Raw genomic sequence first — 72,089 nt, forward strand, 5'->3', positions numbered from 1 at the left:
CAAGGCCAAAGCTTCAAGTCCATCTGTTTGTTCCAATTTGCTCTGATTTTGTCTTAATAGAAGATAGTGCTCATCCACACAAAGAACACCTAGTCGATTAATACCAGGAAATGGAAGACAGACATGGAAAGTGAGTAGCAGGGTTTAAATCCAATTAGTACGCTATAAGAAGGCATATTGCCATTGGTTCTAATAGATGGTGTGACGTCCTCCTGCTATAACCCAGATTGTCTTTTGCGACAAAAGGGAATAATGTCAGTTCAAAAATTTATTCACAGCCTCATTCTAAAGAATAGAAAGAAGATAAACTGATTGTTTTGTTGCAAGAGAAACCTTAAAAGTTACATTTTATTACGGTATTTAACTCTACGTGTTGATATATATTTAGATATTATCAGGCATATGTAATTGTCTACGCTTTAAATAATAGCTACAAATCTTTTTATTCAGTCTGGATTATGTCCATTTTTACTAACATTTGAATAACACACCACTCTTATCATTAACCACATGGCTGATGTCCTTTCGAGTTGTTAGTCGAGAGAACAAAGTTTGACTTTAAAGCATTGTCTGAAAATCAGTTTCACATAAATGAATGCAAACTCTGTACTGTATACATTAAAGAAAACTGTTGTAATAGAGATAAACAGAACATTTAAATATAACATAAAGTAACGGACAATTATAAAAGGAAATTTATAGAACATTTTGAAATTATAAAACATAAAAATAATATAAATTTAAATAACGGTACGTTAGTTAATACAAATTGGTTAACTTAGTGCTTTAAATTGAACTAATTGCAATGATAAAATATAAGGGATGTTTCTGTAAACGTCGTTCGCATGTATTGCCAGTTTACAGTGTAGTACGAATAGGCGTACAGTACCTTAAATTGGTTTTAAACAAGTTCAGTGGTTGTCGTTTTCAGTGTTGGTATCAGTTATAAAAAATGTTATTTATGAAAAATTTTATTATTTTTGTTATATAAAGGTATGTAGAGTTTGGATATTTGATCTCATTTATATAATTGTTTACTAAGTTTATTGTATAATTGTAGTATGTACGGAAGAGGGGCTAAAGCCCGAAATCCATTTACATTAAGAGTAGTATTAAATATTTTGGATGATATTCTCGTCTGTTTAGTCCTTGTCAGTCAGAATAAATGTGGCTGTTTTGACTTATACTACACATCAAAAATAATAAAACCCTAATTGGATTTGAAACTGAATCCACCGTAAGATCTTACTGAATGTTTATTTGACCGACCTGAACTGATTAATTCTATTTCAAAATGATTTGTAAATCTTTTAATACTTTAAAAAGCTTTAGATCAATCGAAAACTTTTCCTTTTATGTTTTATTAGATAGAATTTTTCTATGAGGCATAAGTGGGATATACGGTTTGCTCAAATTTTCTCCTTACGGGCTGTATCCCTTGGTCTCTTGATCCATAGTGGGATCAGTGGATCAGATGAACATTTTATATATTCTTCTGATGATCTTTTCTTTTATCCTTAGAATGATTTGTAAATTGTCTTTTTATGTTGAAATGTTTTCTTAAATCCTTTTCGTGAAGTTGATTCGAACAAAGTGTTACTTTTCTTTATAAATTCAAACATTCAAAATCACACTACAGGCCTGAATTAATTTTCTTAACGAAAAAAGACTTAAAGTATTAAAATAAATTCATACTTTTTATTAAATTTTTATTATCGGAAAACATTCGATATCAACTTAATTATAAAATTATAAAACTTTATATCAATAGACTAATAAAGATAATTATAAAACTATTCCATCATATTCTTGATTCTGAGATAGTGAAAGACAAACAGAATGGTTAGCATTAATTACATACAGTTGCGATATAGCAAAAGATAACAATTTCTAAGGATAAATAGACTAAGAGATACCAATAAAATGAAAACATATCGGCTGGAAGATAAACATGATAAATTGATACAAAATAAGAATTTGGTAGAATTCGGAGACTGCCAGCTTTATACAATGATCTAAAAATTTCGGAATCACTGGTCTAAGCAATAAAAAGAAAAGAAAGCAAGAAATCAGATAATTGTTTCCAATATTATAAGATAGGAAATTATTATGTTTTTATATTTAAATGCAATTTATATAGTAAAATTATGAATTATTAAAACTTACTTGTTAGGTAAATAGATAAGTGTATTTTATTTTTATAATTTTATTAAAATTATAATATAACTTATCGTAAGAGTTATGTCTAGTTAGTTTTACGAATATCATTGTAAATTACAAGATAATTATTGTTTTGACAGTAATTTAACTTGGTTATTCAAGTGTGTAAACAAATCTAACTTAAAACGAGCAAAAATTATTGTGACATCGTCACAATGCCGTGCCAGGCTGAAATTTTTAGTTTCAGTTTTCATTTATTTAAACTTAAAATACTACGTTAACTAAACATAATATAATATCAAGAGTAGAATTATTTTTGAACATAATATAATATGTTTTACATACATTATGCTAAAAAAATTTTAATAACTTTTAATTTACGATAGGATTTTTATGCAAAACAATATCTATTATTTGTTTTAAAACAGTTTACCAGTAATAATTTCAAGTTAAACATATTTAGTTATTTATTTTGTCTTAAAGTTTTTCTGATATATTCATTATATTTAATTTAAATTAGATTAAAAATTTCCTGAAGCACAAAGATTTCAATACATTCCGTTTTAATAACTACTTACTGAATCTTTTCATCTTATAATTTACATATTTAATTACTTTGAATTGTAAATATTTCTTCGTCTTTGACTAAGATGGAAAGTTTTCGATAAAACTAAGAATTTTCTAGCTTAATTTGTCTTTAAATTGTGGATTGATTCATATACCGACGAGACGTCAGTGAATGAATCCACGATCCACGATTGGTCATAACTAAAATAAAAAACGATAATCAGTTCTGTATAAAGAAATGTTTGATAATTTTTGTCTCCTCTCGTTTTTAGTTACTTTTACACATCAACAATATCGAGAGGAGATGTAGATACAGAAACGTCTTTTAGAATTATTTCTAGATCCATCTAAAAAACTATTTTAAACACATACCTATTCCCGATGTCTTTTCAAACGATAACTTCTGGATCCTCTCTGCCTCTAATAGAGACAAGAAAACTGCTTTCTTTGATATAAAATAAAAGATGGCTCAATAGTCAGTTAACCAAGAATAATTAATCTTCATTTAAAAATAATGGGTCATGAACAAGTGTTCAACCACTATTTTATACACAGAGTTCACAGTCTGTGGATTCGTTAGGAATTCCTCTTCTACGATGATGCCTTCTAGGTGTCTTATACTCTCTATCTATTGATGTGCTTGTCCGAATTCTCGTCTCGAACCCGGTCCTAATCATTACTCGGGTCTCCTCAAAGGATTGAGAATTTTATCCTTCGTTTCAAAAATGACACATCCCTATCCTCCGATTCGTCATCCCATCGACCTCATGAGAGTGGCTTTTATTTGTCTGTGTTGTAGTACTTTTCTCCCGATGGAATTTGCTATCAACGATCATAAACTATCATTTTAATTCATTTATTAGAATTTCAAAACGTTGTTTTTAAAAATATTTATGGTGGCAAATATTGTTTATCGGACAATCTGTAATACGATCGTTGTGCACATTTTAATAAAAGGTCTTCATTAATTATTAAAATATTTTTAATTTTTTTTTGTTTGAATTAGCCCCCATTTTGGTTTTTTTTGGAGATGCTATTGATGATATGAGAATGGAAATCAATGTGTAAATACAATAAAAGTTTTTGATAATGAATTTTAACATTTCGAAATGTATTATAAGTTACATAAAACTTTTAAGCCATGAAAAAGTGAAGAGAATTGAATACCACTGACAACTCCTTGGGTGATCTTGTTACTTCGGATAAGGGAGTATAGCGCAGAGATCCTGAGAGTACTCTCTTAAGTGGACTCGATTGTATATATATATATATATACACACACACATACTCTAGGGTGTATTAAAATAAAATCAGTGAGACTATTCCTTTCATTTGTATTTACTCCGGAATTACAATATCTCGATGTAATCAAAAATTACAGTAACTAAAGACTTGCACTAATGTAGTAGAATGTTAGAAATTTACATTTAACAGGAAATATCTCATTCTAAGTAATTTTAATAGGCTAAATTTTGTAAGAAGTAAGTACATTAAATCTCTTTTACTCTGCCCAAAACGCAGCTAACATTTTTATACTTGTAGTTTCATTAATCATACATAGAACATAGTATATATTATATTATTATATATTAAATTTTGTGTGGTATTTAGTAAAATTATTATTATTTATATCAATATAAATCAGAAAAAAATAAAAACAAAAATAAACATAAATCAAAATTTGAAATTCACTAAATTTATTTTTTACTTAAAATTGGTCTTAACAATTATACACCATATGTAATTCTAAATAGACGTGATGAGTACATTTACAAGAAGAATTTTGCTGAAAATAGATTTAAAAAGTCTGTGAAAAGAATAAAGGAATAGTCTCACTGATATTATTTTAATACACTGTACAGTATGTGTGTGTGTGTGTGCATATATATATATATATATATACATACAATCAAGTCCACTTAAGAGAGTACTCTCAGCATCACTGTACTCCCTTATTCGAAGTAACAAGATCACCCAAGATGTTGTTAGTGGTATTCAATTCTCTTCACTTTTTCATGTCTTAAAAGTTTTATGTAACTTATAACGTCAATATAATATAATATAATATAACTCCTTACGTTCTCTGTCTAGTCATCATTTCCAAGCGTACTCAAACCTGAAACATTATCCTCCTATTGAAGACTTGTCCGACTTTCTGACTTCCAGTAGATTTCACCTTATAAATTTGTTAAATTTTTCTGTATATAATGATGTTTACATGTAGACCATATATACAGGGGTTTTTCAAAAGTAACGCGCCGTAAGAAATTGTGAGGAGAAGCTTGCTGACAAAGCTTCAGGGGTAAGTGTATAGTATACTGGTTACATGATGCATCATCTCTGATCTGCAATACTATTAAACAGAAATTAATTACGTAAAATTCATATGAGTAGTCGAATCACTTTCAACTGATGTAGCTCAGCTACATAGTTCTGTAACTCACGACTAGGTATGTTGTGAATATTGAATATGCTGTATTTAATACACGAAACATTACTTGTTTTTTATTGTTGTTATGTTGAATTTTATTTAAATAAAACTACAAATAACAATAAAAATAGTGTAATGTGTCACGTTCGTGCTATTATCTGCGAATCGAGTCGCGATTTTAAAAGTTCACTCCTCACAACATACCGGGTAGTTTGCAAGCTTTGTCTGCAAGCTTCTCCTCACAATCTCTGAAAACCCTGTAACTTATATATAATTAATTTTCTTTTTTCGTTTACTAGTAAGACGACTTGGAGAATATCATTTTCCATTCCAAAGTGAATTTTTCTGTTTTATACATTTTCTATTGAAAATTTAGTTGTTTTAGTTAGAAATGCATTTTTCTATTGATTAATTTATTGGATATATTCTTTTTACTACAAAATACATCGAATCATAAGATATTTATATATTGCTGTTTTCTTAGTTTCTATCAAGTGCTTTAGATTTTAATTTCAAAATTTTCTTCCAAAACAAAAACAATTAAATTAAATTATGCAAACAGATATATATAAATACATGAAAGTATAAGAAGATTTTATGATGTAGAAAGATTATAATACTGAAAATTTCATAGAAGTGCTCGTTTTAAACTTTCGTGCTGTTTTCATAAAATTTTTTATAACAGAAAAAAACAATAGTTTTTCTAAGTTTGAATTATTTGATAAAATATACATTTTCTTGTCATATAACAAAATATTTTAATTAATTTTATGATCAGTTATCCGCACTAATTTGATTTTGTACTTCTTACGCTCCAATTCAGAAATTCTGTCGTGCTCACGTGGTGAAAGAATGCTAAATAACATTTTCCTTTCCATTCGACTTTCATCCAACTAAAATTCTTTATCTTTATTACATATTTCGATATTATTTATTGTTTAGCATTGATATAGCGTATACGTAACCATTATGTATATTATTTCAATTTTGTTTTAAATCTTTAAATAGTAAAATAATATTATTCATAACAATATCACGATATTTTAGTAAGTAAAGTGAATGTTTATATTCATGTTGATCTGTAAATGATATTTACACTGAATATATTTACATCTGTATCAGCTTTGATATCATAGATTATATTCCATTATATATTTTGATATTTTATTATTCGGCATTCGATATCACGTTGACCCGAGAAGTGGTTGGTCGAAAAACCTCATGGTAAGTGACGATGTGCCTTTGGAAAAGGTTTCCTGTCACTTGGATCTAAACGAAAAGTGTTAACAAACGTTTTATTGACCGTCTAGGAGAGGATTCGCACGTATTCTCCTACACATCCCTTACACGTATTATATAACACTTTTTTTATAAAACATTTTGGGAGATTTCGACATGAACTCGTATCCCTCCTTAGAGCTCGGCAAGAAGACGTTTACCTCTGTTGTTTGTTACCTTCACTTTTTGCAGATTTACCTTCTTATAGGAAGGTACTCCGTGTTTTTCGATTTATTCTCTGTATTTATTTGATCGTTTTTTTAGTAGTCACAGATTGGATTCGAGTAATCTACAAAGGAAAACTCCAGTAACAACAGAGAAAGCAATCTCTTATGGAGTGCGCTATGTTTCTTTTAAGTCGATTTACCTCAGGATCTTTTCCCTATTTAAATAAAGTATAATACAAACGAAATTATATCGATTTTATAATCTGTATATATTTATTTTATATCATTTTATTTAATAATCAGATGAGAAGTCGAAACATTCGATTTAATTTTAATTTCGATAATAATGAGAATTGATACAGTACGTACAGTTACATGAGAGAAAGGCATATAATTTCAAATAAATCACAAACTTTTTAAATTTAAAAAAGAAAACTGGTTATATTATGAATAATAATTTTAGATAATGCAAATTCCCATTATTTTTTTATATATTTCTAATAGTTTACGATGATCTCTAAAATAATCATTAAAACATTTCACGCGTATAAAGTCATGCTATTATAATATTATAACTAAAGTAAAATAATGTTTTAAGTAGAATATAATGTACAGTACAGTTATGAATGTTTTTCTCGTTCCTGCATTTAAAACTTGAATTCGAAAAATTTAAATTGAAACATTCAGTTCATTGCTATGAACATATTTGCGCTTGATCTGGTTAACTCTAGAAACTAAATATCAATTCTTCCACCTCTACAGTCACGGGAATTATAAAAAGACTTAAAAAATTGCATTGCTATGATATGAATTGTGTTTTGTATATAAATAAGATGCATTTTCTGCTTAACATCCATGCCAAATGTATAAGATACGTCATGCCATCTTTTATTCTCAAGAATAAGAGCAGACATAATGCGATATATTTAGATGTATATCTGCTCTTATTCTGAAGAATTCGTTATACTGTAAATTTAATGCATTATCAAGCTAAATTGTACCAAATATATTTGGCAATCTAAAAATTATTCCGGAAAAATAATTAATTATAATTGTTTTTCCTACACGAGAAGTTTTTAAAATATTCATATTATGCACGTTAATGATATATTATAAAATAAAATTAATATAATTTAAAATTATTGATTATTGTCTTAATTAATTCAAAAAGATGTTATCTGTATCTATTTTTAATCAGAGCCTTCTCAATACCTTCATTAATAATTTAATTTTAATATATTTGCCTTGCAAACTATTATAAATTTAAAAATGCAAATAAATATTAAATCATTATATAAAATATAATTTTGTTATATTCTACAGGCGAATCAATAATATTTTTTATTAAATTCAAATCTTCTTTTATAGATTCCATTTGGGTAGATAGCTTCAAAGCACTTTCAAAGCACATATTTCGTATTTGAACAATAAAGTAAAACTTGCTATAGATAATCTGCTAAACTTATATTCTAACTTAAAAACCTCCAATTTATCTATTCACATGAAACTGTATAACGCAATCATTAACCCAATCATATATTACGCATCCCCAATATGGGGTCTCGATTATATATATAAATTAGAAAAATTTCACATCTACTTTCTTCGCAAACTTTTTCACTTAGAAAGAACTGTCCCAGGCTACGCAATTCGCCACGAAACTAACCGTATCTGCTCTTATCCATTGTTCTTAAAACGTATCATTAAATTCTACTATCGTCTAAAATTCAAATCTGACAGTAATATTACCTTTCTGCACCACGAAATAATCAAAGGCAGTAAAAAATCAACTACAATACAACTCTGGCAAACTAAACTAAATAAAATACTAAATTCTTTTGGAGTATCAGATCTTCTATTCAAAGATAATATTCAGCACTGGAAATTTGGATATACTATGTTAATGGAATCAGCTATCGCTCAATCTATAAATATGGATCAAAATAGCCTAAATCACAATACCTATCATCCCTGGTACTTAAAAATTTTACAAATACCTTCTGTACAACCTTATATGATAAAATCAACTAACTTCAATGTGAAAAGGCTAATTTCACAATTACGTCTAAATAAATATTCCCTTTATATCAATAATTTCTATATTGACCTATCAAACAATCATTGCCCATGGTGCAAATTCGATAACTTCTCAATTGAACACTTACTTCAGAAATGTCAAAATCTCTCTAATGTACGTGATTCTTTCAACATTCCTCGAATACTCCAAAGTGATTCATCCCAAGATTATAGAAATTCTCTCAATAACCTAAATAAAAATGATCTCTATTCTCTGTATAATTATTTCATTAAGATTACAAAAATGTTGTAAATCTATGCCAGTATGTCAAAATATATCAACATTATATAACTTCATTATTGTATAATTATATTACTGTGTTTGTTAAAATAACTGTTTTTATTTATGTTAATAACGAAATAATATAAAACCAACGTATAAAGACTGTTAAATTTTAATAACCTAGTTAATGTTTTAATAATACGAAAATTTACAAGTCAATTTTGTACAACCCCCTGCAACAGGGATAATCCCCTTTTTGTGAATAAAGATATTTGAATAAAAAATAATAATACTTTTTATTAAAATTTCAAGAATAGAAATGAATAAAATGTAATAATTTCATTTTTGAGAAAAACAACTTTAATTTTTAATTTGAATTAAATTAAATTTATTAAAATTATATAATACAAAAAATGGCTGTTAAATATTTATAATTCAAGCAATTATTCTGAAATAATTAAACATAAATCATTAATGAACTATTAAGGAAAAGTTCATTAAAATTTCTTAAATTAATTGGTATTGATTTTTTTAATGCTTTGTTTTAGTTTATAAATTGCAAAAAATCATTAAATTCACGCAATTTAGTTAATAAAATAACAAAAAGTACAACAATATTTTTATTTGTGATATAATTTTCGATCAATAAGATTTTAATGATCGATAATAATACTGAAAAAATAGAGTTTTTAAAGGTTTTTTCCCCTCTCTTCTTTGATTGCTCTGATAGAAAATCATCTGCTGCATAATTTAGATGCATAAGTTATATGCGTGAATCATTAATAATGTTTTTTTTTATTTTTTCCTCTAAAATTCAATATTTTTCTAGTCATTTTTAGAAATATATTTTGCTTTTTCTTTTCGTGTTTCTTCGGCACCTCTTACGAAAAAGTGGTTAAATTAATGAGGAATCCATGCTATACTAGAGATAAAACTACTTTTAGATTTATTTATATATATATATATTTTATCACATGATTTTTGATTTTACTGAAATTTCCCTCTTTTTCTTAATGTTATTCAACCGGCAACAAGAAACTCAAATATAATGTAACTTTTTCTGAAGAATTCTACTATGTTCGAATTTCCTGTTATACTCTGCTTTGATATAACACATGTTCTTTGATTTTATTTCTCGAAAACTTTCCATCTTTTTAAAGATAGAGTCACGCGGAATTCGATAAAAGTGGTAAGGAATGTATGTCAGATATTTGTTTTAATACTTGCATTTTATTACAGAATGAAAAATAATATTATGTAATAAGTTGAAGAGTTCTTATTTTTCGCTTTCTATAGAGGAATCTTCATCTTCCTCAGAGTTACTTGAAATCTACTCTTATAATTTGATGACTTTATCTACCGTACACTTTGCATTAATATTTAGCTTACTTCAATGTTTAATTAACATATAAATTAATTTCTCTGATAGATTTTCTTCGTTATTTTGATTAAAAAAATTACGGTACTTGAGCAGTGTTGTTCAAGCTGTACTCAATTAATCTATGACAAAATAAGAATTTTGTAATTTAGAAAGAAACATATAATTAATTTTTAATATTTTAAGATATAATTTTATTTATTAAATAAAATTCTATGATATTTCGTCTAAAATTTAATTTAAATATTTTCCATTAATCTTTCTAGTTCTAAAATAAAATGAAAAATTTAACCAGCTTTACTATTATCAGATAATCATTATAGTTATGAATAAAAACATAAATTTATTAATAATTTTAATTAAGTTTTGTGCATTTCTTTTAAAATAATTTAGAAAAGTGTGTATATATATTTAAATAATAAAAGAACATATTATTAGTTTGCGTTATATCGATTTGCATGTCATGTTCAATGTAAATTGTCACTAATATTGGTCATTAACGTCACAACATGGATGCTTTAATATATTATATTATTCTAAACTATTGTTAAATCAATTCGATGGCGTTAGCAATCATTTCCATTTATTAATGTAAGAACGTGTTCTATATTTTTGGTAGGAGATATATAGAATAAAGATAGTTAAATTTACTAATATTAACAGATTATTAACTTATAACTAAACTTATAAATACATAGAAAGTAAGAACATTAATAAAGTTAATTTATCTTTACACAATTTATTATAACATTTGAAATAAGATGATTTTTATACTTTTTAAAGGATGAGTAATCAATATGTTATACAAAAGAAAAATCAAAAAATTGCTTTTATTTTGTTTTAGTTTTTTAATATTCTTTTGTAAGATTTTAAAATTAAAACTTAATACTTCTTTCTTAATAACGGAAGCTATTATTAGCTTTCCTTATCGAACAAGTTTTAATTTAAAATTACGAGGAAAAATAACGAATAATTTTAACGTTTAGTTACTAGAGGTGAATTAAAAGTTGTGTTATTCTAGATTTAATGAAATTCCCTTAACATTTATTTATAAGAATTTAAGATCGTTTTTCTTTATTATTTTCCTTCGAGATTAATAAAATAAAAATTATTTGCTTTATTAATCTTCATCTATTAAAATTTCATAACAATTTACTTTTATTACATTTAATTCTAATGACGTTTTATTTTATTGTATTCAAGTTACCGAAAAATTGAATAAGCGCTAAAGTTTTAATTTAAATAAAAATTTAAGATTCAAATATTCTGAAGAGCTAATATTTAATTTTTCCACTATGTTAACGTGGAATTCTTTTTCTGTTTTCGTAACATACGTTAGTGTTATTGTTAGTTTGTTTTTATATTCTTCTAGAGTACAGATAGAATGCTAATGCTACTACCGCATCAATTGGCAGCTTGAGATTTATTTCCCTGTACAATTGGTTTCTAACAAAATAAGAAAAACATTGATTCGAAACAATTAAATTATTTAATAAAATTATAAAATATATTACTACATTAATGATTAATCTAAAATAAGGGATTTTTTCATCACTACTATTTATAATTGGCAGTTGCTTTCCATAGTTCTCAAAATGTGATTGCCTTAGGTCTTGATATTGATTTCAGTTTGTATTTTAAAACTGTATGCCTAAGTGGTGTATTTATCAATCATTATTTGATATGGATTTAATTCCTGGATGTAAGTAGAATATAAATATAATATCTTTTGAAAATGACTTAAAATAATAATTTTACTCTTCATGTAGAAGTTGTATTTTTTATTATTTTTCTTATTGTCATATTTTCCAACTAGTGCCGGCTGAAATCCACATCACACTCAAATCCTAAACAATTATATCTAATGAAAAGACATGACTTTAATTTTTATAATACTCTATTTTTGATTCACAGAATATATTGTAAAGCAGTGTTTCCAAACTTTAAGGTTTCATTTTTAAGGCATTTATTTGGCGCTCCTCCATTCATATTTTAGTATTGTAAATTTTATTTTTAAAAATTCTCACATTATATATTATGCTCGTCTTATACATGGCTCCACTCACTAGTGGCAAGAAAGCAGCTAAAAGTAGTTCCCATTTGGGAAAAATATTGCCTTGAAATTCCTATTGGTTTGAAGAAAGAAACAAATCCTGGAGTAATTTTCTTCTTTAAACTGCTGTAGTGTTTCTTCATTAGATGACAGAACGACAGATATTTCATTCGAAAGTAGACTAAACTTCAAGAATTGGTGACCAATGTTTAAATAAATGAACAAAATCCACAGATAAAACTACACAATTTTCTATCTCGAAAGATCACCGTATCGAATACAGATCTTTGTCAGATATATGTAATCTGCGTTAGAATCTGTTGACAAGCTTGTTAAGAAAAGTTTTCTGCTACAAAAAAAGTAGTTATCACCATGCCTGCAAGTGAAGATCCCTACGTAATCCGTTACGATCTTTACGATGATCCGTCTCGAGTTGGGTTTTGTGACTCGAGAATGCCCGTAAGATGGTTCGAGGAAAGCTACACCTCCACACTCAGCAAGTGAATATTTACAGTTTATTTACACAACAAATATTTACAGGATGTACAAGTTCGACAACAATACATACACTATGCAACAGGGATGTGGTATCTCACGTCGGCTTGTCTATTGGGGACTGTTAGACTTCGGGGAACTCAGGTCGCTTTTCGGAGATGACTCAACCGCGTGGCCGTCCTGTCTCTGCACTAACCCTTCTCAGAGGACTTTCTAAGAGGAGAACGCTCTCTCTATACACCTCAAAGGTTTCCCTAGTGTCAGAGACTACCACGTACCCGGTCTCTCGCCCTTCTCCCCGTTTCTCTCGCATCCCTTACAATTTAAGGGATTCTACGGCGACAACTTGCGGCCAATCAGGTTCTTTTTTCCCCCTGGGAGCTTCCAAAGACGTCTGCCCTCTTCCGAACGACGTAGCTTACATTCGCGTCCGTCCCTTGTTTACATTTTTTTTTCCCAAGCCGGCCGACACGTGGCAAACACATTGACGTGTATCATAAACGGAGACGCTACTCCCTTTGTTCTTTCCGGCCGTTTATGGTCCCAACGCCAGGTGGGTCCAATTATCTCCGTCGCGTGGCTTTTCGACCTAGGGACCTAGGACGCTAAAAGCGGACCTTTACACTGCAGATGCAGGCTACACAGAAAAACTACCGATCAATGATAAGATAATGCAAGAATTAAGAAAAATAATTCCATATAGGCCTATCCCTAATGAAAAAAAGCATTCTTCGAGAATCTGGCTACTTGGCTACTGTACGTACTTCTACTGTAGTAGACAATTGTGAATGTAATAATAATTATTATTTATCAAATGTAATTATTAAATTTGTTTTATTCGTTGTTTGTGTACAATTATATGTACTTAATATTCATTAAACATTTTTGTATTTTTCGGTAAAATTTTGTGATTTTTAAATTTTTCTTTTTGTGTTTCCCGTGGAAACACCGTAAGTTTTAAGAATGAAATAAATCCAAAGTATAATTATTAATATGATGGACAAAATATTACATGTACAAGATCTACATACATTGTAAAGTGTTTCCGAATGGCAAGAGAACAGAATCAAAGAGGAATAGTTAAATAGTAAATACTGTTTCTAAAGGTTACTAGAATTTAAAATGTTGACTTATTTTCTTGTCTTTAAATAAAAACACCGTTTTAATTTGTAGGCTTGTAACAACCAGTCTCATCTCTGCAGTCGAGAGCTGTGCTAAAATTGTTATACAACCAAGCTATGTATGATGGTAGGAATTAAATTATCAAGAACAAAAATAAAAAAGAATTTGTCACTAATATTACAAAAACATAAGACAAGCATTTATTTTGTTCCAGAAAAGATCACTATGATAACACATCGAACAAGAAAAGTTAGTAAGGTAGGAGTCCAATTATGGCCCATCTAAGTTTTGATTATTATTTTGACTGACTCCAATATTTTTCAGCTATCACCTAGACAGACTAATTAGATAACTAATAAAATATACCTCGTTCTCCGAACTATAAATGATGTGGTATAGTCTGCAGACGTTGAAACAAGCTTCTGTGCTAACTTTCCTTTCAGAGTGTTAAAAAATTCCGCGGCTTTCTCATTCCATGGAATTTTCTCTTTTCGGAACTTTCGTTGAGAAAGGCGATCAAAGATGCGGCATTGGATAAGTACCTGGCTACAATAACAGTCAGCTCCAAAAAGACTCTTATTTGTGTTTTTACCACGGAAACCGAAAAAGAAAGAACATCTTTGATTCACTCCAAAGAACGTCTGAAACCCTACAAGATGTACAAATGTAGCACTTTCCTTGCGAGCGAATTGACATTTTCAGTTTTAATTTTTTTAAAATCCAGATCAATGGATACAATTAAGTTATAAAAATCATCTGAATGTTTCAAGTTTTCTTTTTACTTTGTGAATGAACGACAATATCATAAAGATGTAGTAAAGAATATCTTTCACATGGTTGTAGTATTTCGGCCATCAAACTAATGAAGAAATACCGAGCATTCCTAAAAGACCGGAATAAAACCATAACATTCTGTAGGATCCAAAACTATTGATAAAAGCGATGTACTGTTATGAATCGAAACTGAAATGTAACAAACTTAGCAGATGTTACGATCTCCACTCTTTTTCGATGTTTGAAGGAGGGAAAAACCGTGCCTTATTAATTTTATTTGGTTACCGATAATCAATCCGTGGCAAGGTTCTTCTACCAAAATCACAGGCAAAGAATTCCGCTTCAATAATTTTTAGTTCAACATTCTTTGAATATCCTGTTTTAATACTTTTGTGTCATGACGGGAATATCGATAAGTTTTGGTTCTATCAGATTTACCAGAAGTTAGTTCAATATATTAATATTGAACTAACATTCACAATTCTCCGAGCCGTTAGAGAAACAATCTGTGTATTTAACAATTAGTTCCTGTAGTTTAGCTGACAATTCGGAAGTAACAGTCTCTCGCTTTAGTAGGAAGTTTTCTTCCATAAATTATAAATTAGCAACATCGAAACTGCCAATTTCATATTAAACGTAATCAAACCTTGTCCTATATAGTAATTCTCAGTTCTTTCATTTATATTTCCTGTCAGGCAGATCACTTATTACCCTCTAATAGTTTCAGTATATAATTGCGATAAATTTATGGTTTATCTTAATCTCCAAATAGGTCCATGATATGATTTGTTTCGGAAGATTTACGAAGTACCATATCAGGACTCTTCTATTGTTTACCTGACTTATTTAACTTAAACATTTTAAATATCAGAACTTGATCTTATTTGAATTCCCTTCACAGTCTTACGGTCGTACTATAGTTTTTAGATACTTATACTTCTCTGGTGTGTTGTGATACTATCTTCTAATCTAGTTTCAGTTGATTTATCAAATTGAGCACATGTTCCGTAACAACATTTTCCTTTTCTTTTAATTCCATCAATCCCAAAATGCAACGTAAATTTTTTCCATAAATTCGTAAAAGGCTTCGTAATTGTTTTTCATGAATTAATTTATCCGGAGAGTACTCTGTGCTTTCAAGTGTGATAGTTCTTAAGACAAATGAAACAGATTAGAGATGGTTTTCCCAATCGTTCCTAGTCTCTAAGCACAGAGATTTCAACGCTTGTTTTAAGTTGCTATGGAAATATTCAACGAGAAAATGTTTGAATGAGGGTGATGTATGCAGAATTGTACGTGACTTTAATACCAAAACATTCAAAAAATTCGCTCGTGAGATGACTTGAAAACTATTCCTTAGTTATATTGTATCTCTTGAAACTGCATCCAACTGATAAATCCAAGATAATCATTAAAATAATCATGACATTTTTGCTATTTTTCACTTCTAGGGAAATAAAATACGGATCTTTTGAGAATAGACATATAGTAGTAACTAGCTATCTCTTTCCTATGAGGTAGATGTCTACATAAATGAAATTACAGTAGAGCGTCGATAAGTGGAACCAATTGGGGACTGGGGTCCTTCCAGTTAATGATTTGTTCCAGTTTCCGACTTTGTACGAAAAAATACATTAACCTGTCCGATGTTCAAATTTTTCTCCGTTGCGTATCGCCTCCTGTTGAATTTTTCTCCGTTGCGTGTCGCTTCGTGTTGAATTTTCGTCGATTTTAAGCCTAACGAAAATTTTTATAATAATCATTGAGGCTATCGTATCGTTAAAAATTATTTCTGCATTTTGTACAAACAAAATAAATATATTAAAGAATATAAAAACATGAAAATTATACTTTAGAAGTAAATTTAGTATCAAAAACATTCGATTCAGCACGACACAGTCCGACTGAAAATCGTTCCACTTTCCGGCCGTTCCACTTACCGACGTTCCACTTATCGACGCTCTACTGTACTAGAACAATTGTTATTGGTGCTCTATTATTAGTATTTTACCTTACTCTTTGGTATATATTGAACCATCGAACAAAATCTCCGATCTCCGTATAATATAGACACCGGAAGAACAACCTCAACACACGGTCTTTAGTTTTCTTCACTCCCAAGTTTCCATAAGTCGGATAATACGATTTCTAATTATTTCTAAATCACTATTGAATTCAAACATCTTCGTCGAGAATTATAAGAATGTTTGATCAACAATTCATTTTTAATTTCATTTACTTTCGTTGACGTATTTTTCTGTTTCTTTAGTTTCTAAGGCAGAAAACATGGCGTGAGAGCCTCGCACTCTCACTGAGCTTGTATCGTCTCTTCTCAAAGTTTGAATTAATTTTACATTTCCTAAGTCCTTTCGATCTAAAATAAAATGATTTATTAATAATTATAATATTTTAAAATGGATTATCTTATCAGATTTTTAATTTTTTGCGCTATTCGATGAAATTTTCAAATTTTTAAAGATACAATTATAAGATAAGAAAATTTTTTATATTTTGCTTACAAAAATATGTAATTGTCTGTTATTCACTAAAAGAAATTGTTCAACTATAATATCTCATTCTATAGCTGTTGAAAAAGAGTCATTGGAGTGTCTACATGCTATTTCTTTCGATATATGGAAGTTGTCAAGTATGAAACAAGTTTTTGAACTCTGTATTTTTTATTGTTAAAGATAAAATCTACGGCTACAAGAAATTTTCTTCTTTTTTTAACAAGTATTTCCTATTTTTGATATGGGTCGGATGATTTATATAAAAACAGAAAGAATTTTATCAAAGTAAGGCAAAAAAATAACAGATTTCAAATCACGAATTCTATAGAATTTCTTTACAATAAAATAAACACGTAAAAACTATGCGATAGAATAAATGAGACTGAAAAAAATTATTTTCTAACTGAATTTTATTCGTGGTAAATCGTATTAATTGACGTTTACGTAAACATCGATACCACGAACACCCATTCAGCATTGTTTCTTTAATACTGTAATGGAATTTAAAGACAAATACTGTCGATATACTGTAAACAAAATATCAGTTTCCGATTTTATCTTACAGTACTATATTTCATAATAAATCACTTATTAAAAATTTGCGTAATTTATATATTTAAATAAAAATTATAAATACAATAATTGAACATTTAAAAAGTAAATAATGAACAAATAAGAATTTCTTTTCCTTGTACATTGCTTGGTGAATTCGAAATTTTACAGTAACTTTTAAATAAGGAGATAGTACTTAAAATCCAATATATAAGCAATTTTTAATATCAAAAGGAAACATAAATGATGATTGATCCATCCAAGCTGTTTCGCTTATTTAGATCGTGACGAGTTTATTGTTTCATTCGTAGTGGTAGTTTGAAGGACAATGATGGAAATAAAATACAGTATTTCGTTGCAAAAAGAAATTCAGTAGCGATTTATATTTAAAAATTTATTGACTCGAGTGCTTTTAATATTTGGAAATCAAAGAAAAGCGCTTTTTTCTTTGCTCTTTTTAAAATATTTTCAAAAAGAGACGATTAACCAACCGTTCTGGAGATCGGGATGAAATCCTGATGGTCAAAACACTCCAGAAAATTCTCTGAGGTTATTCTTTTCCGAATATGTCGGGCCCATCACCCAACCGTTCTGAATATGTGCCTGACAGAACCCATAATGAGTATGATAGAAGGCGGAAAGAAGACGGAAAGAGGTACACAAATTCGATTTAGATTTTTATGTGTGTGTTTAACACAGACCTCTAATTTTTACAAATAATTAAAATAATGAATTCAAAGAAAATAACGGCCGATTCGAATTAAATTCGAGTTAATCAGATTCCACTATACAAACAAAATCATCCCGAAAACGAATTGTTTCCATAAAGTATAACTTTTAATTATGATTTAATACAGAATATACAAAATAATACTGACACTGATAACTTTTAATGCTAATAATTATTGTCCTTTTCAAGAATACGTTTGTTCCATATCTCAAAATACATATTTGTTTAACCGCTGATGATTTGGATGAAGCACACTTTATGCGAATAAAGTTCTAAATTAACAGAGTGTTACTTGATTTAACCAAATACAGTTACAACAGTGTTACAGTAGTTACAACAATAACAAAAGCCCGGCTTTAGTCGTAACGTACTGTATATACAGTTCATCTTACATAATAGATACATTCTTTTTTTTTGTTTATTACATTTATACAGCTTTTATAGAAAATAGATGCCTTTATTGGAAAAAGAATAGGAAAGAAAACATATTTTTATTATATTATATAATAATATTTGCAAACATTATTAAAATGACTTAGAGATAAAATTTCGTAGTTATTAATTATAATGATTTATCTTTAAAATAATTTGTGATTTGCATAATTACCGGTATTAAAATAAATATTTACCGTGGGAACATTCTTTATCAAGACAGAATGACAATTAAGTGAAAAATAAAGTAATAAAATTTATTCTTGAATTTAATTATTTATTGGGAATTGTACGACTGCAATTGAGATAAATCTTATCTACAATTCGATTTATATTTTGAGTGAAAAATTGATTATTGATATTTTGGCATTTTTATTGACAGTTATGGATTTTTCCCATTGCTGTTATGGCATTTTTCATCAAAATTGATAGTTTGATGAAAAAATGGCTGTAACAGCAATTGTAGTTTTAGAAAAACGTCAAATAAAAGTGATAGGTCATGTACAGTACATGATATAGAGAATTTCTTTAGTTATATAACAGCTATTACTTAATACATTTTACGACAGTTTTTTTGGCTTATTGATAAAGTAAACCTGCGTGTGAAGTAAATATAGCTTCAATGATTTCATTTATTCGTGTAATTTATGAACTTTTCGATTTCTTTAAGTATATCAAGTGAAATACGAATTTTTAGTCATTGGACAAAACTCCAAAGTATTATGAGTACGAATGATATCTTCACATATTAATAATTATGTAAGGTCATACTATCATTTTAAACTACTGTAATTACGTTAATTATTACCTCAAAACGATTTAATATATTTAAAAAAAAACTCTTCAAGTTTCATCCACCATATGCATTCAAACGTGCTTTTGTTTACTGCCGCTAGGCAGCGCTGTAAACGAAAATGGGGACATACTAGATCAAGATTCTTATGACTACGTCCTCAAGCAACATAGAACTCCGCCTCATTTCCATAGGGAGGTTCGCGAAGTTTTTGAATTGTGTGCTTCCTCAGCGGTGGATAAGAAACTATGGGTCTGATAATCTGTTGCTCTCCTGGCCACGAGGTGATGACACCGTACGATTTTCTTGTAGGGCTACATGAAGACGTTATATGCCAGAAAGTTGCCCAAGAATTTGCAACAGCTACAGAATCGAATTATGGTTGCTTCGGGAGGAGTAACAGTTAATATGTTGCAGCAAGTCTGGGAAGAAATTGACTGTCGGCTAGATGTGTTGTGTGTGTCGATGTGTACGTATTGAGAGATTGTAACGAACAGGTATGTAACGTGAAGAGACGTTTCCTGTTTTGAAATGTATTAAATCGTTTCCAGGTAATAATTAACGTGATTACAGTAATTAAAAATCGTATTATTCTTATATGATTTAATGATAACATTAGCTAAATGGGCAATTTATTTGTTCATTTAACAACATTATTAATAATTTCAAGTTATTTATTAACAGATAAATTGAAATTTAGCTTTACTGCTCAATTATGGCGAAAACAAATTACTGTCACAATTTATTTTTCAAAACAGAGAATGGCTTTTTGTGTCTATGAAAAGTAAAGTCATTAAATTTAGTAATTTCAAAGAGCTATTCAACCTTTTAAAAATAACAAATCCTTTAGAAATAATTGACTTACTTGCCAATATAATAAATTTAAAAATGTTTTCTTAATAAAATATTCAAAAGCTGTACAAGATGAGATCATCAAAAACATTAAAATTAACAAAATACAAAATAAAGGATGCCAGTTTTCTTCTTCGGGTAAAAGATATGGCGCTTTGTTAGTTGTTTAAATCACAATATTAAATAATAGTAAACTTTATCAGTGAGAATTGAATATTTAGTATTAATAAAACGATTCAAATTGTAATGTTCAAACATTCTACATTCTATCCAATTACAGTAAATCGTCAAAAATACGAACTAACTGAGGCTCGACTTTATCCGGGAGTACGGATTTTCAAATATACAACGCGTAAATTAACATTTTAAGTACTGTAAATTCCAAATACACTGTAATTCATGATTAGGTATTCTAAGTTCAAGCGAGTTCACAAGGAATGTCGAAATACTTACAAAGATTCTGTATATAATTTACTAAATCAATACATTTAGACAAAAAATAAGAAAATAATAGTAATTTTAGTACTAAAGTGTCTTGCCCTTATACATCATACTTTTTCTTTAACAATAGAGTCGTGCCTGCCATCTATTAATTGCATTCAGGGGAAAAATTTGAATTGAAATAACGTAATTTCCGGTTTGCATCGGAAGTTCGTGTATAGTTAATCGGGGTCTCATGCCCCTAAGGTTTTCATATCTGGTCTCAGATTTCATCTATCTAATTCCATTCGAGTTTAAGGAAAGACAGACGGACAGACAGAAAACTACAGTGGGAATTTGTAGGTCTATAATTTTTTCAAATTTCACTTCAACGAAATTAATGAATTTTGCTTCAAGCTAATCGGTTCTGTGTTTGTCATATTACTTAATTACATTTTTTCTTATAAAAAAGATATTTTACGTTAGGTTTATAAATATTATATACCTTTATATAAATAAAGTAACATTACATTTTTTAATATCAAGAGAGATGTTTCGTGTTTAATTATTGAACATTGAATCGAAATATTGTTGTAATTAAGAATTGCAAATAAGTTTTTTTTCTAGACTGTTTGTAAACATTACTTATCGATTTAATTAATACCTATTTGTATTCAAAAGCATATAATTCAAAAATATTAAATTTAATAAATTATTTACTCATATTCTACAAAAGTAACTTGAAAAAACTTTTATAAAGAAAAATTGTTATATGGATATCCTTACCAAATCTTAACAATATATTAACGACTCGAATAACGCTCAAATTAAATTATTGGAATAAAAATTATATTTATTTTTATATTTTTACATATATTTTTTAAATATATATAATAATGACAAATTTTTGTTAATAAAAAAATTAAATAACTTGTAAGTATAGATTTATTTCATGTTTTACAAGAAAAATCTTCACTTTTTACTGCTTTTTCTCAACAGCTTGAATACTTTTGCAACTATTGTAGTGTCCTGTTTATTGAGACACTGCATTATTCCAGCCGTGAGCATCGACTAGATTTATATTTTTATTGATTTTATATCGTATTGTTAAACTGCGATTGTATGGTTACAATAGAATGGAGCAGAAAAGTTAGAATAGAATTTCCTTTTCAAAATTTCAACAAAAGGGATTCAATCAATATTTCTGTGCTGATCTGAAATTTATTAATAATTAAAAATAAAGAATAAAAAATTTTATTATTATTCTTTTTTGTATAATTTATTTCATTGAATTATCTTATTTAAAAATATTCATTACGTTGTCTTAATTATTTATTGTGGAGAATAAAAGTTTTAACTTCGACACTATTTGTGAATATCAAAATTGCGTGTTTAATCGCTGATCTTTAAGCAAATGAGGATGTGTTTTTAGTATTTTTTCTATTAATATTTTCTTTTGGTCCATAAAATTCAAGTTTAAAACATCTTATTTCAAATGATATGGATTATTTACCAATAAGTATTTTATGAATCATTAAACTCCAAGAAACGAGAAGAAATTTACTCTTCTCGCGAATAATATTAACAGTTATTTTACTATTTTAATTTAATTAAAATTGATTAGTTGTAAAAGATAATTAAATTAAAATTAGCCAATTTAACGTTTATAACTTAATAACTATACTTAGTCACATTATATAATGAAAATTTCGAATATAATTATTTTTATTTATTTTGTGAAAACTTTAAACGATTTTATATTATTTGTGATGCCAATTAAAATATTAATTTGTAAATATTAATAAAGACCTTCGAGAATAATTCAAGTATATATAAAATTCTTAAGATAATACATTGTAACGTAAATATTACGGTTCTTCATCGTTTTCAATTATAAATATTAAACAGAAACATGAGGATGGACCTATTTATTCCGGGTAATGATGGACTTTTTCACGTGAATCTTATAATCTTTGCTGAGTTACTTTTGACCGAGTAAAAATGTAACTTTAAATAGTATTATATAGTATAAAACTCGAAGTTTTTCTTAAATTCTGTGTTCTCTTTATCAGTTTTCAAAATCCATTTGCAACGAAAATTTTATAATGTATTTCATTTAATCTATATTTTCTGTTAATTATATTTTAATTATGCATTATTAACGCATTTACTCCTTACTAGTCTTTAAACTAATTGTACTGTTAATTGTCGTTCAACTTTTTTCAAAAATCCCATTTTAAAAGACGAGATGCTTCTTAAATTTGAAGTAATATTGTATTATAATGCTTTAAAAACTCTAGAGAAACAATACTGATGAAATTATTAATTTAACTCTTATACTATTTATTCAAAACTATATCATAAATATTTCATAATTTGTTTTATTCTGGAGTGTTCCTAAAAAGTAGTTACATTACTTTTTAATAAAATTAAATTTATTCAATAAATTTAATCTTTACATCTAAAAAAATTGTCGGGTATTTTAGATGAATTTTTCTCTGTAAACATTTTTAAACTGGAAAATCTATAAGTCAGCAAAATTCTTTAAACTGTCTTTAGATAAAATGTATTTTATGAAATAGAAGGAAAAAATGGTATATATTATATTGTCTTTGTATCCTTGAATGAATTCGAAAGGACTTGGGAATATGCCTGCGGCTCTTTCTTCCTTTTATAGAAAAAAGTTTCATCGAAAGTACCCGAAGGAAAATTTCTATGGAATGACAAAGAATTTTTGAAAATACATCATCTGATCCTGACTTGAATTCAGTATTACTGAAAATGTTATTTATTTTCAGTATTCAATATACATATTTTCTACATTGCGTTTATAAATACAACTGTCTATTACATCAGAAGTGTGTTCTTGACATTTAATAGTATTATTTTAATATAGCGCTAAAGTAATATAATTTTTCTTAGTCAAAATAAAATTCTAATATAACAGTTAAGAATTTAAATCGTTTCAAATAATATTGCTAATTGAATTATTAATCGTATTACTAACATTTTTAAGCAGTGTTTTATAATTATCGTATCATTTTTAAATTTATTAGGTAATTTGGATTATCAAGAGTTATTAAATTTGATCTTTTTACAGAAAAAATGAAAAAGAATTATTATTATTATTGTTATTATCATGAGCTATTTGTTATATAAGTGAATAAATTGAATATTTGATAATAAGAAAACATATTAAACAATGAATTATCTGTTAAATAAATTATTTCTCATTATTAAAACATAATTAAAATTTTGAATGTTGCAGATAATAATTCACTGTTCTCTCGCCAATGGTATTTCAGAAAATTCCTCGCGTGAAATATTGGATACGTACACATATGCCATTCGTAAATGAGATCTATTAAGATTTAAATGTATACTGCTAATATATGATAATGTGTTTTGGGCTATTTGATGGGTTAATAATATATATTGGGAATTATCGCGCTACAATAATCAGTAATTCTAAATCTTCAACAAATATGCGGTTTGGAAATTTAGTTCAGGTATTACACTTAGTTTTCTGATAAACTTTATGTAAAATCTATCGTATAACGGATTATATTATTATTAAAAGCTTATAAAATTAATAATCATCAATCTTCCTAAGAGAAATTCTTGAGAATATTAATAAATGTACTAGTAATTTGTTTATATTAACTAAAGGTTATGCATTAACATTATATATTAATGAGGAGTATCCATCAAAAGTTTAAATTAATTTATTATGAAATGTATGTGTATTTATAATTACATTTACAAATTATTTAAATCTATATAAATTCCTTTACAAAAGATTTTAATTACGTAAGGAATTTTATTAACGAACGAAAACATATAAATAATTTAAAATCTATATGAAATTCAAAATTAACCAATTACTAATCATTTTACTTTTAGTACGTAAACTCTTATTGGTTAGCTTCTAATTCTAATTCTTGTGAATACAATTGTAAGACGTGAGTGTTTTTAAGTATTTGATGGAACTTTCAAATAGAACTACAATTTTCTAATTGGCATTTTTGGTCTGAAATATACGGTTTTAAAGATATATTTTAAATTATCTTAAAAATGCCGTTCGAGGACAATTTGATGGTCAGCATTGTTTCGGTACGCATCATAATATATATTTCCATTGTTTATTTTGGCTTTAAATCATCTATATAGATATCAAATTGCGTGTATTTAGTCTTTGGGGAAAACCTGTATATTTTAATGGAAAAATTATTATAAATATTATTATAAATATTTTTAAATAATATATACATTATTTTCTAATAATTTTTAAAGCTTAATTATAATTTAGTTATTTAAACTATAAAAATAAATATAATAAAAACATAAATCGACATTTCATGAAATAAAAATTTTAAAATATTTAATTAACTAACTAACGTAAACAAATACGTTTTCGTAATTAAATAGCAATGATTAAATTTTAAAAACTATTAAAGTAAGAAAATTATAAACAATTTAAATTACAGCATTAATCGCCTTAATACTTCTTCACTCAGTAATTCTCAATTGTTTGAGAAAAGAAAACATAAAATATTTATATAATATAATAATAATGTTAATTGGTGGTAAAGTGGCAACACTCACTAAGATCTCCTAATCATAGAGGAACCAAGAAACAAGAAACATTGTCATAAATGTGTGTTGCTCTCAATGTGTAGGCACGTGTAGTCGTTTTGTAACTAATTATATGCTACCATAAAGCATATATTCATATTTAATTAATAACTATTTTGTATTTTCATATTATCATACATAAAAAATTATATAAATATGATGTGTTGTATAATCGAATAATTTTTAAAAGTACTCTGAGAGAGTGGTTGTTGATATCATAAAAATGAATGGTGCAATAGTTTATGATAATACATGACACTACTTAAACACTACCATTTTAAAATATCAGTTTAGTAAGGTATTCAAAAGATGATGTTTATGTTGCTATTATTGTAACATTTAGCAGACTATAAAAAACACAGTTTTGTTTAACGTTAAAGTCTATAATATTTTATTGAAGGTTTTCTAAAAGTTTTTTTGTTTTTATTTTGATCATATTCTTCAGAAGTGGCTTTTATTTGAGTTGAATAAACAAAATAAAAACAACATTTATTCAGTTTCTTCGATAGAAGTAAAATATATGAGTCTATGTCTACTACATTTATATAAGCAGACTTAAATTTAATACAGCGCTATTATATATTTTTATAGTTTGTTCTTTATTGTTACCATAATATGCTCTAAATAATTTATTACTATTATAAAATTTATCTTCACAGAGTTCATAGAATAATCATTGAAATAGTTTCATTGTAAAACATAAATTCCTTTCTTTTCAATAATTTTATAATGCAATGTATCAAATGCTATAGAATCATTTACAATAAAGTTACAACATGATCAATGATTTTAAATATTGATATTAATTATATGACAATTCAAGATGTTCTAAATGATCATTTCAATGTGTAAGTATTTTGTAAAAATTTCTTATGTTGTTAGAAATTAGAAATATTTATTGCAGCATAAATTTCTTTTTGGATAGAATTTATTTAAATAAAAAAAAAAATGTAAAACGTTCACGTAAAAGTGAAAACCTGCCTAAACGGAATGATTTTCCATATAAAATACTTTTATAAGAAGGAAACCTGTCTAACACAGAAACGGAAGACATTCTGGGTATCAATTGCATAACATAACCTGAGAAAAGCGGAATATTTCGACATAATAAAAGCTAAATTCTATATCATAATTAAAATGCATTCCAACTGTGAGTTTTACACAGACTTTTTCCTGTTGCACCAAACTTAGTTGTTTCAACGTGTTGAAACATAAAACACTTACATTGAAGGCGAAGCAGTTCTGAATATGAATTGTCTTCAACTTTTGTCTTTTTTTCTGCATTAATAAAACATTCTATATCTATAGAACGGAAATCTCTCTGTACGAAAAATTCTATCCCCGAACCGTTGCTTTCCGTTTTAGACAGGTTTTTCTGTATTTAAATCCCAAAAAATAAAGTAAATAAAATAATTTATTCTTGTCTCTAAATTATGTAGAATTTCTTAAAATATGATGAAAATAAAATGCTGTTTTTTTCTACAAACAACTCTTTAATTTTTTTGCGTTTAACAAATATTAAATATAATTACTGTATACAGTGGGTGATCTGTTAACAAACAGATCGATTAACGAACAAATCGGATAACGAACACTTTTGCGAAAGATTCTTATGTTCGGACAACGAACACTTCACAGAACAAATACAAAAAGAAGAGACGTAGAATAATGAATACCGATTGGTCTTCCGTCGTCTTCGGGCAAAAATTCGAAACTTTTCGGAGTGTGGGAGACGTCAACATCGTTGCTCAATCCGGTATATACCGATGGGATAGTATTCCTCCAAACTTTAAAACTCTCTCTTGTAATTCCAGCCTTTTAATAAAAGAAACAATTCTTTTATAGTATTCGCGAGACTGTCGGGCAGGCACTCGTTAAGTTTTGCGTTGGTTTTTATTTTCGAAAGGTGAGAGTATAATAGCAAACGTAGAGAGTGGGCAGAAGATGCGTAATGTTGCTGGGCATTATGGCTTGAACAGGTCTACAGTAGGCCGCAGTTTAATCTTATTTAAGAAAGATACAGTATAATCAAAAAGACCCAAGCAGCTAAAGGAGTAACAAAAATTACATGTGAGAAATAAAGAACATTGAAGAGCTCATAATAGACCTGAAACAGATCTGACGACAGTAGAACGCCAAGAACTCTTGAATGAAGAACACCAAGAAACTCGGAGAAATTTTTTCTTCTGAAAAAGAGGAGTAATGCCGGTATCTACTATTAAACATCTTTTGAAGAAGTGGGAGGATGTCAGAACAACGGTCATAGAATGGCATCCAAACCAGGTTGAAGTTAATAGGCTTAGGGATCTCTACAATTACAATGCTATTAATTAGTTCTGAAAAATCTTGAAGAGAGAAAAGCAATCGACATTAGACAGATTCTTTAACCCCCTCAAACGAAAAAAACATGACTAATAAAAATGCAAGACTGTGTACATATGTATTTTTATTATTACATATAAATAAACGCAGTAAGAAAGTATGTTTTTTCTATTTTTGGGGGGTCTCCAGAACGAATTAATTAAATTCCCATTAAAACCTATGGTAAATCGATAATCGGTTAACGAACAAGTCGGATAGCGAACAAAGTCTTGGAACGGATTGTTTGTTACCCACTGTATTATTATTTTTGTTTCGTATACACTTAATTCACCCTAATCTTCGTAAAAGCTAATTCATAAAGATATTAAATATTTTTCTGTCTTTTAGTATTTGAATGTCCAGTTAAAGTAATGACATTTATATCAAAAATTCATTGATTTTCTTATTTAAAAAACACGAAAATAACAAGCATCAATCGTGCTTACAAAGTGTAATTTAAATAACGACAAATAAATTAGAACAACAATAATAAAGTATAGCTTAAAAATTATAATAAAAATGATCAATGCTGTATAACAAAAATAAAAAAATATTAAATAAATAAATAATTAATTAAAATCGTATAATTAAATATTATTTCTTGAGCCTATCTTTTAAAGTTTTATAACCCTTTTATAAATTTCTTTTTTATTAATTAATCAAAATAATTTATAAAATATTATAAATAAATTATTTAGTTTAACTATAAATTTATATTAGAAATTTTTATAATAATGTTCTATTTTAAAAATAATATGTAAAATTTCCGATTTTATTAAACAGGACTATTTATAAACAATAATCACATATATGCTAACACTTTATTATATTCTACATACATTTATTATCACAGTTATTAATTTGATATATAAGTATTTGATACAATAAGCTGTTTTATTTTATTCCTCTACCCGATTTACGAGACAAAATACTTGATACAACGAGTGCTGATCGTTATATACGAGAACAAAATGTTTTAATCATAAATGCACAAGTTTTAGTCAGTATTTTCTTTGTTTCGTTAACGTTATGTCTTCATTTCCTAGGTGGTAGTAGTATTCGTTTCAATGTATGTTGTACAGCTTTGTGAAGTTTAAATTACGAACCCTTCTCTCGGTGATTTATAATTTAATTAATTACAAAGTAATTTTACTTTACTCTATTTTACTTCTTGTCTGCTCACTCATTATCTTAACTAACTTTTATTTTCTTATCATTAAAGAAATGTATAATAAATTACGTGTTTGTTCTAATATGTTGTATTCGCTTCTCTCTTTTCAAATTAGTTCCTTTTATTTCGGTGAGTAACCTAATCAACATCTTCATTCATATTAATTTTATTTCATTCAGCATCATTTGTTGATATGTTACAAAGTACACAATAGGTTAGCTGGGTGATGTCGGAACAATACAAATTTCAATCATAAAAAATAATGAAAAAACCCGTACCTATTTACGAGAGGTTTACGGAAATTATTTCATATTAATTTTCAAATGTTATTTCTGAAACTTCATATGGAAGTTTCGTGATAAATTTTATCATATTTATTAAATCGATAACTTTAATAATTAATAACAAAAGTATGCTGTGAAAAATGCTTAAGTAGACAAACGATTCCAGTACATTGCATGAAATCGATAATTTGTGTAATTTCGTGAAAATTTCTGTAACAACTCCTTTATGTAAATTATCCTTTATACTTATCGAGAAATGAAGCGTTTGAAACTTTTTATATATTTTAATAGCCATTTTCGAAAATCACGTAATTAATGAATGGTGTTTATAAAGCACGATTGGAGTAGCAGCGATTTCAACGTTTAAATTAATCTACTACGATATAAATCTAATAAAATATACTTTAACATTATTTTATAACCTTTTACTATTATCAATAGCTTTATTTTTTAAATTAAAAAACGAAAACGTAATTTAAATTCCGCATTCCGTTGTTATTAAAAGAGTGGTTTTATTATTATATTTTTGTTTCGCTAAATAAGGAAATGTATTTTAGTAGTTTTTAAAATTAAAAGCATAAATTTTACTGTTAAAATCAGTTTTATGCAGTTAAATTATTAAAGCTGTGAAGATTCTTCCTTTAAAATTATCATAAGTCACTACGTATAGTGAACTTCTTTATCCAGACAATTTTCTTTTCTACCACTTCATATATTGTCTCGATTGCCTAATAACTATTATTATAACGATAGGTCGACAAAGAACGTTATTCGAAATGGAAAAGATAATTGCATTATTACTCTTCTTCAAATAAAAATTTTTATCTTTAATAAGGAAAGAAAATTAGATTTTAAAATGTGTAATAATACAATAAATGCTCAGTTAGATTTATTCGCTAAAAGGAAACGACAATTACTAAAGGTAGTGTTAAGAGTGGAAAAAATCATAGAAAGTTCAAATATAAAACTGAAATCTTTCCACCATAAATAAGTAAATCAACTACTCTTTATATAAACTTTAAAAAATATAAAATATTTTTAAATAACTGTTCATATTTTTTTACATTTTTGGTATCAGGGTATCTTCAAACGTCGGGAAATACAAAATAAATAAATAATTAAATAATAATAATACAAGATTTTATTCGAATAAAACTTTGCATTATTTGTGCTTTCTTTTTTATTCGCTTCTTCATTTATTCAAATTAAAAACAAGCCAGTTTAATTTTTTATCAATATAAAAATAAGAAATATCTCAAGAGCATTACAATAATTTGCACACTTAAAAGTATTTTTAAATTAAATTAATTAACAAATACTTATACTGTACTATTATATACTAATAAAAACTATGGAGAACGTATTTTTAATTTGCTCATAAATAGCAGATGTTGAGCATAAAAAAGAAAATAAGTTTTATTTCAATTTGTACAGAAAATAAGATAAAAAATTATAATTTTAAGCTCTTATATTTTATTAAATATATTAATTACATGCATAGATATTTAAGAATAAATTATCATTAATAATTCAAACTAACTTAAACAGTTTTTATAACCTAATAAATTTAATTAAAAAAAGTATTTGAAAAGCTTCTTTTGATTGTTTGTTTTGAAAGTTTGTCTTTAATTATAATAAAAATTATTAGATCTATTATTTAAATATTACTGTTTAAATAAAAAGTACTTTGTAAACAATGTTTTAAAATCATAATTTTTAACGTCATCAAAATGCAGGGCTGCAATTTTTCGTCACAATGCTCTTAATTTTATTAGTGTCTTGTCCCTGTACATCATACTTTTCCTGTTAACAACAGAGTCATGCCGGTCATCTATGCAACTCCGTTCTAAAGAAAATTTTTGAATTGAAATGATGTAACTTTAGGTCCAAACTGGAATTTCGTACATAATTTATTGGGCCTTCTGCCCCAAAACTTTCCATATCTGGTCTCGACTTTTATCTATCCGTTCTCGAGATTAAGAAAGGACAGAAAGACATACAGTTGAAAGCCAGTTGGAATTTATAGGTCCGCAATTTGAAAATTGCAGCACAATAATTTACTAAATAATCTGTACCTATGAAAAGTTTAGTAATAAAATTCGCTTAACTTCAAAAACAATATCTTAATAATTATAAAAATAATCTAATACATTATTAGTTAAAACGGAAGCATATTAAAATGCTTTCATAAGTTCATCTTTTAGGAATTGTGTTACAATAAATACCTTTCATCAAATAAAAGATATTGTTAATAACGATGGTATCATTCGTCTGATACCTCAGCAATTATAAATATTGTCATATTTAGCAAAGGGAGTTTCTTATTTCTGAAATTATTAATACCCGATGCGAAGAGGTGATAAATTGTTTATACAATTGCTTGTTAATGATTTAATTTAATAGACTAAAACACGATTTCTAATTGTAATTCTATTAAAGAGGATTAGTTATTATATCTGCCTTTAAACAGAAGTAAATTATCCCTTCTTGTTCATTGTCTTCGTTAGTTCTTGAAATATCTCTACTAAAATAGAAAGATTATTTAATTACTTTAAAATCAGATTAATAGATGAAATAATAACTGAGTAATAAGTGATGAAAATAATTATATTTAACGAAATATTTCCATAAAGAAAATATTTCAAATATCCGAATAAAAATTTTATGATTTTGAATATATGAAGTTGTTTAAAAAATAAGTTACTATGAAATTTCTGTTTTGTTCCATGCCTGATTTTTTAATCAAGTTATGATAAAAAAAATTAAATTTATGGAGTTATTTTGAAGACATTGTTTAACAAATTAGTTATAACAGAAAACTATAAGAACACTCGAATTTTCTCGTCTATTTTCTTCTATAATGAACAAATATAAATAAATTGCCATAACTTATTAGTACACAATAAATGAATTTATAATTAAGTTTCATTATACTTTAAAGTAATTTTAGAAGATAACTTCTTTAAGAAACTTAAAAGATTGTGTTCTGAAAAATTCTTCAAGAAAAAAAACACGGCTGTAGGACTTTTTCACTATAAAATTTTAGTAAATATTTTAATTGTTTAGTGCATAGATAATGTATGCTTCGTTGTGTAAGAAATGGTTTCATGCTGAGCTTTAATGCTCAGAGTTATTGAACTGCATCTTTAGATTATTATGACTTTTACGAATGTGAGTGTTTTAAGAGAGGATTTCATTTTATAGGATGATCTGATCTTAATGAGTCAACCTCAACTGCAGATTCATAACTTAAATTTGTTTCCTTAAATGCAATGATGCCGAATACCTGATTTGGAACGATTTAGGGAAAAGTTTTTGAAATCTAATCTCCATTCAAAACGTAGAATCTTCTAATAAATCATTTTAAAATGTTCTACACTTGTAGCCATATTCCACCAAAGCACTTTTGGTGGCATATGTATTGGTAAAACTGTAAATTTTGTATTATGTTGGCATAGTAAAGTTATCTGCATAAAAACTTCGAAACTGTTTTATCGAAACGACTTTCAGAAGATTATTCGAAAATAATAATATATCTTTGAATGCCATTTTAAACACGAATTACTCTGGCGTTATATAATTTCTCATTTTACTTTGAACATTTTTCAATAAATTTAATTTAAATATTTTTCGGAACACATTTCATTATCTTTGCGCCAAAAAATAATTTAAACTTGAAAAAAAACTCTTTTAAATTCATTCTATTCCTTAATTTATAGTAATAAGCGTAGATATTGTTTTTCGCATTCAATTATTTATTTTCTTAAGCAACAACATCCATATTCAAGTTGTTATAAATTTAAACCACTGAAAACAAAATGCAGCTTTTTTCCTTTAATTCAAGTAATTTGATGCTACAGTAAGTTGATATCTAGAATCTTATTTTCTTCCCATTCCGCAATGTTTTTTACTTGATACTCAATCGATTCTGATTTATTTTTAATAGCTTTTTTTATATATTCAATAACACTGGAAACAAACGATTATTCTTCCACATATATATTGTATATGTTCTTTTATTCATGGTTAAGATTTCAGTCATTAATGATTTGTCGTAAGGAATTTGATGCCTATCAAATGTACCATTAAAAATATAGTTTTAATGTGTTTTATAAGCGAATTTTTTAAAGAATTGAAACTTTCGTATTTACTATCAATTTTCAATTAAGTCTTTTATTAATTATATATTTATTTTCGAATATTTTTTATTTAAATATAGTGAACTTAATCCATTTTATTTTAATTTAATGATACATTAACATAATTAATTTATTATTTAAATTTTTGAACGAATGAATATAATGCAAAATAATGTTATAAATTCTAATTTAAAATTGCAAGGTATTGGCTTGATGCGTAGTAAATTTAATAAAATAAGCGAATGTTGATTATTTATATTAAAGTTTAAATTAGTTCTTTGATGATAAAGTTGACATTAAATATTTTTTATTTAATACAAAATTCTGTGAAAGAAAAGAAGTAGTTTCCTTGATTGATTGATAAACAGTGTGTGGCTCGATTAAAGGTTCGTTCAAATATTTTGAGAAAAATTAAGCCAAATATTTAAATTAAAAGTTTGTGTAAGAGATCCATTCTTCAAAAGAATATGGTAAATCATATCATTTTAAATTCAAGTCGAAGTGACAGGGCCCACTGGTGATCGAGTGGAGAAAACCACTGAACACTGGCAGTTGGTCGTAGGTTCGCGCCTAGTTACGTGGAGTTTTCCGGGTTTTATTCACGTTAGTAACACTTGAATAGGGGTCAGTTTCTCATAGAAATTCCACCTGGAAACCATTCACTCTCAGCAGATCGCCCACGTGTCGTGTTGCTGTAAACAAATAAACCGATAAGTGTAAGACCACAACAAGAAAACGAGAGGGTTATACAATCCTATCAAGATATTGTGTAGTTATTAATGATATAATAATCCTAGCTGCAACCTTCTCATAAGAAAATACCACGAGCAGTATTGTTGAATATACTGTGTATTTGAAATAAATATACTTCAATAGATATAGCTGAATACAATAATATCAGCAATAAAACAATAGTAGTAATTCAAGAACATCAATTAAACTGAGTTTGCCATTACAAAAGTAAATAATTTATTGATAATGTAAGTTCAACAGATTAAACAAAATTGTATGAATTATTTACGGTAAAAATTTATTAAACTATCTAGAATATTTAGATTCAATATGAGGAACAAGGTGAAGATAGAACGACATGACATCATCTGGCAAGTGTATTGGTTATTGATAAGCGTATCAATATCCATTCGTGAAAGATGCATGTATAACTGTGAATATTGATGTAAATGTCAATACCTTCTTTAATGTGTAATGTATAGCTATCTGTTAATTATAAAGTCAATTTATCAATTGGCAAGTCATTCAGTATCTTTGATAAAATTATTTAGATGCGAAAATAGCTTTAATAAATAATAATAAATAGAGAATGGCAAATAGGAAACCTTCAAAATTCGCATTTAAATAAAATTTTAAGTATAAGATGGCTTCGTGTCTTTTATTTAATCGAAACCCAATTCTACCAATTTATGTATGGGAAATACGGGTCAAAAAAAACGTTTCCCCATCCGTAACCTTTGCTGATGACCCCATTTGGGTCATATCCTCGCGCGTTGGGTATATTTGTCGTTAGCCACATAGAATTCAGAAAAGCGGTTGTTTTTTTGCTAAAAATTTTAAATATATTGACAAGCAATACGATTTATCACCAATTATATAATTGAATAAAACCGCTTAATTCTCATTTAATTAAATTTAGTACCAGTTATTGATAGTATAATTAATTTGTATAATATATTCAGCGGAAAATTTTACTTAAAGTTGACATATAATTTACAAATTATATATTTTAATATCAATGAAACGTCAAAATTTGCTAGAAATACGAAAGAATTTAATACTTTACAATATCAAATTAATTTATATAATATATATAAGGGTAATATTTATTATAAAATATTATAAATTATAAATATTATATTATAAATAAAATATGCTGTGATTCCAGTTCGATAACTGAAATTCGTACAGACAGACGAACAAACTGGAAATGGAAAGAAAATCAACGAAAAAGTGTTCTCAAGTACTGTTTAAAATGCAATGTATTAAGCAAGAGAAGAAATACTTACAAGAAGATTAGATACATTTTTAAAATGTATATTTTGCTTTTCATATTATCTTGAAATATATTCATAAATTCACATTAAATCTCATTTATTAAATAAACAAGAAATGAATCTATATGCACTTAGAACATACAAGTTCAGCTATATTTAAAATATATAGATAAAAAATTAAATTTATAGACCATATCTTTAACATAAATAATAACAAGGGCTTCTGTATAGCGACAAAGATCAAAATATTAATGTTTAATTTATAAACTGGCAGTAAATTACAAAGTTTTAAGAAATTACACTTGGTTTAAATTAGCAAATAATATCATTTTTAAATTCAAATTAATTAAATTAATATTTATATTTATACTTTTATTATAAAATGCTTTTTTATAAGTTAAATAATTGTCCCCCCCCAATTTAAATTTGTTGGTAAGAATTCGTTATACATATAACGTGTTAGTAATTATGTTTTTGCCTGTAGCTAATTATTAAGAAATGCTCTTTTATGTTTTCTATAACTATTATAAAGAAAAATATTTAATTATTTGTAATAAAACAGATCCTCACTAACAATTAAACACTTTTCTTAAATTAAATAGATAAAACAAACTTAATTAAAATTAAATAAAGAAGAATATAAGTTAATTGTCGCCTCGATACCTTCAAGAAAAGAAAAACTAAATCAATTACCATAATTTAATTAGAGTGAATTTTAGTATATAAAACTTATAAATATTTATTTGTAAATTTAAAATGACAATATTTTCATTTAAATTTATAAACTTTTTAAAACGTTTTTAATACTTCCATCCAGAAAATAGTTTTATTTTCTATATAAGACCATGTCTGAGATATGAAGTGTAATGGAAAATCTAATGGATCCTGTGTCAGTACAATATTCTTCGTTTTAAGGAAAGGAAATCTATTCTTTGCTTGTCAATTCACATCATGATCTGCACAAAAGAACTTCGGTAACTTTCCAGTACATTTCAACTTTAAATTCTTTTGAAGGAGAATCTACTTTCCTACTTTTTATGCATATTGTAATAAATTTTAGAATTTTCTTTTTAACTAAATACTATATAATTTCTTCTTTTTTATTATATTTTTTTTCTTGTAGAATGAAATACATTTAATAATTAAATTTAAAAAATTATGTCATTTTATAAGTTTTAAATTATCTAAGTAAACTACGTTCTTTTCTTTAGTTGCTTTCAAAAATTATTTGTAGTATAAAAATAAAATTCTGCGTATTTTTAATATAAGTTAATATGAGTTTAAAAAAAAAACATTATAAGCCAGCTTAAATTTCATTTATTTATTTTAAAATTTTGGTTAAGGCCAAGAATACATCCTTCTGCTCCATGAATATGATTGCTTCGGGTGCATTTTTACATAACTTTATGTTAATTAAAAAGTTTATTCTCATTATATTTGAAATTTTATAAAGTTATATAATTTAACTCATAAAATATTTTAACATTTATTACTCATTTCAGTATAGGAAAATTGATTATTTTAGTGAACAATTGATATAACTTATACTGAAAATTTGAATTTTAGTATAAGCTAAATCCATAAAATAATATATATATATGTATATAATGTGCTGCTTTTAGTTAACTCTAAAGCTGTTAAAAACATATTAAAAGTTACGTTTTCACTTAATTTCGTACAAATTCTCTAAATTGGATCAGAAAAAAAGTGATGGTATTATCTTCATTAAAAATGCATAAAAGGATTTAAAAATGATATCTTCAGGATTATTTTAATAGACTATTAACAAAATAATTCTTCAGAAATTTTAAGTTCATTACAGCTATAATTTAAAATAAAGAAAATTTACATATTATTCTTCAAGTATCTTACATTTATTCAAATTATCTAGTTAAAATATCCACATTAAGTTTAAACTGTTCTTTTCATTCCCATTAACAATTTTGAGAGTGAAAGAATATTCAGTCGAGTGAATTTAATTAACTTTATAAAAACTTTAATTGGATCTGTTTATTTAAATAAAGGCTGTCTTGGATTTAAATTCAATAAGTGATGCATTGAACAGCAGTTTCCAATTTATTCATTAACTTTTTATGTAATTATATATATATTTAAATTAAACTTCTTTGAATAAAAGTAAGTTAATCTGTTTTGAAATTAATAGCGTCATTAATATTTTTCTCGTTTAGTTTATAAAATTATAAATTAATTCTTAATAGAATTTAATATGCATGTCATGTAAAAAGTATTTATTTTCTTGTATTATATTGTTAAGTTTACCAATTTTTATAAATGAAAGTTTCCAGTTTAAGGAATAATTTTAAAATTATTATTTATTAATTAATCGAGATTTTTAGAAAATATTATTATATTAATTAACTGTCCAATTAAAGAATAAAAATGATAATTAACTTCTTAATTAATACAGGATATTATTTTATTTTATATTTAATCCGATAAACGGTAATTGTCATTAAAACAGAAAGCTAAAACGTAATGAAATTTACTGTTTGTTTTTATTTTTTGTTTAATTAAATTTAAATTTTTGAAAACAATGTTGATATCAATTTATAGTTTTAATGTCTGCTTGCAATTATAATTTTCAATAATTGGATGGATTATTTGTTTACGGCAACGTGACACGTGGGCGATATGCCGAAGGGGGATTCCTCCCGGCAGGACTTTCTATGGAAAACTGACCCCTATTTAGGTGTTACTAACGTGAAGAAAACCCGAAAAACTCTACGTGGCCTGCCCGTATACCTCCTAGGAGATTATACTTATTTGTCCACATCTTAATTTCCCGTTTTATTCAGGTTAAATAATTTGACTTACGTCTTACTTGTATAAAAATTTAAAATATTTTGAATTGTTTGAGCAGTTTAATTATCTTGCTTAATAGTTTCTTGTATCTACTGTTTTGTAAGTAAATAACGAGTTTAAATCATTAAGGCACATTCTGTTGTATGTTTTGAACGAGTTAAAACCATTAAACCCATATTTTTGTAGTCTTTCCCTGAACAAAACTGGAGTTTACGAAAATTCTTCGCATATGTAGACTAATGAACGTTGAGTCGTTACATAGGCAGAGTAATAACATTAAACCAGTACATCTGTCCCATTCTTATTGTGGAAAAATATATATTGTCTTTTATTATTTTCTATGTTACCAAGTTGGAGCATACTCTTTTATTTTATATTCTAATAGAATGACGTTACAAATAATTCAAACATATTTTACATTTTTAATTTTTTACGAAAAAAGACCATATAATTTTTCAGAATAAATATGGTACCGATGTTCTTGAATGTGTACCACTCCGCCACCATAAGTAAGCAACAAAGCTTACAAAGCATGGGACTATAATTATAATCAGATGATAAGAAATGTTCACATAAGTCGATGTTACAAAAAATAAAAATTTAATGAAAATTAAAAACTTAGGAAAAGTCACTTGATCAATCAAGATTCTTCAGGCAGAAGAACGGACTCGAAATATTTCATGACATAATTAATCTTAGCTTAAATAGACTTTTTAAAGATATTTTTTAAAAAAATTTTAACATCTCTCGCTTATTTGAGTTGTTAGAAGATTATTATTATCTGCTTGTTTTCTAATCTTTCCTTTTCTTTACGCTTGTAGAAGTTTTCGAAAAAACGAAACAAATTTTAAATTCCTTATCTGTGTACCCTATAAACAACAGCATAGCATTTATCTATACAGAATGGTTTTTTTAAATCTTGAGACAATGAAATAACTTAATTGGATCTCATTATTTTGGGAAAAAGGTATAGACAACAGTTGTAGGGTTTCGAATGGCCAAACAATTGGTGATCATGGATGCGACCTTGACTTTCAAGCTCGTTTGAGGGTCAAGTCTGTTTTTCGATGGGAACACATATTTTTGACCCCGGCAATGGAAAGAGCGGGAAATTTCACAACCGGATTTACCTTTGACCTTATGGTCTAGGTCAAAGGTGAAGATTATTTTAAACTTTAAATTATAAGCTTTTTCCTAATGGGAAAACATACTTTTTATTACTGGAATAGGCAGGAGGTAAAAGTTACATTTACATGCATCGAAAAACTCAACAAATGCATCGAAGTGGAAAGGCATCATTTTGAACATTTGTTATAAAATTCCCCCCCCCCGAAACCAACATCTCAAGCAATGGTGAAAAGTAAAGTGACTCACCGAAAACAAGCATTGCGATAGTGAGAGTTAAGCGGACTCACTGAAAATAAGCATCTCAAAGGGAGCAGAAAACTACTACAGTATGTCCACATTGTTACTCTTAGGTAGTGGTAAAAGTAGTGAATGCTTTTAAAGGTCAAAGTAATAAGGTCATGAAAAAATGTAACTTTTACCTCCCTGCCTATTCCAGTAATAAAAAGTATTGTTTCCCATTAGAAAAAGCTTATAATTTAAACCTAAAATAATATTGACCTTTGACCTAGACCATAAGGTCAAAGGTATATCCAGTTGTGAAATTTCCCGCTCTATCCATTGCCGGGTTCAAAAATAGGTGTGTTCCCATTGAAAAAACGGACTTGACACTCAAATGACCTTCACGGTCATTTGAGAGTCAAGTCTGACCTTCTAAATATGTTGACGACCGAACCAACGAGAACGAATCAACAGAAGGAAATACAAGAGATAGACGACGTGGCTTGTCTTACTGTATGTCAGACGTACAGCTTTGACAATAGCGAGGTTGAGGCCGTACTTTTAAACGCGAAAACGTGTATGTCGGACCTTCAGCGCCGCTTTCCTATAAGCCAAGAAGTTTGACAATGGCGTTTGGAATGTCGAGCATGATTCCACTGACTTTCCAAACACCATTGTCAAACTTCTAGCATTACAAGAAAGCGGCGCCGAACGTCCGACATACACGTTTTCGCGTTTAAAGGTACGGCGTCAACCTCGCTATTATTTCAATAACTTTATACGTGGACTTTCTTACTGCTCATGTTCAAATTTCAAACGGTCATAACTAGTGGATGACAGATTTGTGTCAATTTGCGAAGCTTGCAAGAAAAAGCCACAGAAGTTTACGCAGTCGAATATCATAGATCTTGGAAATCAAAAAGAATTCACGAGTTTCAAACATATTGAGCAAATGATTGTCATTTGCTCAATATCTTCCTAGCGTTCAGCCTACGTTACATGTATACCAACTTTACGTTGCAGGAGGTGTTAGATAATATTGATGCACTGGCAGCAATATTAAAGTCGAACGAAATAACCAACAAATTGCAACGTCGCTTTCACCAGAAGTAAACTTCTGTGCGTTTCAACGATGATGTGTATTAATTCTGATACCCGTGGTTGCTTGGTTCCAGGCACCACTGTGAGATATTCTACTACGGCCTTCTGATACCAACTACGTTACGCTACTACACAAGTTATGAGCGTTTTTCTGGATTACAATACGCAGCAAGTAGAGGGATGACTATGAATCTGAGGGTAAAGAAGAGCACTAATCCAAAAGAAGCACGCAAACACACACTAAACTAAACACTTGAAAGAACGGACGACGACTGACTAAAATCGGCCGTTTGTCGTCATATTCAAAGCAGCGAATACCTCAGAGGTGACTAAAAGTCGCGGGAAAGGTGTCACTACCAACTTTGAGAAAGCGTAAGTTGACACTCTCAGATCAGAAGGTTGATATATACTAGCTTCTGATGAGATCATCCTTGAGTTGTTTTTCTTTTACATGTTCGATTCTCACACTTCCTTTTGGTGCGACGTAGGGTCTATCTGGCTATCAACACTTTAGATTCGACGAAATACACACTGAGAAATTTGTAATAGCTTGTTGCTTAAGTAAATACTCTCAAAATATTCATGCATCATTAGGTTTTACGTCAGAAGCGATAAACTAAATTACTGGTATTCGGGTGAAGAGAACGACACTATTAAATAGTAATGACACACCGGTCGATTTTAGCCAGTTACATGTCATTGTTTAAATCACGTGTTCTTAATAATTCTTTTATTAATTTATTATTTCCAAACTAAACGTAATCGAACGCGATGTTAAATATGTTATTGTATTTTTGGTGTCGATCGGTTTTCAGGCAATGAAGTCTCAGATTCGATTGCTAAAATAAAAAGAACAAATTCGACGACAGTGAGAATCCAGAAGCAAAACATGTCTACATTAACAAAAATAACGCGGCCACAAACAAAAACGTAAATTTAACAACAAAATTTCTTTTTCGTGGTTTACATTGTATTTTACAAATTATGTAAGCAGTCTGTCTTTTATTTTTAATTAACAATACATTTAACAAACTATTAATAAAATAAGATTTGAATTATTTAACAATACTTTAAATAAATGATTTTCCCTTATCCTTAATGATTAAAATTCTTCAAATTTTATCCGATTCAGTCTTCTAATCTTATTATGTTTCATTCACAATCATCAGAATCTGATGTGTCCATATCATTGATCAATAAGTCGACAACGATATCTTTAGTAAAAAGTTCAATTTCCAAAATTGTTTTTTCCAACAGAAGAACTCAATCGGGTTAAGTTTTTTGCTCGATATGATTGTGAACGTAATACTGTATTCTGCCTGCTGTTTTAGTAATATCATTGACACGCTAACTCAAATACTTTAGCTTTTTGGGCTGCCATTTAAAAAAAGTGTAGACCTAGACATTCCAACTGTCGCCTGTCTCTTTTTCTTTAATCTCGAGAAGTTAGATAGATGAAAGTCGAGACCAGATATGGAAACCTTTGTGACAGGAAGCTTCGATTTAACTATCAATATATATGAATTTCCGATACAAACTGAAAGTTATGTTATTTCAATTCAAACATTTTCCCCTGAAAGGTGTTAGGTGACTGGCACGGTCATCTGTCTATCTAACACCTATTTATTTGCTAAAGGAAAAGTATGATGTACAGGGGCAAGCCACTGTTAATTTGAAGTAGAAAGCATATATTATAAATTAAATAAATTAAGAATATGATTAAAATTTGCAGCCCAGCATTGTGACAATGTCACAAAGAATAATTGTTCGTTTATTTTCACTGTCTCCAACAGTTCCTGTCTTAATTATTTTGGCTATCCTGACAACCTTTTCATAGGTCATGATTTTTTTTTCTTTTCTTCTCAAATTTGTGATCCTTCGTGTATACATATTCAATATAGTTCTGCTATTGTTAAGTGTAATAAATGCTTCGAATTATTATTTGGCCCACCAGTGGCCGAGTGGATAAAACCACTAAACATTGGTTGTGGGTTCGCGCCTCGCCAACGGGCTTGGCTGGTTACGTGGAGTTTTCTGGGTATTCTTCACATTAGTAACACATAAAGGGGCCGATTTCCCTTAAAAAAACCTCTCGAGAGGCATTCCCCCTCGGCAGATCGCCTATGGTGTAAACAAATAAATCCAACCGAACCATTCTTTTGAAGCAGAAATCGTTCATTTCGTGATGATGATACAATTTCAATTTTACGCAAAAAGTAGAAGAGCACATTCCATGAAATTTTTTTGGCTGCAGAAACCCTGGACACAGATTAAACGTTTTCCACGGCAACTTGGGTTTTTATCCAGTTGAAAATCCACGAAAAAAAAATTTGAAAGATATCACAGTACTCTTTCCCAACAATTGGAAACCGCTTGACCAGCGTTAGTTAATGTTTCATCCACAGAGTAGATATTGTTTTCACGGCAATATTGACGGATTATTCTAAAGTAACGATGACTTCATGCGATCGGTTCCGGTAATTCTTGCTGTTTTGAATTCCTATTTTAAAACTCATACAGAAATCCGATTTATTTTAATACACGATGCGAAGTTTTCTTAGGTTCTAGCAAAGGCTTTTGTTGTAACTTAAAGGAACTGGACATGGAACTGTTTTCTTTCCTGTATGTATCTAAACTTGGCTCCACTCTTATTATGAGAAAGGCTTTTGTTAACTGAAGAAATATAGTTAATATAGACGAATGTTATTGTGTTGTATTTTTACAAACTTCATTCTGTTTAATCTTACGAGGAAAACTTTTTAACTAATTAACACATTTAAATCGAATGAGATAATTGAAGTATTAAGATAAATTAAAATATTCTGTTGTCCTCGGAAATTATAAACTACTTTTACTATTGTAGAAAGAAAATCAAAGATAATAACACAGCAACAATTATTTTGTTTCAATATCTTGTAAATTATATCTAATTGTTGATCTTTATAAGTTATATTAATGAATTCAATTTTAGCCAATGTTGTACTAAAGTAATAACTTTTACATTATTTCCTGAGAGATTTTCTTTTATTTGATAAATTATTTTGTTACCATGTAGAATTTTTGTTACGTTAAAAAAATAATGCTTACTTATTATGATGAAGCGATGAAAATATTTATTTAATAAAAACACACTTTTTCAATATTGGATGAAATTTATTTTAAGAAATTATCTTTAATCTTAAAATATTGATAATTTACATTACATTGTAAAATAATTTTCGCTGGCTTTTAAAAATATAGAAATTTAGTAATAAAAGTAATAAAAACATTACAAAAATTATAAATATCTTATTAAAATATTTCAATAAAATGAAAAGTTTTTTAATTCAGCTTGAAAAATGTTTTATTTCGAGAGTGAAATATTTAAGAAGAAAAGTTTTTAATAAAATAGATATAAAGATGAAAATTTTATTAATTTTGAAAAATCTTTATATATGATAGAATCATTTCGACGTTTAAAGTGTAGTTTTATAACTTCAATGATTTTTACAATGAACTATCAAAGTAAAATGGATAAATGTATTAAAAGAGGAATAATGAACCGAAATATCTTTATACGGAGAAAATAATTTAAGTTTATTCTTCTAAACTTATAATGAACGTTGATTATATTTAAAATATAGAATTTCATTTCAACTTTCGATTCCAAAATGAGAGTGATTTAAGTAATGTTTCATTCTTTAATGTTCGAATTTAATGACAATTTTTTTAAAAAATATCGAATGTAAGCTTTTATATCTGAGAGAGAATTTTTATGAAAAAGTTTTGTAATTTTCCGATAAAATTTTTTTAAAAAATCTATATTAAAAATTTTATAATCTTGCAATAATTTTTATTTGAAATCCATATATATTCTATTTTATGTGTAGCAAAATAATAATTTGGTCAAAAAATTTCAAGTAAAGTTTTATATCTAACGTTTTCATTGCTATTATCATAACAAAATGTTTATTGTATGGATTATGGGTGAGTTTTCAAAACATGTGGGATCTTTATGGCTTTCAATGTAGTATGATAAAATACAGAATAACATAAATTTAATTTCGCTGCTATAAATTATGAATTATGAATAAATTTAGCATACATGTACTGAAAATACACATAGACGCATTTAACACAGTACCTTTATGCAATTTGCAACACAATGTGAATCCTTACGAGATTTCTCTAAAATGGAAGATGTCCTTTCGATTGAAAGCAATTCCCTACCTCTAATGTATATAATTGGGCTACAATTTTCAGATTGCAAGCCTATACATTCCCACTGTCGTCCGTCCGTTCGTTAATCTTGAGAACTGAGCTAGAGATGAAAAACGAGAACCAGATATGGAACGATATGAGTCGGAGGCCCCGAATAACTGTATTAGAACTTTCGGTGGACCAGAAGTCACATGACTTTGTAAATTGGAAGATAGTTATTTCTATACAAAAATAAAATGAATGGAGATAAAATTACAGGCAGGATAATTCGAAGTATGGTGCCGCATTAAGAGAGACGTCACACTCTAGAAAACGTATATCCGATTACAATTACCAGACTTCGCTAGTTATACTTTTATTGTTTCTTTATCGCCATTGTGGTTTAAAAATTTTAGCACCGTTTGGATCACTTTTAGAAGAATGGTCCAAGCAGTGCTATTGGCTTTTCTTCGGTGATAAGTATTTATTTCTACTCTTAAATTTTCACGACGATTTCGTCACAATATTAATGTGTTCTAAGCTGTATTATTTCTTAGTGTAACGGGTTAAGTATAGGGATTGCTGAACTTAGTATTAATCAAGATTTGTTGCTTAAACTATCTGCAACATTCACTTTTTAATGTAAGGGGGAAGCATCTCTACCTGATGATCGATAGTGATAACGAATTTTGCTGTTGATACAAATGCCACAGGACAGTTTTTATTTCATTAGTTTTTGTTGTATTATATTGCAATTTTTGAGTTATTATTTTTTGATTTACTGTCAATCATCACTAGCATTATTTTTTTATTTTAGTAAATTTAATTCTTTTATTTTAGCAAGTTAATATTAACAAACAGTTTGACAGGGCCATATTTTTACGTGTGGCAAGATGTGATTCGCAACATGCATGTGCATAAAAATTCTGTTTTTAATGTGTTAGCTTATTGCGATATAAAGTCGTTATTTAAACGTTTATTTCCAAAATGACAGTGATTCTACACAGAATCATTGTCATTGTGGAAAGAAACATTTTGAAAATATCTGTGTAGAATAATTTTGTTTGTTTTTTTTTTTGCTTCAGCTGAAGTGCCATAGTTTATGTTCCTAAGCCCTGGTAGTTCCAGAGCTAAATAGAGTTAAGAAAATTTAAAAGCAGCAAAAGATAAACGATCGTAAAATAAAATTATTTGACTTAAGCTGAATAAGACATGTAGCCTAGTCTATCATTTAGATTTGGTCAAGTTCTTTCTGACTATTACCTTAACATTTATAATATTCGTGTTATTTGTATTGTTGTTTTGTATTGCATTATTTTTCCAGGCTAATAAATCAAACTCTGTTGAATGTTCTGAGTAACAAGATTTTATTCAATGCCCTAGGCATTTCTAATGACATATCAGGAAAGGAAAGCCACAAGATACTGCTTTTAAAGAAAAAATATATAACACAAGAACAGGGAAATATAAAAATACTGTACATCATTTTAGAGAATAGATGTGAATAAGACCAAAAAGCTTTTCATAAAGTTTGCATATTTTGACAATTGAGAAAATGTGAGACATCTCTTCTTCAATTAACCTAATGCTTTAACGTTTTGGTGTAAGTTTATTAAAATAGTAAAGCTTTTAATTCCAACTGGGCAAAATTGTAGAGTTATCGATGATCATAACATTATTTTTAATACCAGTATTTGGTATATTTAGTTTTTGAGATAAATTATTGCCTTTGAAAACAAAAATTATATATTTATAATTCCTAAGGAAACATGATAATAAGGCCATTTAAAAAACAACAAGGACAGATTATTTTACGAAATGTTACAGCTTATAAATTAATTGATTATGTCAAAGATTTTAAATATTTTACTTCAAAATTCTGCTTTTTCTTATCACTGCATCTGAAAAATATTTTCAAAATTATTAATTTATTGAATATTCTTTTAAAAAAATTGTTGTAATTCAAGTCAGAGATATATTTACTTTAATTTATTACTTATTAAACAAAGCAATAAATTTTTAAAGTCTGTTTATTTTTTCTTTGTTGTAGAACAAGTATTTTATACTATTGTTGTGTTGTGTTCTGTGCGTAATATGGGCCTTCCAAATGCATGTTGTCAAAGAAACTGGCAATTGATAAGGGTCGAAGGCACGAAATACTAATTATCAATGAAAGATATGCTGTAGGTTATAATATTATTGTATGAGTAAATGGGTTGTTGTTCATTGAAATGCAAAAAAGTGTTTCTTACCACACCACCACACTAACAGCCATTTCATATTTGAATATTTATAATACAGTATTGTTTCGTTCTTCGAGTTTAATCTGTTTCAGGAAGCCGTTTGAACTGTGAATCGTTCGAAGTTTGAATCAATTTTCCCAATTAAAATTAATGGAAAATGAATTAATTCGTTCTCAGACTCTAAACAGTATCCACTTTGTTAAACTTAAACAAGTGAAGTACATAATTTAAGATAAAAATCACACAATTAAATGCCCTAAATAATAAATTAAACATTTAAAAATAAGTAAAATACGTAAATACTGTGTAATAAAATGGAAATTGCACTTATTGGTCGCACACCGTCGACTTCTATATCCTAAATATGTCCGCCAGATTCGCCAAACACGTACACCGCTTTCGTGCTTTGCGATAAATTCTTCTTTTTCTCAAAAATTTCAATCATTTTATGCATATTTATTGTCTTAATAAAGGTAATGTGAGAAATAATATCGATAAATTTACATAAAATATTTTGTTTATATAATAAGATGCTCATACATATTCTATAGTTAATGGGTATGTTTATATTTGAATTAAATAAATATATAAAATATTTAATTCTTTTGTAAGAATGTTTAACTAAATATTGTTTTTCTGTGATTATAGCATCATAGTTTAATCATTTTTTAATAATTCTGTTATACTTAGCAATTTAGAATATCAATGTATTTCCTACTTATTTTATATTTTGTCATTATAAGATAATACCGACAAAAATCTTTATTTTTGGAATCTTACTTATGATTATGGCCAAACTGACAGAACGGAAATAAGGAAGATTTCCATCAAGGATCTCTACATTCTTATAAAGATAGGCATCATTCTTCTTTCTCTCGTGTGGCCATGGACAAGTATTCTGAGAATAGAAAGGGAGTTGAGTGACAATAAGAAAAGCTTTCCTGAACTTAAAAATATATATAGTTTTTTTTAAAAAATAAACAATCGTTCTTTTGTGTGTCTCATATTTTTGAAAGATTATTCACGAGATAAAGAAAATTCAAAATAGAAAACTTATTGTAATCATTAAAATTCTAAACTTTCCAACTGCAAGAACATCGTTTTATCTCTCTCTTTCTCTTATTCAGCCATAAAAATGAACACTTTGAGATATTGGAATAACATTATACTTAGAATTCCTCATTTTCAACGATATATCTATTAGAAGAGTCAGATAGTGTAAAGTAATTGGAAATTCAAACTATTTTTTTTTTCTTTTTTAATGTATTATTTAAGCCATTTTCGTTCATATTCTATATAATATTCCAGTAAAAAATAAACTTAAATCAATCGATTCCCTAATATTTTTCTGTTAATGTACAGGCTTTTTTTAATTGGTATAATTAGTTAATCATCTTTAACTTATCGACACTATCTTTGTCACTCAGAATATTGCATATAAATAATAATCGAACTATATTTTTAGTTTTAATGAAATCTTCAGCTAATTATTTGAATAATATTTCTTTTACAAAAAATATTTTATATTTGTTTTGATGCCAAATATAGAATCAATCAATTACTTTATATCGATCTTTTTTGTATCAAAAGCCACAATAATAAACATTCTTAGTTTAGAGGCAACTTCAATACATCAAATTTAACAAGGCAATTAAAACTAATGATTTTTAAGAGATTAATTAAATTTCTTTAAAGTTACTAATGAAGAAACGTAGTTATTGAAACAAAACTCTATGAGCAATAAGAGGTTAGACCAACTGCGATAATGAATAGTAATTTATTTATTTTAACTTGATTTACAACACTAGCATATGGAAAGCTTTTAAAACATTGTATGAGAGAGAAACCTCGAATCCTCTCATATAATACCTGTTTACATATACAGTAAGGTCAAAATGTCGCTTGCCAAATGGGGATTATCACTGTTCTTATTGTTAACGACCGGAAGTAATCATTATAACCCCCGAACAACGACGAGTGGAGCTTATTTTTATCTAGGATGCTGAATATTTTGCACAGCTCTGATAATACACAACAGGTTGACGTGAAGGCTCGGGAATGGATGAAGTGGATGGAATTCCTGTGCAGCTTCCCGTGTTGTTCCATAATTGTCCCCACACAATAAAACAAGTTTCAAACGTCGTTCAGGGGTCATCACGATTACTTCCGGTCGTTATTGCCCCCAAACAATAAGAACAGTGATTACTCCCATTTGACAATCGACGTTTTGGCCACACTGTTTAAACGGGATAATTCAAGAAGATTCTGCTATTTAATGATTTTATTTCTTTATAAATAGTAAAGTTTAATATATGATAGATAAGAAGAAGAATTTAAAAATCACGAAATGTGATTCTTTCATTTTTTCTGCTAATTTATACAGCTAAACATATTTACATTCTAATTTTTATGTTAGGTTCTGATTACAAATATAAATAAATAAATTGCAAATTACACAATATTAAATATATACAGTTAATAAAAAACTGTATTCCTTGCAGCATATATAAAAAAATTTTTTCAAGATACATTATATATCTTGCAATATTTTTTAAAGTTTTTCTCGCTTCATAAAACATCAACTTTTAGAAATTTATTAAAACTATAATATGCGATATAAATATTTATATAAAACATATTATTTTAAATTAAGAAAAAGGCAACAATCTGTTTTGAGTAATTTTTCTTGTATGTTTTCAACGAAGCAGTGTTTTTTTAATATAAAAAATTGTATTGATTGCAACAGCAAAAAAAAAAAGAAAAATTTATTTAAAAACTTTATAAAATTCCACTAAAAAATAAATTTTGATTCTATCTGGTACCTTTCCAAATATTTCTTTCTTTTTGTCTAATATTTCTTTCTTAAATCTAGTCGCATTGCATTGTTTAATTCTTTTATAAAATTGATATTTCTATAAATAAAACTTTATTTTCTTATAAGAGTTTTCCATAAAGCATCCTGCCATTTTCTTTCTGCATTGTAATGTAATGTTATATTATATTATCATTTCAATGACAAAATTTAATTAAATTTTATAAATATTATATATTCATGTAGCGAATAATAGAATCTTAATTAAATTAATTCAATTAGCATCAATATTCATGCAACACTTTGTGCATTTTCTATTGATATCGAAGCTATTGTTCAAGTAAACTTATTTAAATGAGAAATGTAAAGTAATAAGATTTACCCTTTCTATATTAAATAATTTGTCAACAATTAAAAGTATATTAATAATTTATAAATCTGTTTAGACTGAATTTATAAATAATAAGTAATTTCTAACTATATTATCTTTATTATTCTATTATTCTATTATATATTAATTTATAATCAAGTAAAACACTAGATATTTTTTATAAACTAATGCTTTACTGTAAAGTAAGGTGAAGGGGGTTTAACGATACAGTTTTTACGTAATTGGTGAAAAGGTCCTATTAATCAAATTGTTTTTTTTTCATTTAATTTTATTTTTATTCTTTACTGATTAAACTATAAACGATCAAAGAAAAAAATGACACGGGTACATTTTTCTTTCGTAACAAGAAAGTCATTCAAGAACTGGTCATTACTCCATGTTACAACAATTAGGTTTGACAGAGTTAAACTTTTGCCAAAACTTTGACCATTATTCAAATATGATGCGAGACACATGAACGTCCTAAATGATTAAAGATTTGAATAGTTTATCGATAAACAAAAACAATGTGAAAATATGATTTTTGTGTTTTAATATTAAAATAATAATAATAATAAGAAGAAGAAGAAGAATATTTTTGGCCATCCTTTATAGGACTACAAATTGTGTAAATTTGAATTTTAGACATATTCTTCTTTCAAAAGACGATTCTCGTGGAAATGATAATTAACAATTAATATTGTTTTAAAGAAAAAAACATTAATATATTATTTATTATTTTTTATTATATCAATTTTTAGTGCAAAGTTTTATGTCATAAATAAATCATTTTGAATATGTATATGTGGTCCTATAGCATTAAGAGCTTTATTACAGTTTTTTCTACACTAACTTATTTATGTAAGTCTATCAAGAATTTTATGTAAGCCATAAAATAAAAATATTTAATTTTTAGTCTTCAAAGGCTATTTTATTATTTATTCTCTCTCTCTCTCTCTCTCTCTTGAGAGAGAGTTTACAAGTTTCTTAGAGTTTAGAAAACGATGAAGTTTTAGCCTAAAGCTTGTTAATGTTCTAACTAAAGAGCTAATAAATTTCTTTTAGACTTCACTGTTGCATTACGTGAATATTAATAGACTAATTATAATGAAGAGATTTGAAAATTGTTGAATAAATCTTTCTCGATTGAAAAACTTTTGACAAGATGAACATATAATATTTTTAATTATAATCAATAATAATATATATATATAATATTACTAAAATACGGGTTTATCAATAAAATCAGTACTTAAAAATTATGGATTTTCCTGTATAAAATTCTATTATTATTAAATATTTTCTCTATAATGCGATACTTATTTTTAATTATCAAGCTTTAAAAAATTGCTAATATTTTATTTAAATAATAAGTTACTAAAACTTTATGATTAAAATATTTTAAAAACATATTATTTAATATTTCTGCGTGTTTAATTTTTTTAATTAAATTAATAATATTATAATTATACTAGTCTTGTATATACTGTGTGTCCTGAATAAATAGAAGATATCTTAGAGTACAGTACATTACTTAAAATATTTACAAAATTGACTAGTGTCGATTCAATGTTTACTTATGAAGTCACGCATCTAGACACTCCGATCTATTGAATAACACAGTAGAATATTACATCAAAGAGAAGCGCTCTAGGAGTAGTCGGCATTTAAAAAAAATCCACTTAAACATTAATGCTACAAATTCTGTTCTTATTAAAAGAACAGCTAATATTAGAAACATTTGAAAGAACATAGTACTAATACACCAGTAGAAGAACTGGTACATCAAAGAACAAAAGTGGTTAAAAAATGAACCCCAAGATTTTTACATTTTGGACTCAAGAACGTTGAAACGTCGAGAAATGTATAAAATTTTGGGTGTTTGTATGTATGTACGGATGTTAGTGTGTGGAGGGCAAGATTTTGTTCTTCCTCTTTGAAGCTTAATAACACCTGTGTCTTTTGTCGAAAATTTCTGAAATTTTGCAGGGATGTTTGTATATTAGGTGGATTGATACTATTAAATTTTGGTGGTTGAAGGGTGGTCAAGGGGGTGGGGAAATAGAGGGGCGTCATGCGTCATATCTCGAGTGGAGTCGGAGCTAATAAAGATTCTGTTCGTTATTAGCATTTACAATTTTTTTAAAAATAAAATTCATCTCTACCCTCAAAATTAAGCTTATTACCATTTTATAATAATTAATTATATAAACGTTTTAAAAATAAAATTTCATAACAGATGAGTCACACACAATTTTAACTGTTAGCCGGGAAAGTTACGCAACTCGTCGTTAGACATTTTTATAAATGTATTTCGGTCTTTTGTCTCTTGTCATTACTTATTGTAACATTTATAAATTAATAAATCCTTATAAAAAATTATAAAATTGTTCAAATTTAGTTTAAACAATTGATGTACAGTACATGTACTGTACATACCTAAAAATTACCGAATATTGTTGATATTTTATACAATATACGTTAATAACGTGTAACTCAGGTAACATATCTCTACTAATCAATTTGAATTTAGGGAAGATTATATTAAAGGAATCTATTATTATTTTCATAGTTTAAATACCATAATGTTATGAATTATTCAAATAAAGCAACGTTAACACTAGTCATAGCTGCAGTAGCATCATTTATGTATTTACTTATTCGTGCTTATAATTTGTTATAAATTTAGATAAATAAATTTTATTTTTAATCCCACATTTAGTTCATTAATAATAATTTTTCTATTCTTTATTATTTAATTATTACAATATGATGTTAACCATGTGTAGCATTTAATTAGGCTAATTGCATCTAATAAATCCGGATCTAGTTTGTATTTTTTATTATTCAATTAATATTTTATTAATCTTAGAATATAATTTTTAATCTTAATATATATTACGTGTTTTAAAACGAGCAATTAAATATATTTTAGAAATAAAATTTTAAGCATGATATAAAAACAAGAATCGTTTTAAATATGCAGTAGATTAGGTATTAAAGATCTTACATATGCGTATCTAAATATCTGATTTTAATTAAAATAATATAAATTCGCATTTCATTAATATTTGTTGTCAGATAATAATTTAGAAAAATTAACACCTGATTTAGGTCAACCGTCTAAGTTGATATAAAAGTATACATTTTGTCATAAATTTTCAATAAATATTTGATATTTATTCTGATTATAAAATATTATCCTATATGTTCATTTATTCATTTCTAAAAATCCAGCAACGAGTTGCTAAACTTTTCCGGCAACATCTGATGTCGCCATCTTTTATGATATTTTATTTAAAACCTTTTTATAGTTTCAACTATTATAAAGTGGCAAAAAGCTTAATTTTCACGGTAGGGATGAGTTTTTTATAAAAATTTGTAAATGCTAACAACGAGTAAAATCGTCGTTAAGTCAGACCCTACTCGAGATACGACACGACCCCTTTATCTCCCCACGCCACGATCTTTAACCACCAAAATTTAATAGCATTAATCCCCTAATATACAAATCTATCTGCAAAATTTCAGAAAATTTTGACAAAAAGCACAGGAGTTATTAAGCTTCGAAGAGGACGAACAAAATCGTGCCACTGAAAGAAGCACACTCACTAACATCCATACATAGAAAAAATCCCCCGGATTTTTTCCATTTCTCGACATTTCAAGGTTCCCCGAGTCTAAAAATATAAAAATCTGCAGGTAAGTCATTTTTTGACCGCTCGCCATACTTTCCCTCTCACAGATATAACAAGCTTCCTTTTTAATAATGATAATTTAAATTCTTATATTATGGAATATGTTTTTTTAAATAATATAGGCCTATCTAAAAATAAAATCTATGCTACATCAATACTTTATATTTCACAAATATAAAAAAAACACACAACTAAAATTTAGCAACTTAAAAACATTACATTGATTACGGTTTTTATTGCAAATAAACTTGTAAAGAACAAAATTATAAAGTTCAAGACAAAAAACTTTCACAAAAGAACAAGTGGTATTTTTGTTCTAACCAATTGCCTATCATCTCCAACTACTTATTTAAGAACTATATTCTTCTCTTCTAAAAACTATATGGCAGACAAAAATACTTTTGGTATTTTTGCCTATATTTATATATATATATTTTCCTATAAAAGCAATATATTCACCAGAATCTTACTTATTCGTTTCACACTAAATTCAAATATAATATTTTAATTTTATTCACTTGACAATAGAAAAAAAAGGTTTCAAAAGGATACAAAACACATTTTTCAGATCCTATTGCTATTTTCTAATTTATGTTACTTTCGTTAACTAGAATTATACCATTTTAAACTTTATTTATCTCCTATAATTAAATTCTATTTTTGTAAGTTTTCAATTTATTCTCTTGCAAACAATGGTTAAAGTCTAACTTATAAAAAATTAAAGTTAAATATTTTTTTTATTGAAAATTACGTGCAAACGGAATCTAACTTCTATGTTATTGTTGTAATCTAATTTAAATTTTGTTTGTATAATCTTGCCTTTCTAGCAGGAGATTCTTGCTGTAACATGTACTGCAAAATCTCATTTTAAAATCAAAACTTACAAAATCTAGGATATGTTTACGAGATTTTTTTTATCTTGTAAAAATAAATGAAAGGTCTTATGCAAAGATACATTTTTTTAATTTTGATGAATATAGAAAAATAATAATCACTTTCCGAATATATTATTAATTGTTAAACATAATTACTTTTATAAATGTAAATTGTGAATTGCTCTACATTAATTCTAATCTTAATTACTTCAACGTGTCATTTTATTCTAAATTATTTTTCAAATTAATGCATTAATCCCAATGTAAAATGGTAATTTACTTATTATACGTTAAGTGAAATAATTTATGCTCTTACTAATTCACGTGTATTAAATAATTAATAGAGAAACATGGTGCAATAGAAGGCATAATAAATACGCTATAATTCCAGTTATTATTTTTTTAAATTATGAAAGAGAAATTTTATAAAAGTTCTAGTACTTCTGTAATTTTTAAGCTAAATTATTACCATATATTTATATATAAGCTTATTACAGAAAAAATATAAATCCTGATTAGTTAATAGGTAAAGAATTAAATAAAGTAGCATTCATAAAATTAATGATATTCAAGAAAGTTTTGTATAATTTCCTAATTTTCTTATCTTAATTAAATGAATTGCGGTGAAAACTCGATTATCCGAGGCTGTTTTCGGGGGAAAACAGATGTGCAGCATTGTACAGTAAATACTACAAAATATAATTCACAGAGACCAAATTGCGCATGTAACTTGAAATCACTGTCATCTACCGATTGTAGCGCCACGAAACTAGGTCATATACGTAACTTTACGTTAAATTTTGAGTAAATTAACATATTGTAATTACATTACAGTATTTATTGTTCATGAAACATTAAATGCACAAAACCAAACGAATTTCTGGATTATCCGAAATTTTAAAAATTTACATTATACTTTAATACCCCTATCACAGCAACTGTCGACAAAGAAAACAACTGAAAAATGCTATATATTATTTAGTAAGTTTTCCATAAAAATACACATGCAGTTTTGCTCGTAGTAGATGCCAACTTTAAATCATTTCTCCATATTAAATGTGTGATAAATTAAATTATATACCTTAAAAATATAAAATATTATATATGCATGATAATATAATATATTATATAACGTTCAACCAACAATATTATTTTAAATCGACTGTGTGAAACTGTCCAATGATGCCGGGCATAGCATATAGGGTTTTTCTGTATAATACGACCCCTTTAAACCGAAATTGTCTGTATTTTCAACTCAAAACCATTTTTTCGCGTACCCTCCGTCCTTTCATAGGTACATTTTTATTTATATTCCGTATGAACATAGACGATTAAGATAAATCACCACTACGGCTCCAGGCCAGAGTGCCAGGCCAATTTAATCTTTGGCTTAACCACTCGGCCATCCAGTGGCCTGGATGGCCGAGTGGTTAAGTCATCAGTATACTTATTTGGGTCATGGAAATGAATCCGAACGGGCCGAAAATCCTCGGAAAATTTTTGAAGGTGTTCCGTCCGAATATATCGAGCCCGTTCCTCACCCCATTTTAGACCTGCTGAACCCGCGATGAAAAGGCCATCTTAGTGCCCAAACTTGATGATAAGGCCATCACAGAGTTGGAAGAGTAAACAAAAATATCTCGTGTCGATATCCTTTTACTGATACAGTATTTTATTGGCGTTTTAATTGGCATACAATGGGGAGTCTTTACAATGCAATAAAAAATGCCTTAAACTATATACTATTTTGTAATCATTCTGTGAACAGAATCTTGAGAATCAGCTCGATAACGGGAAATTTACGGAAAGAAAAACTTAACTGAAAATATCAGGTATTAAACTACTTAATTCGAAATCGGTAATATTTTACCTTGCAAACTTTCACTTAACGACGACTTCGACTTTTACTGTATCTCATCACATGAAATATTTAATTTTAATACGATCGAATATAGAAACAATCACTTCATTATATATATATCGAATTAAATTATACGAAATTACAATAATTAACATGCAGTTTTTGATACTTCATTTTGCCAATTACAGTAAATTAGTAAATATTCTAACAAAATTATAATTTCTAGTTTTATTCTGCTACCAAAAGTCCAACTTTTACAGCTAGGGTTTCGATATAAATTTAGTTTTGATGGCGGCAAAGTTAACAATTATAGTTTCTAATTCTTTATTAATATTGTTTTAATTCACAAAATATATTTCGTTAAATTCAAAAAGTAATATAAGTTATTGAAAAAACAATTATAAGACCAATAATTCAAACTCAAGAAGTAATCATTATTATTCCTGTCTTGAATATTGTCTTATAAGGCATAAAATCAAAGTAATTTTAATAAATTTTCATTCGAATTAGAAAAGGTTCTATATCAGTAATTTCATCGTCTCTTAGAAGTAATAAATTACACACATATTACGAAGTCAACCACGTTAAACATCGTTGTATTATCTTATTATGTATTTCTAGTTAAGCGAGAATTCGAAATTGTTAAATGAAATCAGTTGTATCTTTAATAAATTAAGAGAACGATTGTTTATTGAAATTAAACGAAAGTTAATCTTTGTATCATCTCCCAGATGGAGTCATAAATCTACATAATCTAGAGTAGCGTGACATTGTGAAACGACAATATTTTGATGGATTATGACAGTATATGATAATTACTTGGTGTTTACGGGAAACTCTTGATAATATTCCACACTAAATGTGAAAATTGATTAATAAGTTATGGTGTTTTCGTTTCTTTAAATGCTTGAATACATAATGAATGCTTACAGTGAATATAAAATATGCCAAGATAATATTTGAATGAATTTCATGCTACAATTAAAAGTTGAAAACAGAAATTATACGGTGTTGTAATTATGATTTCGCTAATGTTTTTGAAAATAAAATGTTTCGTAGTGGATGGAGTTGAAGTTTGTAATGACTTTACATCTGGATGCTTATTATTGCGCTTAGTTGAGTTAAAAATGTTTTTCTTGCTTGAGATATTCGACAGTGGCAATAATCGTAAAATGAAATGAATATTACAAAAGTTTGTAATGAAATAATTTTAAATATTAAGATAAAAATAATTAAATATAAATGAAAGTTTTACCCGATAAAGTATATTTTATCATTGTTTTCCAGCCTCAAATGTTTTATCCGAGGAAATAATTAAATTTGAAGAATTCTATTAGATATTTTGAGATATAAATGAGAAAAATTGTATTTAATACTTCTATGTATTCTTCTGTTTACTTATAATGAGTTTAATTACTAAAAAATATATAATAAAAGCTATAAATCGTTGTTCATAGCTAGAACCCACGACTAATATAAACATATGTTTAGCGGGCAGCTACGTATACCGCAATTTTATCAATTATGTGTTTAAATAACATCTACTATAACTTATATGTTTAATATTATTTTCCATGTTTATAGAGAATTTAAACCAAGTAATTAAAAATTTCAGAAATACTCAGAATAAATATGATTTTATGCGAGGTATTCTTCTTTAATGACCATTTAATCAATATTATTTCAAATAGATGAAGATTATTTTATAAAGTAATAATTAAATTACGATTTTTTGCTTTATAACAATTTATAATCTAAAAAGCATAATTATATAGTGTTTGTATATATTAAAATTTTACAAAAATTTCACAATTCTTTTATAACTAAATGAAAATAATAATTGAAAGTGATACTTGTATATATTCATGAATTTATTATTTGTTAAAGTAAAGAATAAATATACATTTCTAGTAAATAACGCTTATTTTAGTTAGTGAAAATAGTAATTTTCTCACACAAACAAGTACTTATTACGTTCTCATCCATTAAATCCATATCTACTTATCTCGGAAATTTGATGTTATTTATATAATAATTTTTATGTATAAATTAAATAGATAACTCAGAAAATGTTATTTAAGAATCAACTATATCTGCTATAAAATAATTGTTAAATTATAAAGATAAACATGATGCATAAATAGTGATTTAATTATGTAATAAGTAAATCATCATGTTTTGCTTGGGTTACTTAATATCTTTTTTGTAAAAATTGTAATAAAATATTAAAAATTCTAGGACAAAATGTATTAGTAAAAATATTACAAATTAAAAACTAAATTGTTAAAGTCTTACAAACGTCGATTCACAACCACAGGAATGCATTTAACGTTAAAGGAGTCGATCTTTCTTTAGAGGCTTCTATTTTTTATATATTTTATTTTTATCTTTATTGGAATTTTTATAAATAAAATTTATAAAAGAATCCAGTTCCAGAGAGTTTTAATCAGTTTGCATTTTTGTCAGAGAAGAGCCTCAAAAGAGAGATCGACTTCGTTAGTATGAATTGTGTTTCTGTCGTTATAATAGACGATTGTAAAAACATTTTAAAAAGTTTCTATATTTAATCTTCAATTTCTTCAATTTGTAACATTTTTATTTTGATAATGTCTTACTTTTTTATAATTAAAACATTAATTAATCAGTAACACTATGAAAATACTCAATATATAAATACTAAAATATTTTGTAATTTATTTAGTGTATAATAGATTAACGTAGAATCCGTAATTAAGGTGTTTTTTTGGAAAACAACGTATGTCAAAATTGGGCGAAAATGTGTTTTTCATTACATCTGGCAACTCTAACGGTGGGTGACTTGCCCATAAAATATGCAACAACAGCAAATGCAAGCAGAGATATTCTATATTACTATTACTATTACTATTACTGAGAAAGGGTGAGAGGGCTATCTGCATGTTAGCAGCAGACATAAGCCCTTTAGGAAGATGAAGGAAGAGTTGGGTTAGGGGGGAAGTTAGAGGAAGAAGTAGGACTATAGGGAAATAGGATAGTATGAAAAGAGCAACCTGGGCCTCATGGGACCCCACGGCGTCTGCAGCAGCATTTGATTACATCAAAATAAAGATACAAAGTTACAATGATACAATACCGACATAAGAAAGTGTGTTACATACTCCTCAGTGAGGATGACCGTCAACACTATGGCGGTTACATACAACAATATAAGTACAGTCCCTCTTCATTGAGGGTTGCCAGACAGTAATTATACAATAATAACAAGGTTGAGATTGACAAACAATTTAACATTTATACAATATTTACAATTATTTACAATTCGCGTTACTTCACGGCCAAATAAAGAGGTGCAGACCGACATAAAACGAAGCCTCTTTTTAACAGAGGCTGTGAGACAATAATGTTACTTTAACATTAAGAAAATGCAAACAAGCAAATTTACCGATTTACAATACAGAAAGATAAAACAGTCTCGCTTACCTACAGGGATTGGCTGACTGAGAATTTGTGAGAACATTAAAATACTAGTACTAACAGACAGGTTGACGTAATAACATTATATACATACCCATTTACATACGGAGGCCGGCCGACAAAGATGTAATTACATAAATGTATGGTATCCGTACATACAGAATACATTTACAATTTGTGTATAAATCGCGCGTAATACAATTAGACAGCAATACATAACTATAGGATGTACAGTACTACTGTTATTGTTACACTTGGTAAGCAAGAAAACAGTTTAATCAGTCGCTGAGCAGGGAACTTCGAGAGAGGTCTTCTTCACTGTCACCATCGGTGTCGCTACTGCTATCTTCTCCCCAGTCTTCATCCTCCTCATCGCTGACTTCCATTTCTTGTCCTTGATCCCGTCGTGTTCGTTGTTGTTTCCTTTGAAAGTCTGGTAGTAGGGCTTTTGTTGCTTTCACGAACTTCTCAAGTCCTTTCCAAAGTTCTTTATTTTTAAATATTTTAGCTGGATCGGGCGGCCAGCTCAGTCCGTGTTGAATGCAGTCTCTGAAGAACTGGCTACGATGGTTCTCGTAGAACTTGCAGCTGTACAGGAAGTGGTTTGCGTCTCCTTTTACAGTCCCGTCACATCCACAGGTGTCGTGATTTGCTCTTTTGAAGCGGTGGAGATATGCTGCGAATTTGCCATGATTCGTCAGGCATTGCGTGGTTTCTGAGGCTGGTTTGTAGTGTTTTATCTTCATTCTATCAGCTACAGATGGGACGAACTTGTAGCAGTGCCTACCAGTTGCTGAGGTGTCCCACTCCTGCTGCCAAATAGTCAGCTCCCATATTCTGAGAAGGTGCTTGAGGGTAGTATTCGGAAGCCTGTTATAAGTTATCTTGTTATTTGAGCTTGCTGCCTTTTTGGCGAGAAAGTCTGCCTTCTCATTACCATGTTCACCCTTATGTGCTGGAATCCAGCTAAAGTGAACGGTTGTTTTGTTTGCCAGCTTAAGAGCGGCCCTAATAGTTTCGCTGCCTAGAATGGTTATATTCTTTTCCTTGTCAAGTGTTTGTAAAGTCACTCTGCTGTCGATGAGGAATTTAATTTTTCCTTTGTAGTTGCTTAGGTTATTAAGCATGTGGGTAAGTGCACTATGAACCGCCCAGAGCTCCGCTTGAGTGTTACTGCAGTAATCCGCCAATTTAATGCTGGCTTGGTAGTGCGTCTTATCAGTGTTGCTATCCTTGATGTAAATACCTGCTCCTGTCCCATTGGGTTGGCAGGAACCATCTGTATAAACAAGCCACTGATAGTAACGATTGGTTGCAGGATCGTAGTCGAGATTAACTTCATACCTGTTTCTCTCCGCCGGATGTATTTCTGTACCTATTTTGTTATCTGTTTTGTCGATTTCCACCTGCTTTATGATGTTTAGAATTTGTGTGTAATTATCAGGAATTAGTTTGTCTTTTAATTTCTTATTAATATCTTGTTGTGTATTTTTCCAAAGATCCAAGTTAGTTAGTATCCATTTCCAGGCTGTTGCTTTTGCAGTGATGTGTATGGGAGTGAGGCCCGCCAATACTAACAGTGCGTCTGTTGGCGCAGTCCTGTATGACTTTGTAGTTTTGATTGCCGCTTTTCTTTGAACTGTGAGTAACCTCCTTCTGACATGGTTGTTGTTGACAGCTTCATGCCACACTGGAACGGCATACAACAGAGCTGGCTCTATTGCCATTTTGTATACAAGTTTGCCGTTTTTGGGGTTGAGCCCCCAGTATTTGCCCATGATCCAATTAAGTTGGTTGATTTTCCGGTTAATTTTCATAGTTATCTCATTTATGTGTTGATGCCAATTCAGGTTTGGATCGAAGTAGATCCCTAAGTATTTTAGGGTCTTGACTTGTTTTATTCTGTTATTGTTCATGCGGAGTTTAAGTGTTTTTTTTAGTTGACCTTTTTTGTTTTTGCGCGTACACACCATAGCTTCACATTTATCATAATTTACTGGTAGGCCATGCTCCTTACTCCATTGATTAATCCTTTCTAGTTCTCGGTTTGCTTTTTCTGTTAGTTTGTCACAGTTTTGGTTTTCTATCATGAGTATCAGATCATCTGCAAATGCTTGTACTTTAGTATCAGTAGTGTCATTAAACTCCTGCAGTAAGTTGTCGAAGACCATGTTCCACAGGGCCGGACCACTACGCGAACCCTGCGGGCATCCTCTATTTATTTTTCTTGTAATCTTGATGTGATTTGTTCGGTATTCGATGTATCTATTTTGTAGGTAGCTGTGGTAGAGATTGGATTCGAATGGTGTGTTTTTTAATTTTGCTAGATTTTTCTTAATATCTGTCCATCTCAAGTTGTCAAAAGCTTTGCTAAAGTCGATTGCAATCAATAGCGCATGTTTTTTCTTTTCCCAAGCACCATAAACAAACTTCTTTACGCTTAACGCAGCGTGAGTGGTTGAGCTGTTAGCTCGAAAACCAAACTGGTTAGGGTGCATTTTTCCAGTGTTGTATAATTCCCAGTTTATGCGCTTGATTAATAGGCCATCCAGGGCTTTCCCCATTGTTGGGAGGAGGCTAATCGGTCTATAATCAGAGGATTTTTCAGGTTTGTCTTTCTTCGGAATTAATTTTATCTCTGCAGTTTTCCAAGCATCAGGGAAGTATCCCTGGCGTAGACACTCGTTGAACAGATAAACAAAAACTATGGGAATTTCTTGAAATGCATTTTTTAACATTTCGGCAGTTATTTTGTCAAGGCCGGGAGCTTTTTGATTTCCTAGTGTCATGATGGCTTGTTTCGTTTCCTTAAAAGTAAACAGTCTGCAATATTCATCTTTATTACTTAGCACGTGGTAGGTACTTTGCCTATCTTCATTATCGGCACTATCAGGTATGTCATCCTTGGGAAACTGGCAGTCCAGGATCTTCTGGATGTTGGTCTCCATGTCATAGTTGTTGTATTCTTTTGGGTCGTCGTTCCAATATAATATGTCCGGGATGTTTAGTTTCTTGTTTTTTCTAAAAACCACCTTATACGGGGTCGCCCAGGGACCACTGTCGTTACTTTGGGTACAGAATTCCCTCCACGCTTTCGTTCTGGCAGAGTTAATGTTTTTCTTATACTTTTTAAGTTCTTTCCTGTAATTTTCTCTGTATTTTTCTTTTAGTTCAGGGTCTTCGGCCCTCTGGTACTGTTTCCTAATTCTGTTTATTTTTCTCCTCTGTTTTTCAAGGTTGGTAGTCCACCAGTGTGTTTTACTCTTCTTTGTTGTCGTGACTCTGCCCGCTTTGAGGCTTGCGTTTTGCATGTCTTTTGTGAGGTGATCTACGTAGCTGTCTATATCTTGTTTTGTTTCTATTCTGATAAATTCATGGTTTGACCAGTTGTCGTTGAAGCATTTTCTATATAGGTCCCAGTTCATATGTTTCGTATTGTTTCTCCCTTGATGATTGGCAATTTTAATGTGATTAAATTGGGTCAAGATGAACCTGTGATCACTCACTGATGTGGTGAGTAGTGTTTCACAGTTTTCAACCTTGTGTACTAGGTCTGCTGATACAAGACAGACATCTGTCCATCCCGTAGCGTGTGGGGTAAAGTAGGTCGGGTATTCAGTCATGTTTGCTGACACCAGGTCGAATTCTTCCATCAGATCCATGACAAGTCTTCCTCTTTTATCCTCTTTATCATTGTACCAGACTGACGACTTTGCGTTTATGTCCCCTATCAGTATTAAGTTTTTGCTGTCCACTCTCCGTAGAACTTTTCCCAACTCTTCTATTGCCTTATCATCATTCATATAGGGAGATAAGTAAGCGCTGATCACGAAAATTGTCGGCTGGTGGTGAATAACTGCTGTGGTTATAATATCCGTTGACAGCTCTGGTATTAATGCTATATCCAAGTTTGTATTTCTAACTCCTATGCAACTTTTAGGAGTTTTCCCTGTGTTTTTGTTGATAATTTGCCAATTTCCCATTCTTACTACCACATTATTTATTGTATATGGTTCCTGCATGAATATTAGGTCTACGTCCAGTTCATTAGCCTTGTGCATCACCTGGGAACTTGACGCCTTACCTCTCTGTGTATTAATCTGTAATATTTTAAAAGAATCTTTGTTCGCCATGTTGGTTTGGTTTAATTGGTTGTAGCTGTGTCTTAAGATTTCCTGTGTGTAGTATAATGGTTTACTGCAGCCCATAATCTATCCGTTGGATCATCTGAGTTTTTACTTTTAGTAGCTGGGGACATTCTCTGGCAAAAGCATTGTGATTCGTTGAATATTTCTTATCTGGAGGTAAGTTCTTATTAGCCTTTTTACAATTAATACATGAGGGGATTGTCTGTTTGTGTTGACAGTCCCTATAACGGTGTCTTTTCATACAATGGCTGCACTGTTGCTCCTCTGCACAATCTCGTGCCCAATGGCCGAAGCCGCAGCACTGGTAACACCGCTTGACAGGCACGAAGTCGTCAGCCCTAACTGTGGACCAGGACATACAGATGCTTCCTTGTGATATTATTTTATTTCTAATTATGGGCGTTACTTCTATTATCGCGTGGCGGCAGTTTTCCTTCACTCGCCCGCCTGTTAATGTCGTTCTTAACTGGCTATTTTGCACTATCCAGCTGCCTTCCAACTCTTCCCAGATGTCATTTTGCATTGCCATTACCTCTATGATTTTGTTGTCTGGTATACTATTAGGGATGTTTAATAATATTATTTTTGGTTGTCTCTTCCCTCTTTTTTTTTTTTTTAACTCTTTTCGCCCTGTGGGCACTAAGAGGGCCTCTTTTAGTAGGCCCATTATGGGTTCGGCCAGGCCCACAATTCGGCGACCGGGTGGTGAGGGACGGGGCCCGACATATCCGAACGGACCACCCCCCGAAAAATTCCTGGGAATTATTCGACCCGTTCGGATTCGATCCCGGGTCCCCCAGAGCGGTAGGCTGCCACCTTGACCGCTCGGCCATCCGGCCGCTTGGTTGTCTCTTCCCAGATAGTGTACACTTAATCTTATCCTGTATCTCATTTATGTTTTCAATAGCTTCTTTTAATCTTTTCCCTTCCTCATCATTCCCCACACCAATGCAAACTCCATTTTCCTTAATCTTTTTTATTTCCTTGATTTTTATTTTTAGTTTGTATGGTTGTATTTTTTCCTTGATTTTTTCCGTGACCTCCTGCATTTCCTTTGTTGTGGTTTCCTCACCCTGAGGATATATTAATACAGCGCTATTACTCCCCTTCATTCTATGTTTGTCAATTGTTCTTGTTGTATGGCTCTGTGTCAGTGTCAATCTAGCAACTTCAGCGTATGTGAGTCCCTTATTGTCTATATTACGCTGCTGATTAGTTTCCCTTATCTCTCTTACTGTTTCTAAGCTTGTTGGGTTTGCCTCCTGATCCTCCCTTTCAGCCCTGATGTGCGTGAGAATACTGTACAACTGTTGTACCGCCGCGTACAGCTGCACCGCACGGTCTTTTACTTCCTTCCTCTCCTCGGACTTTATATTGGTCCGACAGGTTACAGGAAGAAGGTCCATTATTCTTTTTAACTGTGCCTTGGCATCCCTAAGTATTTTGTCTTCCGTAGTGTTACCAGATGTTTCGTTGGTTATAGAAATAGTAGCCTCCTGTGTGTCAGACTGCATGGGGCTCGTAACCTCCGTTGCTACTACTTCTTCAATAGTTTCCATTAGTACACGAAAAATAACTACGATTTGTAAGGGAAAACGCCGGATGGCTGAAAAACGCCGTTTGGCTACAACCAAGCCGAGTGGATACGCCGCGCCGGCTAGCTATACTACGCCGATCGGCTCGAAATACAAAGAAGTACGATTCCTTTGTCTAACGTATAAAATTAAAGTCGTTATAACTTCGTTAATACTGTACCAAAGTGAGCGAAATTTTGGGAGCTGACTAAGAGCCTTATGGACCACGAAATGCCGTTTGTTAAATCTCCCGGAAACGTGATAGGGGGCCGAAGGGGCCCGAACAAAGTCGGAAAATAAAACCGCTCGCAACTCAGCGAAAACGTAACGGATTTTAATAACAGTGACACCTACTTGTTCCTGGTGATTTACGCTTTCCAACGATGTATTGCGATCGAGTGTCCGATCAATAAACCTCGAAAAACGGCGATCGAAAAAATTAGCGATGTGAGCCACATACAACCAGTTTCGCGACCTTCCTTTTTTTTAGAGATATTCTATATGAAAGACTTTCAGGTTTCACAAAAAACAATACATGTGAGCAGGTAATATCAAGATTTATTCACAAAAAAAAAAAACAGTAATTCTCAGGGACACCTGCTGTTTTTTGTGAACAAGGTGTTGACTTACAAGACGGCCAACTATATTGAAAGGTATTCTGCATTGGAGTAACCTCAACATCATTTGAAGATGTCCAATTATGGAGGATGTTTGTAGCCAAGAAAGAAGAGGAAAGCGGCCAAAGTTTGTGTAATTAGCCATTCAAACCATAAAAGGGAGGAAACAAAAAACAGCGTGTCGTGATGCTTATACAGGTGATGCTTATACATCGGCTTCTGATGCCGATGTATAAGCATCACCTTTTAATTAAGTAAAAGTTGAATCTCAGATCTGCAAGGATTATAAAAATCAGTGAAGATTAAGATGCTGTTTAAATTTGTGACACATATTCTGGGTAATACAAAAGTATTCTAATTAGAAGCACAAGGAAGTGGATCAATCAGCTGATACTGATAGAGGAAATAAAGTAGAGGAAAAGTACCAGTCAGACCGTTACCCCTAAGTAGAATCCCCCTTATTTTGTGAAAGAAGTATTGCAGACTTATGATAAGTGGAGTAATTACTTCACAACCTAGTCATAAACCTGCGAAATCGTTATTACTTCAGTTCTGATTTCTTGTCTTTTCATTCTTTTTAAATTTGTTTTTTTTTCCCATTCTTGGTATCCATGAATTTGTTTAACTATAACTTTGTGGCTTCATTATTTCACTTGTAAACAGGTAAGAATTTGTTTCTCATCACTGACATGTAACAGCAAAATTAGATTAACATATTATGCGCTTTGTTAACTGTTTATGACACATAATAATTAATGATGCTATTCCCACGCGTTTCGAAGTAGTATCACCACATTTTTTAACATTATTTTGAATTAGACTAATTAGGCCTTGTGTTTATATTGAAATCAACAACATACACTAGAAGAAGAAAAGAGAATAAACTAATTAATCATGGCCACAGAATCCATGGATAAATCCATAAAAGCAATGAGGAATAAGATGGAATGGAAAAAGCAGTAAAATAATTTGAGTGTCAAAAACCACTTTATTGGAGTTATTACACTAAAAATGATGCAGTCTGCGTATTTTGTGACAGAAAGTGATCACCAGATTCTCACGGTAAACTGTGAATGAGATGTGTACAATGCACAGATTTAGGTCCTTGTAGAATGTTCAGAAGTAGAGGCAGGTGAATATATTTTCAATTTTTGCAAATAAATATTTTCATTCCATATAATTGTACTGTTTATTTTCATCATAAAGTTCCATTTATATATGGGGGGGTCCAGATTTGTTACACTTTTTCCAAACCGTCATTTTTCACACGAATTCCGAATTTCAAAAATGCTCTTTACAAAAAGTTTATAATCGCTTCTTACGAAGGAAGTTCTTGAATCATTATCAAAGAATGTTTGGCGTTAAAACAATTTTAGCTTTAATATTATTAAAGTTATATTGGTAAGTTGGGAGTGTACTTCCTCGATCCAATGATAAAATAATTAATATCACAATAATACTGCTCTAGGAAAGAGCACCAATTAAAAATATTATCCTTCGGCTTATCAAAATAGTCTTCAATCTATAAGACACGTTCTCAATTCCTGTCAAACAAAATTTTCTTTTTATTACTAATAATAATACATTTTAAAGGAATTATCTAAATTATTATCGAAATCTTCATTAACGGATTTATCTTTTGAAACTTTTAATATTATTTCTATGCCAAGTTTTAATAAATATAACTCAGAATTTTGCATGACCATTCGATTGTTATGTACAGTACTATATTTCATAACTCATCTCCAATATATGAATATTTAAATATATAAAATTGAGTTTTTTTATCTTTAAATATAGAACCGAATAGCCAAATAGTATTTTCTCGAAGTTGACTGAATATAAAAATTGTTGTAAGAATAATAATTTTGTATTCTTATGGATAGGAAATGGAGAATCGAATTTAATTGAGGAAAGAGATCGGCAGATAACAAAGGTCGGAAACTTCTAATTATACTATTCCTGAATGGCATTTCGTAACTTGAAACAGTAGGAAGGCAGTGATCTCGAATCTTAAGAGAATTAATTATATATTAAATTTGATTTGTAAATATTAAGTGGATTATTCAAACGGCCTGGAAAGTAGTTGTCTGTCAAGTATTCCAAATAAGTTTATTTCCCAATAAGATCTGTATTTACATTTCTCGGGGCCTTTGCTAAGTACTTGCGAAATCCCTTTTATAGACCTATTTTTAGATGAAACAATGGCACGCTGCTCTCTGTATATTATGTCATTACGCGTGATAAGCGACTTCTACCATGGCCTCAATCTACAATTGTGTTTAGGCTGCTTATTCAAGGAAAGCACTGTTATTCAGGCGTATTTTGGAAATAAGATTAGACACTGTATGCCTCTAGTCTTGTTAAGTCTCACCTAACAACAAGGTCTTGTTGAATAAAACACTTATAATTGTTACAAACTTCACAAATTACAAAAAAGTGTTAAATGAAAAGCCGTAAAAAATTTTGATTGCATAAAGTTACTTAAAATCATTAATAAACTGCACAATACTTGCTAGTATTATAAGACTTGTACTTTGTAATCAATAGCTTGTAATTTGTAATTTTTATGCCACAGAGCCAAGGGGAGGTTAAAATTGTAACAGCAGAAAGCATTCGAATTTTAAGAAATTTAAAAATGTTAAGGAACCAGATGAACACGATAAGTAGGCTTGCAATACCTAAGACATCACAACGACGGGAGAATGAAAACACTGCGTACGTAGTATCTTACGATCTTTAAAAGGAAGGCTGAGAGAAATTATCTCGAAGAGTGTACAACAGGTAGACTTACAGCAGCGTTAGTAGCAAAGGCTCTTGATAAAAGTATACAGGTTAACTTAAGCGCGTATCAAAGTAACTTCTAGAAAGGACAGCGAAAGAGCCAGCCATCTCTACCTCTGCATGCAAGAACTTCATAAATAAACGAAATAAAGAATTCTGGATTTGGATAATGTAAGAAGCAAAGAGCTTTAAAAGCAATAATAGAAAACACGGCACAAGAGTAAAGAAAAGAGTTTCGAAATTCTTCGTTCTCCATTCATTGGATACAGGCAATATCCGGAAACGTTCATCAAAATATTTAAACTGCCCTCTAAAAAACTAATATAACAACAATTTTTACTTGTAATTTTTGAATTATAAAATAAGATAAATGACACTTTCTTAATTATAATTTACAATAAGCAGAATGTTTTTCATCGTCATAAATAGAAAAGTATTGTTTAGATTAATATTTTTAAACTTATATCTAATAAAAAGTATATAAATTCTCCAATGCAAAACATATTTCTTTTCTGTACACGTCTATTCATCGTGCTTCATTTAAAATATAATAGCTGTCATTTCACTTATTTTCAAGTTTATGAAGTTTTATTTCGAACTTTGTGTGTGCAGAATTTAAAACTAAAATAAAATAAAGAATAAGTCTGAATATAATTCTTTTTAATTCTCTTTAAATCTTACGTTAAAAAAACATTCTCTCTTTTTTTCCTGTTATTATCTTTAATTACAATCAAGTCTCGACTACCTATATGAATACAGTACTTATTTGTTTTCTATTTCCCTGTTCACTAATGATTATATTAATAAATATGTTTAACATTACTTAATTATTCATCACATATCTGTTTCAATACGTATTAAAAATGATTAATTCATGCATTTAAGACGTAATTTATTGATATAAACAGTAGAAAATATTGATGTAAATCAATGGAAAATATAATTTTGTAGTCGTTTAAAAGTACAACCGATTAATCATTGTTTCATTTTAAAATTACTAAAAACGTTAATTAAAGTGCTTATCAATGAGATAGTTATTGTACCTAAATGAAAATGTACAGTACTTTTTCTAATTATTCTTATCTAAAACAAAGAAAAATATTCAAATGATATTGATTTAGTAAAATCAATAATTTGAATTTTTTAATATGAATTCATTCTTATCTTTCACTGATAGAATATTTAAACGAGAGAGACTTCGTTGATGGTCTCGACGGGGCTATTTAAAATAATATCGCAGCTGTGGCATCTGTAAATACAATAAAAGTATAGGCCTATATTTCCGTTTATTTCTTTTTATTCCATCACAAGATATTCGTTATATTTATAAGACATTTTTTTTAAACTTATCTCGTTAGTCTTTAGGGATGATAAACAAATATCTCTTTTATAAATTTTACCATATTTAAGAACTTTATTTTGGAATAAAGGCTTAAAATTCGACTAATATTATTGATGATAATGTAAAATTAGAAGATAGAAGCAATTTTTCTAATTATCATTGATACACAATTGCATTTTCTTTACTCTTGTGCAGTGTTTTCTTACAGGAGTATACTACATTGTGATATTTTAGATGATACATTGTCACACTTAGAGCCATCTAGCTTCTGAATATGATTAAAAACGTTAAATTACAGTTTCTTTTCATAAGTGATAAAAAAATTAAATTATTTTATTGACTTTCTTCATTTATCTTGCCTTTGTAGATAATTGAGGCTTTACGTTTGTAAAAAATGTAGATACAATCTCACTGTTGTAAGAACTTGTATACTATAAAATGTAAATATATATAATTAATATATTTATATTTTATAGCACATAGAAGTTGAGAGTAGTGAAAGAAGCCAGGATCATTCATAAATATGAGACTTAAGACATCTCCAAAAGACTAAAAGTTGTGTAGCCATGCGTGTTTCTGTCTTCGTGAAATATTTAATATAGCTTTTTAGTATTTTACACAATAGAAAATATGAATTTCCTTTCAATTTGAATATTCTAATGCTGAAAATAAATTCTTTAAAACTAATATAGAAACTCAAAACATATTCAAATACTGAAACTTTAAATATTCATATGTTTAACTAGTGGAGAAATGCTTCTATTATAAGTCATAAAGAGAGAACGTATTGAATATGGAAGAGATAAAGACAACTAAGTTTTTCTGAAAAGTAATCGATCGAGAATTTAAAAGAACTAGATAAGAACTTCTATAATAGTTAGAAACTTCTACACTTTAGCAAACAATTCAAAGTTAACTTTTTAATTTTTCTTTTAAAATTAATCGATTATGAAAGTAGTCTGTTTTAAAATAAAAATCTCTTATGGGTTCTTGTTGAAATAAATGGACTAACTCGAGTAAAACTGTAGTCAGAACGAGTTATGAGCGGAGTGAATATATATATATACAGCAAACAAATGCATTGTATTAAAAATGGAGACAGTATATTAATAATAAACGAATAGCTACAAATCGAATATTATTGAATCTGTATGTTCTTCGATGATGGTGATACTTTATAGAAGCTCACAAATATAATATGACAGAATCTTCAATATTCGATAATTCTTTGACGATAACATTATGACTTC

The sequence above is a fragment of the Centruroides vittatus genome, unplaced genomic scaffold (genome assembly GCF_030686945.1).
Source record: "Centruroides vittatus isolate TY-2023 unplaced genomic scaffold, ASM3068694v2 contig_476, whole genome shotgun sequence".
Lineage (NCBI taxonomy): Eukaryota > Metazoa > Arthropoda > Arachnida > Scorpiones > Buthidae > Centruroides > Centruroides vittatus.